This window comes from Pipistrellus hanaki, assembly GCF_964339955.1.
Source record: "Pipistrellus hanaki genome assembly, chromosome: 6".
Lineage (NCBI taxonomy): Eukaryota > Metazoa > Chordata > Mammalia > Chiroptera > Vespertilionidae > Pipistrellus > Pipistrellus hanaki.
Window position 1 is genome coordinate 31982650 of NC_140508.1, and position 72089 is coordinate 32054738.

The 72089-nt window shown below is 47.8% G+C and overlaps 1 protein-coding gene across 1 annotated transcript; it reads right to left on the reverse strand.

Annotated features, from left to right (window-relative positions):
• Positions 1–352: 352 nt before the first annotated feature.
• Positions 353–37450, reverse strand: TGM3 (transglutaminase 3). The gene is made up of 13 exons (XM_084886883.1): positions 37305–37450; positions 27553–27726; positions 26978–27211; positions 25979–26097; positions 25170–25298; positions 22298–22475; positions 22057–22192; positions 13062–13165; positions 10893–11138; positions 6738–7046; positions 4457–4614; positions 1377–1510; positions 353–964 (listed from the first exon to the last, which is right to left on the reverse strand). Exons 1-13 carry the CDS (start codon positions 37309–37311, stop codon positions 817–819), a joined length of 2076 nt encoding a protein of 691 aa, XP_084743009.1. The 5' UTR covers positions 37312–37450; the 3' UTR covers positions 353–816.
• Between the last annotated feature and the right edge of the window lie 34639 nt (positions 37451–72089).

Sequence of the window (72089 nt, forward strand, 5' to 3'; positions counted from 1 at the left end):
GCCAGGCCACCGCTGGACCTGCTCTGTGGAAGCGTTCCCGTGAGGACGGAAGTCTTCTCGCTGTGACACCCGTGCGGGCCCTGGGCTCTGGAAGCCTGTGTGACCAGGAGCCCCTCCCAAGGCGGCCTGCCCTCGCTGTGGACCTCATACTAGAAAGTTTTCCTAAACTCACTTGAAACATCTCCCTACTTTTGCATCTGGAGCCGCACAGACCAAGCCCACGCCCTCGGCACGTTGGGACGTGGAGAGCAAGTCTTCCCAAGATCAGCTCTTCTCGGGAAGGACCCGGCCCCGGCCCCAGCCCCTCTCCGTCCCCACCACGGAGGCGAAGCAGCAGTCTCTGGAGTCGGTGCAGTGCCATCGTGCTCTTTTTAACATTTATTTTGAGTATAAGGGTGTGAGTTGCCGTGACAGGTGGCTAACCATCCCCTCCCCTCCACGGTGGCCTGAGGGAGGAGCAGGAATGTCCCAGCTGCAGGCTAGGAATCAGCACACAGTCCAGCCCGGCTTCTTCCCTGGATCCATCCAGAGCTGCTGGGTCAGGTGCCACTCATCCGGCGGCACCGAAGGACCAGGGGGCTGAGCAGGACCATGGGGCTCACGAGGCAGGCAGCCCCGGAGGGAACCCGGGGACCTGCAGAGGGGTCACGTCTCGGGCCGGTTGGGCCAGCCCAGCCTGGGAGTAAGGGAGGGGTGTGCTGAGGCTGGAGCTCCCCCTCCAGGCAGCCTTGGGGGGCAGAGTGGGTTTCCCAGGCCAGACAGGTGAGCCCTGCCTGCTCCATGGTACCCAAGTTTGTACGGGGCCTCTTGGGCCCTTCACTGGGCCACGTCAACGGACAGCATGGCCTTGATTGCGGGGAACCTGTCGCAGGAGAAATCAGCGACCAGCTGCTTGGTGCCACTCCGGGTGGGCATGATCTCGAAACGTACCCGGGACCGCTCCTTGGGGCGCAGGGTCGGCACGCTGGTGGGAAAGGGCATGAGTCAGAGTTGATGGTGACATTCACAGACTGCAGGGCTGGACAGGCCTCTGTGGCCTCGAGTACTGCTCTGGTGGGGGCTGGACAAGGTCACTGCTTCTTTAGCTCCTTCTCGCTGCCGCCTGGGTCCCTGGGCCCCTCCAGCCCTGAGATCCATCGGCAGGGGAGTCCTTTGATCTCCCAAATATGCTAAGCCCTCAGGACCAGCTCCAAGCTCTGGTGACCTGGACTTGCCAGGAGTTTAGGTTTGGCGAACCCCAAGCCAAATGCAAATGTGTGTGCCCACGGGCAGATTCTCCAGTTCTGATGCTAGAGAACCTCTGTGGACCCTGCCTGGGACGCCCCCCCTCTGACCCCTCCCATCACCCCACAGGGGCCCCCAGGCCTGAGACTCACTCGATCTTGAGGCTGCCCAGCAGCAGGCCGCTCCCCTCCACCATCAGCACGCAGTTCTTCACCGGCTCGTCCAGCGGGTTGGAGAAGAGCATCTGCACGTTCACGGGCTTCCGCACGTGGGCCTGGTCCAGCAGCTGCAGGGAGAGAGGACGGGGAGTGAGTCACCTGCCACTCACTGACGGGCTGGGCGGGCGACTTGGCGATGGGGAAGATGTCACTGAGGACGAAGGCAGAGAGGACTGTCTGTTGAGTCCTCCTAAGTGCCAGCGCCATCCATGCAGGGGTTTCTGGGAGATTGCTAGGACTCCCCCCCTCCTCGGCCCCTGAACCCCCGTGCTACAGACAGGACACGCAGGCTTAGGGGAGAAGCTGAGCGCGCTTTAACCTCCCTGCTGGGTTCACAGACCCCTTTTCCAGTTCACCCCGGGAAGGGCAACCACGTCTTCCCAGGACGACAGCCTGGCTCCACTGTGGGTCGCTCTGAGGGTTGGGGAAAGGCTTCATTCTGAACTTAATAACTGTCTTTCTTGAACCTCCGCTCACTGGTTCTCTTCCTTCCCTTCCAGCCTGCCTAGAAGGCTGCAGCCGGCTCAGGTCAGCTCCCCTCTCATGGAGGGGGCCCCCACCACCTTTCAGGCCATTCTCCTCTGATGACATCCCATCTAGCAATGCCCTTCTAAACGTCTGGGGCCCAGAATGGCCCCACAGGTCATGCTGTGGTCTGGACAGGGCTCCAACGTTGTATTGTCTTTGGTCAGAGAAGCCTGGGTTTCCAGTCAGAAAAGCAACCTGAACCATCTGTGCGCTCCCAAAGCTGCAAGCTGTGGTTCTGCCAGGGAGCAGACACAACTGGGCCTCAGCTGCCTCATCTGATGAAACTGGTCCTTCCTTCCTGCCCTCCCGCCCGGGCCTGGAGGGGCCAGATGAGATCATGGATGGGAAGAAGGCGTTTTGGAAATAGAAGCTAGCTGCCAATCCATTCCAGGCAAGATAAGGGGTTTTACCAAATTATTATGTTTTCATATAGATCGCTCTCAAGAGTTTAAAAATCTGCGCCCTGCTCTCAGTGAGCTATGCATTGATTCGTTCAACAGAGACAAGAATTTCTTGATTCTCTGGAGGCCAAAGCAGAGGAGAGAATGTGCTGCTGAGAGGAAATTCAGACAAAGATGCCCGAAGAAGAAAGAGCAGATGCTTTTTAACAAGATTCAATGAGAAAGCTCTCAATGGCACATTTCCGGCCTGATTTCCTTTCTAAAGCGTTTATGGACTCTTTAAAGACTTGGTATAGAAATCCCAAAGATATAGCACAAAAGTGTTGAATAAAAGATAATGCTATAAGAAAGGATGAGGATATTGAGTGAGGGAATATCATGGGGAAAACCTAACTTCATTTAAACACTTATCATGTGAATGCAGAAAATTTTCATAACTGGACTGGCTGCTCCCCAGCCTCTCCTCCCAGCCTCTGGCACAGGAACCAGCGCTCAGCTGTCCGTCATGGGTACGGGGACCCTGCTGCTTCCCTTACAAGTGCCCTGGGAAGTAGGAGGGGCCTTCGCAAGCAGGGGACAAGCATGGACAGACAACGAAAACTCTGTGGGTGGTGAAGAATGCAAGCCAGGAGCCCAGCATCCCTGTGCGGATGGAGAGGGGTGTTTCTGTTTCACAGATGCTGATTATCAGCTAAGATAATGATTATCGGCTGAGATAATGATTATCGGCTAAGAGAGTGTGCTGGGGGAGAAGATGGTATGTGAGGGGCCCGGAGCTGGGGAAGGGCCTCTTCTCATGGAGTTGGTGTCTGGGAGGAGACTCCCTCCAAGCAATTGCACAAATAAAGGGGTAACTTCAACCCTGGCAAATGCGGTGAAGCAAGAGGACGCAAGCTCTGAGGGAGTTTCACTAGAGGCCTGGCCTGATCTGGGGAGGGAGGTGGAATGCCAGGAAAGTCTTCCCTGAGGGAAGGACACCCTGCAAGGGAAGTGTTTTATGACCCCCATGACGCAGTTGCAGTAGGATGCTGGGATGAAGGGACTTCCTCAGGGTCGCTGCTGCTCAGTGGGGAGGCCTGGATACAAGGTTACAGGCCCTGCCCGGCTTCCCCCACTAGTAACTGGCCACCCAGCCCCTGGCTCCTTAGTGCCCGAGGAGGGGGGCCTCCCTGCTCATTCTGAAACACAGAGCAGACCACCCAGGACAGGGAAAGGGTCCCCTGACCTCTGGCTGAGGCCAGGAACCCTTCAGCTAGGGTGCAGCTCACGTAGGAGTGGGACCAGGGCAGCCACGGTTATCCAGCTCTCAGAAATCTGTGGCTTGGGCGGCTGATGGCATTGTGATAGAACAGAAAAAGGCCTAACTGTTCAGACAGGTGTGGCAGATGGAAGATACAGCAGGTGCCTCATCCACGAGACTCAACCACGGAGGCCCTGCTGCTGCTGCTGCTGCTGCTGTGGCTACAGGCGTGCCCAGATGCTCTGAAAGGGCCCTGGGCTAGGAGCCCTGGTGCCTGAGGTCTAGCCCTGGGCTGGCAGTCACTGCCTCTTTCCTTCTCCTGCCAGGGCTTTGGTTTACTCTGTGGGAAATGGCAGCGTCTGGGAGCATGAGAATTGGCTCCTAAGAGTCTGCCAGGGGTAACTCCGGGGTCTGGAGAGTGAGTGGAGAGACGCAGGTGAGTTGTGCCCATGTCTGATCTGCTTCACAAATGTGTCTGAGACCGGGCTGGGGGCCCCCTCAGGCAGGACCTGCCCCTTGTGCCCTCTGGGTTCTGAGCCTGGCAGGGCCCGGGACCCAGCAGGAGCTCAGGGCTGGGTGTGTGTGTGTGGGTGAGTGAAGAGTCCCTCCAGCCTGGTACCCCCAGTGGGTCTAGAACGGGAACCAGGAAGCCACGGGGCCACGTGCCTGTTTATCTCACCCCTCAGGGCAAGGATATGGGTCTGAGTGAGGTCTCCTGTTCCATTTGGCAGAGGCTGGACCCCAGGCCTCTGCCCCTTCCCCAGGGAAGGACCTTCCTGGTGGCCTGGGAGGGCTGTGGCTCGTGGGGTTGGCTGGTAGGGGAGGCACCCCTTCCCCCCCCTTACCTCCAGGGTCAGGGTGGGGTTGTCCAGGATGATGTCCCTCGCCACCACCACCTCGGCCTCATCGGCGGCCTGGCACACGGCTGTGGTCCGGATCATGTTGTCCGCCTTCAGGTACTTCTCGTACTGAGCGTAGGTGATCTTCACAGGATGCTGCACTTCTGGAAGGCCAAGCCAGGGGAGCAGAGTGAGCGGGAGGGGCATATTCTTCGGAGCTGATGCCAGCCACGACAGTGGGAGTGGGCCAGGACTATCTGTAGCCCCGAGCTTGGCCGAGCCCGCCCTGGGCCGGGCCCTGGAGGAAACTCCGCACCCTGTCCTGGGCAGGCTCCGGGCAGGGCCCAGGGCTCAGGCTGGCAGGGCAGATTCCCAGAAGGATGGGCTGAAACTCAATCCACACCCAGACAATGTCACGGGAGCGAGTTTCCTTCCAAGGGGCAGGGGAAGAAGGAATGCTAACTTACTGTCTAGTGATGATAACAATAATGATGACAACATAGCAATGAGGAAGGGAAGCCAGGGATTGACCAACTGAGGACCTACAGCCTCCCAGCTCCTCTAATAGCCAGGGATTCTATTGTTACCACACCTGGACCTCCGCCTCACCTCCCCACTGCCCCACCTCCCCACTGCCCCACTCTCCTTCACAGGGTCATGCTGGGTGGCCTCCCCCATCCCCCAGCCTCCCCCTGCTCTGGCAGCCACAGTGTCCTATACCCACTGAGGTGAGACTTGGCCCTGTGGGGAGACACCAGGCCCTGGCACCACTGGTCCTACCCTCTCAGACAGTGAACGCTGGGGCTCCCTTCTGAAAAGGGGGCCTAACAGGGTCACCCAGACAGTAGCGAAGCGGCAGGCCTCCAAGAGCTCTCCATCTGCCTCCTCATTTCACTGCTGCCTCCTGTGAAGGATTTTCTGCTTCACAACTAGCTGCCCCCTGAGCCTGAGAGTGAGCGGCAGCCACGCTGCTGCCTCTGGTGCAGGAGGTTTCTGCTAAAATTCTGCGGGAAGCCAGCTTGCCAGGCATGGGGAATGCTGCCCTCGGACAGGCGTGGCGTGCCGGAGTTCTCTGCAGACAGAATTCTTTCATGGCGGGCTGTGTCATTAGCCAGCCTTTATTAGTTTCTGCTGTGAAGCAAGTAGCCACCCCACCCTTGTTAATCTGCTTTGTAAGCCCCAACTTTTCATAACAGCCCGAGAGATTCTGCCAATGTGGGCACACCTGCGTTCTGAGTCCTCCCCGCACCGGCTTTCTCTGCTCCACCTGCTGCCTTTCCGTCTGTGCTGCCGGGGAGCAAGGAGTCACTGCTCCTCCCAAACCCTCAGACCCCCAGAAAACCACCTCTCATCTGGCAGCCCACTCAGCTGGGCCAGGGTTCCAGACCACACAGCCAGCTGCCACCTTTCTAGGGTCAAACCTGCAGAGGGGCTCATGGTGGGGTAGGGTGGGGGTGGCAGCAGTATACACACATCATGCATGATGAGGGTAGCACTGGATTTTAGCATCAGGAAACCTAGGATGAAGGCCCTGGAATTGTCACTTACTAGCTATGACACTTCATGTCTTAAGCAAGTCACAATCTCTCTAAGCATCAGCTTTGGCCTCTGTGAAATGGGGGTATTGGAATCTATTATTTTTGAGAAGATCGAGTGAGGCAGTATACAAGGACATGCTCTGCACACTGTGGGAAGTGGTCTAGACAGAAAGGCAGCAATTTTCAACTCAGGGCACATGCAAACTAATTATGTAGCACACACACACACACACACACACACACATACACACACACACACACAAAATAGGTATTTTTTTTTTGCCAACATACACACAAAAAAGGTGTAATTTTGATTCATCCACCCCAGATGGCTAATGTGTGTTGGCTGTAGTCATTTTTTAAAAAAATTTTTGACAGTGTAAGGGAAAGAGGTCAGTGCCCCTGACTGAATAGTTAGGTATTGCATGTTTTAAAAATTCCTGCGGCATACCAGGGTGCCGAGGCACCCGGGTTGAAAATCGCTGCTGTAAGGGATAATGCGGTATGTCTGTTATTTCCCCAGCCTCCATCCTCCTCCCTCGCCCAGGGCATAAAAGAATTTGGGTTGGCACCACCCTGACTTGCACTGTTCGCCACGACAGTAATTTCCCAAACCTCCAAACCCAAGGAGAGGTCGTGTGCTGCTCCTCCCTTAGACAGCTGAGCCGGTTCCCATTCGAACTCTCCAACCCCAGCCGAGCATCGGTGGCCTAGGACACCCGGTGCCTCCCCACCTGCCGATGCGTTACCTTCCTCAGGGTCCAGAGTGATGGTGACCGAGTCCTTCCACACCTCGTGGACGAGCGTGCCGTTGTAGACGATGGTCCAGGCCGTCATGTTCACCGTCACCGTCTTCATGTCGCTTGTCAGGTTTTTGAGCGTCAGGGCCAGGTTGACTTCTTTGCCCACCGCCAAGATGCCCAGGACCTTGAACACCCCGGAGATGCTGGGCTCCCGTTCATCTCTTTCGACGTCTGTGGCAGACGTTGGGCCGAATGTTCTATTGGGTTTCAGTTTCCCCACGGCCTTCTCAAACACTTGCCTTTCCTGGCTTGAACCTGTGTAGAGGGGAAGAGAGAAGCATCTCAGGGATACGGTGGCCACCCGGGCAAAGGAGAGCGCCCTGCCTGGGAAGGTGGCCTGGGACTAACACTGGTTCTGCTGCCACACAAGGATCCTGATCCAAGCAAGTGGCCGGTCTCTCCAGGTCTCCAGTTGCCCTCCTTAATGTGAGGCTCACATTAAGGGTCTATGGTATTTCCTATCAGCTCTAAGTTTCTGGGAAACAGCAGGGGAAGCTCTATCAGCAACTGTTCGAGATTACTATATGACTTGATATTTTGTGTAGGTCAATTAAGCTAGATTTATGTATTCATACTTTGGATAGAAAGTCCCTTGTAAGACTCAAAGGACAAACAGATAATTTGAGAAGAAATAAAAATTGAGCGGGGGCCTGGCCAGTGAGGCTCAGTGACTGCACATCGATCTATGAACCAGGAGGTCGCGGTTCTGCTCCTAGATTTTGGGCTTGATCCCCAGTGGGGGGTGTGCAGGAGGCCACCGATTAATGGATTCTCATCACTGATGTTTCTATTTCTCCCTCCCTCTCCCTTCCTCTCTGAAGTCAATAAAAAATATATATAATTTTAAAACTGAGCTGAAAAAGTTAGAATGAGTTCTTAAGCAGGAAAAAAGGTTATGATTTAGAATTTATTTTCAACCACTTAACCATGTTGTTCTGCTTTGTTTCTGAGGGTGCTTTACGAGTGGAGCAATGGTTCTTTTGTCCATGTCGGTTGACAAGAATTTCCCATGGTTGGTATGGTTCCAACCCCAACAACATATCAGTGACCTTGGATACACGGTGCTCAGAACCTGCAGGATGAGTTACCTTCCTCAGGGTCTGGTTGTTGAGAGAGTTCAAGTTTCAAAAACATGAAGGACAGGTTTTCTGACTCTACGTCCAATTGTGGGTCCCACTGAATGTGATGGTACAGGTGGCCCCAGGGGAATGGCCAGGAAGTGCAAGAGCTGAATAACTGGCTCTACGCATCTGAGCCAGTATTGATCACTCAGCTGGCATTAGGCTCCCTGCCTTGACCTGAAGACAGACGCACTATCAGTGAGAAGGTGTTGACCTTGCAGGAACATGAAACATGAACAGAGGTCCACACGGAATTACCATGTTTATATCTGCAGGCCATACTCATGGTCCCACCTTCCCCAACCAAACTTGTGAAATGTTTAAGATGCCAAAATGACTTGTTATAAGTGTTTTTACAACTTAGCAAGGCCTTTCCCATAAGTTACATGTAACTGGCTGGGACCTCAGAGGTCCACTTGTTTAAGCCCATCACATTAGATACAGGGGTCTTTAAACTATGGCCCGCGGGCCACATGCAGCCCCCAGGGGAGTCTGATCCTGCCCGCCAGGTTTTTTGGGCAGTGAGCGCAGCCAAGGTGTTACAGTAGGAATTAGTAGTTCATATAGTCCGGCCCCCAGCTCTCTGAGGGACCGTGATCTGGCCCCCACTTTAAAAAGTTTGAGGACCTCTGCAGAATAAAGGCTCTTAGTGGGGAAGAGATAGTCTAATCTGGGGATTAGAGGCAGAGAGAGGGCCAGTCCTCAGGACCCATGGTCCTAGGTCCCTCCCATACACCCTGCTGAACAGGAGGCAGGTGGCCAGGTTACCCAAGCTGGTAGCTCCTGGCGGGCTGGGTCCCTTTCCGTGCTTTCCCATTCCCTAGCCGAGCTGGACATCCACCTCCAGGGCTGATGTCTATGCAGGGAGCTGAGCCATCTGCATCCAGGACCTCGAAGCAGGCGTGTTTGTACAACGAGGCTCAGAGCCTAGATACCTATATAGGTCACCTACTGTGCTTACTCAAGACTCAGCTTCCTGCTACTGTTTTCGCCCTCGTGTTGCTATTGTGCAAATGCTTAGCAACCCATTTTATGAGCTTTTCCTCCCCGGGGCCCTCAGAGACAAACTGGCATCATTAAATAAGGAGACCCGGGCAACAACAGGCAGGTGATGAGCCCTGCTGTCACGAAGAGGCTGGAGCCTTGCCAGGAGCCCTGCAGGGATTCCCCCAACCTAGCTACCACCTGGCCCCGTTCCATTGTTTAGGTTTGACTGGGACTGCCAGAGCCCCCAGCATGTGACAGTAAAATAAGGCACCCCACAGAATCACATATCAAAGTGTAGTGCCCTTCAGCAGTGCCCTTGGGAGGTTGTTATTCCAATGAGGCTGCAGACATTCACACTTAATAAAATCACCACTGTATTAAGTCCTCACTCTGTGACAGGCACTGCGCTTGGCACTTTATGGGCACAAGCTCATTGGTACTGATGACAGGCATTGCTACTCATTTCACAAGTGAGGGAGGGAGGGATGAGGGGTCCTAAGAACGCTGCACAGTTCTAAGTAGCAGGGCTGGGTTCAATTCCTGACCCGGGTGATTTGTTCCCTGGCCTCTACACTGGTTTCGACACCATGACATCGCTGAAAATGCTCGCCCTGCGCCAGCCTTCGCCTGCCTGTGAAGCTCTCCAAGGGCAGGGGCCCCTGTGAGTGATCTCTGTTGCCTCCCTAAGAGCTGACAGAGAACAGGTGCTTGGGGACGTCTCAGTCCATGTTTATTGACTGAGAGAAGGGCCATCTGACCCCAACAATGGGAATGGCCAGCAGAGACAGATGGGGCCAAATTGAGGCCACTGATCTCATTGCCCTAGAGTTGTGCCTCAAAGTGTCCACAAATACCACTGCCCAGAAGGGTCATCTACTTGACCTTGGAGTCAGACCCCATGTCCTGTGCCCAGCTTTCCTCCTGTGTAAACCGAAGCCGTCACCCACAGTCAGCAGTGGCCCAGAGTTTTCAGGATTACTTCGGGGTGCATGGTGGGCACCTTTACAACATCACCTTTCTTAATCCTCAGAACCAACTGTGAGGATCCACTGAAGCAGCTATTTCAAAGCATTTGCTGACCCCACTGAGGAGGGGCTGTGGCTGCTAGAGCAAGCATTGATGTACTCTAGGCTATTTCTGGAAATGAATATCACCTTCAAATGTAGAACTTTTGTCACTATTGAGACTCCTCAAAGAGATAGGCTGTTGACTCTGATAGGAATTTCCAAAATAGAACAACAAATGCCATTTGAGTTAAAGGTGGCCTCACAACAACTAGTCTTCCTGGTGACTTGGGCAAGGGGAGGGGTGGGGGTCGGCAGCAAGCATGTAAATCTGATTTCAGGGACCCAGGCATTCACCTCACTTCCTCTAGCTTCTTGGGAGTTGGAAGTGTATACAGCACAGCCCATGTCTTTGGGGCCAGGTCTTTGTCCATTTCTTTGTTCAGATCACGCTTCCTGCCTGTGTTACCCTGTTTCCCCGAAAACAAGACAGTGTCTTATATTAATTTTTTCTCCCAAAGTTGCGTTAGGTCTTATTTTCAGGGGATGTCTTATCTTTCCATGCGCTAGGTCTTATTTTCGGAGGATGTCTTATTTTCAGGGAAACACGGTACTTGGAGGCTAGGGGAATGGGAGGACTGGCCAATGCCTCCTAAAGCACTTGGGGGTCTCCCACGGGGCCAGGTTACCCCTGTGTGCTCAGTCACAGGGCCGTCACCCCATTTGTGCCATTGGCAGTAGGACACGGCTGGAGACGAGCCAGAGTGAGAGCTGCCTGTGCCCCATGGCTAACGTCTGCTGGCGCCAGTCTGCCCTTGCTGGAAGCAGGCCGGGAACTGGGTGTTAGGTGCTAGGGAGCAGTCCTACCATTCAGGCAGAACTGGCTGGGACGGAGGGAGGAGCATGTGGATTTTACCTTCCCCACCCTAATGCTGTCTTCCCCCCATCAGGCTCCCCGTGTGGCGCAGCCCCGCCAGCGCCCCTCCTACCTTCTGGGTACTTGTATCTCTCGGTGACATCCATGCGGGAGTAGCTGCCCACCGCCTTCGTGCTGATGTACCTGCCGATGGTGTTGGTGTCTGAGGAATTCTTCTTCTGGGAGTTGCGGCGGGCGTCGTAGATCCAGGTGATGCGGTCGGCGTTCACCTCCGCAAAGATGAAGGGCATGTCGAAGTCCAGGTTCACGTCGCCCTCTCGGATAGCCGCCACTGAGGCGGGGCCGCACTGGAACACCCCTAGGGGCCAGGGTGCAGAGGTTGGTGAGTGCCAAAGCCAGGCCCGTCTGCAACAGCCCACCCGGGACCTATGCCGCTGGAGACCATCCGTAACCTCCCAAGTCTCCTGCCCCTACCCTGCCAAACCCCTGTAGCCCTAACATCTCGCCCCCCTCATTGGCACTCAACACAGACCACCATTATCTCTTGCAGTGGCACCCTGGTCAGGCGCCACCTCTTTGGGAGACTAGCCCAGGCCTGAATGCTGTGGGTGCATAACTCATGCTGACCCACTGCCCAGGGTCATCCTGGCTTGCGCTGAGGGTGGCCTCTTTTCTTCATTTGCAAATTGTTCTTCCCAAATCATCACACCTCTGTTCCTGGAAGACTTATCCGAACACCCAGCCCACAGGAGTGTCTTGCTCCTCTGAGCTCCCAAGCCCAGACTGTCACCTCCCATCTCTAGCACTCTGCATAGGTAGCACTGATAGATAGGTAGGTAGATAGAGATACAGAGATAGATAGATGGATAAGTAAGTAGACAAATAGATAATAGATAGATGAATAGATGGATAAGTAAGTAGACAAATAGATAATAGATAGATGAATAGATGGGTGAATATAAATTAGATCTAGATATATAGGTATAGGTATAGATATAGATATAGATATAGAGATAGATATAGACATAGATATAGATATAGGTATAGATATAGTTTCATTCATGAAGTGCCCAGCTGGAAAAAAAGGTGCAGCAGAATAAAAAGAAGAGTATTATCCAATTTGCATTTACAAAACAAATGAACAAAAAAAGTACACACACACTTTTATGTGCCTAGAACAGTCACTGCGAACAGTTTTTGTTTTTTTAAACTATGACCTCTAGAAATAGATTTTACATCTTGCATATATAGGAGCCCGAAACAGAAGTTTCACAAGACAGTGCTTACTCTTACTATGTCCAATGCATTTGGCTATTTTTTTTCCTCCCCGCTACCCTTTTCCATGCCATCTTATTTAATTTCTTAAGTTGACGGTCACATTATTATTTTGTTGTTAATCCTCCCCTGAAGATATTTTTTTCCATTAATTTTTAGAGAGTGGAAGGGAGGTAGGTGGGTGAAGAGAGAGAGAAAGAGAGAGAGAGAGAGAGAGAGAGAGAGAGAGAGAGAGAGAGAGAGGGAGATGTGAGAAAGACACATCGGTTAGTTGCCTCATGCATGTGCCCTGACTGGGGCTGGGGACTAAACTCTCTGCAATCCAGGCACATGCCTTTGATTGGGAATTGAACCCAAGCCTTCAGTGCTTGGGCCTATGCTCTAACCACTTAGCACACTGACCAGGGCCCACTAACTTGATTTTATAATCACTAATGGGTTGCAGTGAAAAGTTTGAAAAACAGAGGTTCAAAACATATCTGGAGAATTATTATCCTATCCCCAACCCTCACTTTTCCCTCCCAAATTTGGTCACATTTGTTGCTTCTGATAGAGAGGTTGCATTAGGGGACTTAAATGTTCATTGCATGGTTTGAAAAAAATGTTAAGCATGCGCACATATCACTTGTATAAATTTTTTTTTAAGTTTGAAAGAAATAACGAAAAATGAAGGTAATAGACAATCCTGTGCTAGGAGGAGCAGGCTACTAGAGGAAAATCACTGCTGGCAGAGATGGTTTCTTTTCCTGTTGCCTGGCACATGCAGCAGTGATGGCAGCCATATGGGCACAGGGAAGGTACTCAGTTAACTAGCAGCTGGAGCCAAGCAAAATTAGAAGGAAATTTACTTTGGAAATGCATCGTCTTAATCCCTTTGTGACTTCCAGAGATGGAGAGGACTCAGGTGGCTTTCCTGTGCCACCGTCCACTACTGTAAGGAATTGAGAGGCTGTGACTTAGAACAAAACCCAGATCAGAGGCCATCAGTGCACCAGCAGGGGGTTACCTTGACTCTTCTCCTGGGGAGTGGCGTCCAGAACCTGCCATCCATTGTACGAGGGGCCCAGGTCATTCCGCACAAACCAGGCTTCGTTCCAGACGTGGAAATTCCTGCAGACAGAAACACAGACTGAAGAGCTTGCCCAAGGCCACACAGCTGGTGAATGGCAAGACCATATCTCTGATCTGACAGTGCAGGGCGCTGATACTGGTCAAATGAATTTTAGCACAATCCATGTCAGCTATTGTGCTAAACCTTAGTGAGCACTGTCTCACTAAAATTCTCACAGCACTTCCTGAAGACATGTTCATTGATGAGAGAGAGAGAGATATTGATGTGGTAGAGAAACATCAATCGGTTGCCTTCTGACTGGGATTGAACCCACAACCTAGGTATGTGCCCTGACTGGGAATCAAACTTACAATTTTACAATTTTTTGGTCTATGGTATGATGCTCCAGCCAACTGAGCCACCTGGCCAGGGCTGAAATGGGAACCATTTATATGCCCAACTCATAAAAGGGGAAACTGGGCTCAGAGAAGTTAGCAGCTAACAATGACAGAATTAGTGTGGACCCATGTGTGCCTAACTCCAAAATCTAGGTCCTTGAGCACCATGTTCTACTGCCCTTCTGAGGAGCAGAATAGAACTAGGTTAGAACCAGTGAACCAGCTGGTAAACCCATACAGTTTACTCTTGTGTGCCCTATACTAATCAGGAGTGACTATGCAAATTAACACAACAAAATGGTGGGTTAATTGGCATATGCAGACATGGAGGGAATACTGAAGGCTCCACTGCGAACGGGTCCTGGGTACCAGAGGAAAACTGGTACCAGCAGCCAGGGGAAGGAAGGCCTATTGCACAAATCTTCATGCAATGAGCCTCTACTACTTAGATAATCTAGATGTTGAAATTATTGGACAAGGACTTTAAAGCAGCTATTATAACTATGCTCAGTGAAATAAAGAAAAGTACGTTCATAACAGATAAAAAGAGGCATTCTTGGCAGAAAAATAGAAACTATATGTTAAAAAAAAAAAGGGGGGAGCCTAATGGAAAATTAAAACTGGAAAAAAGACCAATATCTGAAATTAAATAATTCCATGGATGAGCCTATTAGCAGAATAGAAATGACAGCAGGAAGAGTCAGTAAACCTGAAGATAGGTCAGTAGAAATTACTCAAACTAAAGAGGAATGAGAAAACTATGGGGGGAAAATCAACAAAGTGGGGAAAATACATGCAACATATATGGTAGACAGAAATTTATTATAATTAATATTATAAAGTACCTAAAATCAATAAGAAAAATATACAAAGTAAAAAGTCAAACACCCTGAGACCGGTTTGGCTCAATGGATAGAGCGTCGGCTTGGGGACTGAGGGGTCCCGGGTTCGATTACGGTCAGGGGCATGTGCCTTGGTTGTGGGCATATCCCCAGTGGGGGGTGTGCAGGGAGCAGCTGATCAATGACTCTCTCTCGTCGATGTTTCTAACTCTCTATCTCTCTCCCTTCCTCTCTGTACAAAATCAATAAAATAAAATAAAAAATAAAAAAGTCAAACACGCCAATTTTCACAAGAAATACCAGTGATCACTTAACATGTGAAAATAGTTTTAACCTCACTACCATTAAAAGAAAATTAAAATGACAAAGAGATACCATTACACTTGTTAGACTAACAAAAATGAAAGCATAGGATGATGGGTATTGTTCTGTGATACTCATTCCAGGTATGGGAGCGCCAGCACTGTCGTGCATCATGAGAGTTTAAACTCGTCTGACATTTGAGAAGGGCAAGCTGGAAATGAATATCAAAAACCTTTAAAAAATATGCAGATGCAACGAGCCAGTAATTCCAATTCCAATAATTTCTCTTATTAAAAAACTCTCATGAGTGCACCTAGATGCATATGGAAAGATGTTCACTGAAGCATTGTTTGTAATAGCAAAATTAATGGAGGAAAAGTTCATCAGTAAGGGAATTCTCAGATAGATTGTGGCACAGCCATGCAACCAAATATCACAGAGCTGTGCAGAAGACTGAGCAAGATCAATCTAGCACATACAGGAAAAGATGTTTAAAATATATCCTCAAGTAAGAAAAGCAAATTACAAAATATGTAGGTGACAATGTGTAAGTTTATAAAAATATATACAAATACCATGAACATTTTTGGATTTAGAAAATTATACATTAAAAAAATCAGTTTTAACCTCTCTGCCATTAATTCTATTATTTTAGATAGCCACAGTTTAGATAATAGTTTAGTGTATATATGTGCTTATGAACAGATTTGGGTGCACATTAAACTAAGTTTTCCATTATTTATTTTTGTAATGTTTTCAGTTTCTATTACTTTTGTAATACTATAATTAAAAAATAAATGAATAATTAATTAATATTATAATTACAAAATAAATGAATATTAGTGTGTATATTATATAAACACTAATAGCTAACATATTACCTGTCAACTTAGAAAGTTATATGTGTTCTAACTTCCCTATGTGCTAACTCATTTAATCTTCACAACGTTCTTGTAAGGTAGGAATTATTATCTCTGTTCCACAATTCTGAAAACAGAGGCACAGAGTGATTAAGTGACTTGTTTAAGGTCTCCCAGCGAGTAAAGAGGGAGAGTGGGATTTAAATCCAGGCAGAAGGGCTGCAGTGCCTTTGCTTTTAACTACCACACTACACTACCTCTAAGGTTTTACTTATTCCTTTTTATTGAATGTATTGGGGTGACAGTGGTTAACAAAATGATACAGGTTTCAGGTGCACAATCCCACAACCCATCATCTGTCCGCTGTATTGTCCATTCACCACCTCAAGCTAAGTCTCTGTCCATCACCCCATAAATTCTCTTATCTCTTCCCCTTGTAAACACCACACTATTGTCTGTGTCCATGAATTTTTCTCTTTTTTTTTCCTTTTTTGCTCAATCCCTCCACTCCCAGCACCTCAGCCCCCCCTAAATTTTAATTTATTAACATAGAAAAATCTAAAAAACGATAAAACAGACCACTCAACTTGATCCTACTTGGGTAATTAAAACGCAACACACACACTAGTCCATCTAATGTGTGTGAATCTAAACAGAATGAAATGTCTAAAGGATCTATCTCTAATGCCATTAGTATTTTTCTTTGGGTAGTTATATTACTAATGACTCTTCTTATTATTTTTTAGAATTTTATTATCAGGGAAAAATTGTTTTCCTTTTGGGTGCTGTGAAAGGCTTCCCATGGGAACCAGAGGATGCGGTACTGGAGGGCGCTCTGCCCTGCAAGCTGTCAGGAGTCAGAAGTGCTCCACAGCGTGGCCCTGCTGTATCTGTGAGGGAACTGGGATCTAAAGAGTCAGCGCCAAAACAGGGCCGAGAGGAAGAAGGCCATCAGAGGGAGCCAACAGCTCAGTACAGATACTACCAACCAATGATATGATGGGAGGAAGGAATACCCTTACTCACTACAATAATGAAGCATACCTTATTACAATCTTTTTGGGAGGCAATAGCCACAGAGGTCAGAAGCCTTTAAAATGTTTATTTCCTTTAACCCAGGATATACCATTTCTAGAAATTGTCCTATGAGACTAAAAACAGACATGCTCAAGATTGACATATAAGAATGCTCACTACAGGTGTTATATATATAAGGAAGTAAAGGGAAATAGGTAACAGAGATTGGAAAATAAGTAACAGTAGGAAAAGAGATATGGTTCAACCATTCGATGAAAGATGATACATTTAAATCTTATTTTTTGTAGATTATTTAATGACAGAGGGAGCATGCTGATAATGTTTATTTAAAAAAATGATTTAAAACACTGTGACATGGATGATTTCCATGAGTGGGAAAAAGGAGGATGTATGTGTCATATGCTCTGTCTTGTATCCATGCCATGTCAAATGTGCAGTCCCAATTTTATAAACAACAAATAAAGAAAATATTGGGTAGGAAATGCTCAAATATTTAAAGTATGTTAAAATCAGATTACAGATGATATATTCTGCAATTTCTATAATTGTAAAAAAAAAAAAATCATAAAAATGATCTCTTGGAAGACCCACAAAATGTCTTTTTGATCAGTTAGAATTTACCCAGGAGAGAGCAGGAGTGTGGGAAGATGACCCTAGATGGATAAAAGAGGCAAGAGAGGGATGAAAAAGCAGTAACAGCACCAAGTTTCATATCGTTTTCTTCCTGGTAGAGAACCCTAAGGGGAGGGTGGATTGGTTTTAATACTTATTTGCAAGGCAGGAATTTGATAAAGAGCAGATAATAAACAATTCCTGGTTCCTCCCTTCTTCAGAAGCCAGCACTCTACTCACATTTCTTTGGGATTCAAAGGGCCCGAGGGCGCCACCATGGAAATTCTATTTTGTTTCTCAGTGTGCCACACTGCCAGCTTCTGCCCCTGTCTTGAGGGTTTGGCAGCAGGGGCTCAGGAAAAGAACATTCTCTAGGCACTTGCTGAAAAATGCATTCCTGCCCATCAGTTCTAATGAAATCTTTGAAGTTTATAAACCAGTGCCCTAGAGACGCAGCTCAGTTATGCTGATCTTTGAACTTATGGGGTTGGAAGACCGGTCTAGAAAGTGACCCCAATCCCTTACCCTTTCCACGGGTAAGCTCTTATTTGTCCTTCCAAATGTAGTTAAGATTCTATTTCTTCCAAAAACTTTTCCAGACATGCCTAGACAGTGCCAACCATCCCTTGTGCTATCTCTGAATCTTGAGCATTTGACTTCTTTTACTACAAAATTGCCTCTCTTCTCAAGAAGCCATGAACTTCTCCGGTGTTGTTCCTATATCTCGATGCTGTTGCTCAGTACAGGGTCTGATATACATTATGTACTTATTATGTTTTTCTGAATTGAATTACTCTGGGGCCTTGGTTTCCTTACCAGGAATCTGAGCAAGGTGCTGTAGGAACATTGGGGGCTGGCTAAATAGTAGTGGAGACTAATAGCCATGGAGAGATTGCATTGGGAGCCAAGGACTCTGCGGATGGGTGGGGTGCCAACAGCTTTTCTCCAGACCTGGCTGACTCCACCTCCCTGGTGACAGGGCAGGGCAGTCCCATGTGCCTTTCACTCGTGCCTCTATGAAGTCTACAAGTAGAGTCAGGTCTGTGACTCCAGAAATTGAGGAATCAAGTAAGATGCATTAAGAAAACAAGTCTGAAATGTCAAGATAAAGATAACCTTGGCCGCCATAACTGGTTTGGCTCAGTGGATAGAGCATCGGCCTGTGGACTGAAGGGTCCCAGGTTCGATTCTGGTCAAGGGCATGTACCTAGATTGTGGGCACATTCCCAGTAGGGGGTGTGCAGGAGGCAGCTGATAGATGTTTCTGTCTCATTGATGTTTCTAACTTTCTATCCCTCTCCCTTCCTCTCTGTAAAAGTCAATAAATATATTTAAAAGAAGAAGAAGAAGAAGAAGAAGAAGAAGAAGAAGAAGAAGAAGAAGAAGAAGAAGAAGAAGAAGAAGAAGAAGAAGAAGAAAAGATAAACTTGGCTAAACTGTCCATATCATTTGGTTACGGAGCAGGTCCCAGAGACCTCCTGTACAGGGGTTCAGAAGGGAGCCCAAAAAAAGAACCATCCCAGACATAACTCTATACAAAGTGTCCTTACTCTTAAGACATGATCACTCCAGCAGAACCTTGTACCTCTTAAGCCAAATCGTTGTTATGTGCGGAATGGCTTAGAAGAATGTGATTGAAAGGAAGAGCTGAAAGAAATTGCTGAGGTCCCCTAATCTAGCCCTTCAGTTTACAGATGGGAGATGAAGAGTTAAGGAACTGATGTGGGTCATATACTAACATAGAGTGCCTACATGTCTCCGGCTGGTTAGCCTTACTTCTCTCAGGGCCTTTGTTTTCTCATTTATGGAATAAGCAGGCCCTTCCTCAGGCCCCTTTCAGCCCCAACATCCTTTCACTCGGGAGAGTCCTGTTGACAGAGCTTGGACACTAATTCACAGTTTAATTTCCCTTCACTGAGCCCCCAAGATAGGGTTTAGTCTTACAGAGAAGTGGCATTTGCTGCCTAAGTTTGAACCCAGGAACCCAGTGTCTCCATTGGAATGGGTTGGAGAGCACCTACTCAGAACCCTGGCTGGTGTCCAGCCAACCCCTCAGAAAAACCTCAATTAAGCTGTCAGATTTCTCAAACATCAGTCAGGAGTCATCATAAAAATATTCTCTGGCATCTCTCCGGTGCTTAACGAGTTTATAGTTGCCTTAGTTGGAAGCCCAGCTTCACCATTTCCTAGTCCCATGCCCTTGGGTGAATGACTGATGTCTTGGTTTCCTCAATTATACAATGGGGATGGCAGTGCCCACCTCATCATTTCTGAAGAGAAAAGGTAAGCGCTTAGAAAAGTTCCTGGCCACACAACAGTTGCTCAACGAACTATTAGCTATGGCTGCTATTATTATGAAGCAATTTCAGATGCTTAACCTCACTTGATTCTTACCTTCTTGAGGGAATCTGGACAACATCTAAAAGCTTTCAACATTTGCCGGGACTGGTTTGGCTCAGTGGATAGAGCGTCGGCCTGCGGACTGAAAGGTCCCGGGTTCGATTCCGGTCAAGGGCATGTACCTTGGTTGCCGGCACATCCCCAGTGGGGGGTGTGCAAGAGGCAGCTGGTCGGTGTTTCTCTCTCATCGACGTTTCTAACTCTCTGTCCCTCTCAGTTCCTCTCTGTGTAAAATCAATAAAATATATTTTAAAAAAAATAAAAGCTTTCAACATTTGCAACATAGAAGATTCAGATCAAAGGTTTTCTGTCCAAACCCAAACTGTTCTTGTAATAATAGGTTAGTCATGTCACTTCAGTCAGGAAAGGACTGGTGGTTTAGCTCCCCCACCCTGGGTGGGAACCACGTCGAGGGGAGGGGAAAGCATCTTGGGGAGGGGCAGCTCTCGTACAAAAAGTGGTGTGAGCTGAAGTTTTAGGCCAAGCCTTATGGCTCCCTGATGAAGAAACTTGGGCGCAGAAGGATGAGCTGGCTTACGTAAGTCCTAGAGCAGGATGGTGGTGGGGCTGAAACTAGCACCCAGGACTCCCTGTCCTCAGACCGTCCGGTGCCGGCTCCCCACCCACAGCCAGCGGGGAAAGGGGCGGGAGGAACGTCAGCACCCTCTGCTTTCAGAAAAGGATGGTGAGGGGTGATGACACTCCCAGCAAAAGTCAGAGCTTTGGGGCCTGACACCTTCCAATGAAGCCCTTCAAAGTGACCATGGAAACACCCTGGAATGTCTCCAAGGGCCCATACTCGCCCCACCGTGATTCTATTTGGAATGAATTATGACACTAATATTTACCAGTCACCAAGAGATCTGGGTTCTAATTCCAAGTTTAGCTTAGAAGCCCCACCTTCCTGCTCCCGGGAAGCCTTTTTTGACAACTCCCTCCCTGAGTCACTCACCCGGTGCTCCACACACCTTCCCAAGTCCTTCGTCAGCCTCTGCCCATGGCTTCCCCACGCCCTGTTCCCTACCAGCACCAGAGCTGCTTCCAGCAGAGGGCTTTCTGGTGGCTGCAGTTTCTATTGTGCAGGGTTGTCATGGAAGGGTTAGGCCACCCCTCCCGAATCAGTCATCTCTTTAGTGAAGAATGGCATTGTCCTAACAACCAGAACAGGTGGCCATGGGATTTGGGACAAAAACAAGAGGAAAAAACCAGGGAGAAGAAAAGATACTAATTAAGAGAAGCTGGGGAACAAAATCTGGCCAAAAGTAGCAATGTCATTGGAGAGAAAGTTGTGTACGAGCAGATCATGAAAGAACATCCTAGAAGAAGCTGTCTCTCCCTCATGAACACATGTGACCCTGAGTGAGGTGCGTGAGCCTCGCTCTCCTTCAGCGGGAGCGGCTGCTTCTATTACACAATTCCATTGCCGGCACAGGGTCGTCGTTTGTTCTAACAGCTTTCCCTATGAATTTTTATTTTCCTTTTTTCCATTTGTTATAGCAAGCGTATTTCAGTAAAGTGGGACCTACTTAGTCTGGGAATAATAAGTGTTAAAGAATATCTTATAGACTATCTCAAAGATGAACATCTGGAAATAAGATGGCATCTGCTATCAGGTTGTCTACCGTATCTGTATGTGAGTAATTGTGTGTTTGTGTGTGTGTGTGTCCTTTGAAATGGGTTACTGACATATGTGAGTACTTTATTTGTACTGACACATAAATATCTAGTTGGATATACAGATATAGACATAATTATTTTCAGTTGCCATCTGGTAATCATTTGGCATGTGTCATAACCTTGAATAGCTGTAACAATATATTTTATGTATACATACTGCTGTATGAAGTTATAGATATATGTATATAAGTTTTATATAACTTACTTTCAGTGTACATGTATTATGCATGACATATGTGTACAGATACATGTGCACATGGCCTATTTGTAGCTAGAAATATACATGCCCACATCTATATAAAACTACTTATTTGAGGTCAGAATCCAGAATAAACTGATTTTTATTCTATCAAGCCAGGTACATAAAAAGTATATATGAATAAGAGAAAATAGATTGCTTTTTAAGAAGAAAGTCTATAAATTATATAAGTTGTCTGAAATGAGATAAATTTATATTTATTACTGGAAAATCAATAGCTTCAATGTTTATCTTCTAATTTATAGGGTCTTGTGGACGCTGTAAATTAGGGCAGTTTCTCAGAGCCCCTGAGCCACACCTGGCATCACAGGGGGTGTGATGAACTGTGTCAGACTGCTCCTCCGGCTGTAGGACAGAGCACACCACCAGAGTTGGCAGAACCCTGAGAAGAGCTGTTTTGGGTCTTGCTAGATGTGTAATCAGCACTTTGGGAATTCTATTCTAAACCAGGTATTGACATGTTACTTGCCTCCCAACTCCTGTTTGGAGCCAGGTCCCCCAGAGCCTGGGGAGAGCAAGAGGCTGCTCAGATTGGATGCTCAGCCAGGGTCAGACACTCACCAAACACTGTCACTGCCTTTGTCCAGGGGGTTTCCCATGGGGTCGTAGTACACATCCACGCTGAGGTTTCTGTCTGTGTCATGAGCTGAGTTGAAGTTGGTGATCACGCGGGCAGGAATCCCCAAACACCGCAGCACTACAAGTCAAGGGGCGGTGTGAGACTGCGGGTGGCAGTGGGGCCCGCCTTGGAGCACCCCATTGCTGCCCACTGACCAGCAAAGGCACGTCACATGCAGGGTACCTGTGTTGAGGGTCCCAGCAAAGACCCAGCACTGGCCGAACCGGACTGGCCTGAAGCCAGATTTCTTCCATTCCTTGAGAATCTCCACGCTGCCGTTCCAGTTCCTGGGGTCCCGGCCCCCGGTGTAGCTGCCACTCCAGTTCCCAGCTATCACGCCATTGTCGTCATTGCTATTGACCTGGGCGGGAGAAACATCCCCAAATGAGTCAGCGGAGAGTGACATGCGGAGTTCAGGGGACAAGGTGAGAAGATGAGGGAGGAACCAGGGAGCCGTCCAGTGGGTTTCCTGTGTCTTCCTAGGTGATTTGAGGATGATAATTGTATAATATTCTCTTAGCAGTTTTATGAGTTTAAAAGTGCTTTGCTTAACGGGCCGTGTTTGATTGCCCCTGGCCCACGTGTCAGTTACGAGCGGCCAGCTCACATGGAAATGGGGGCTCCATGGCCCGTCATTGGCAAAGCAGGGTCAGCAGCCAGCCTGCAGAGATTTCTTGCCTCCATGCACAGCTATTGCTGATACCTGGCTTGGGGGTCCAAGGTTTGAAACTCTCTTTTGTTTTACCGGTCTTCTAAAAGATCACTTTAGAAACTAACTTCTTCTTGGAAAGAATAAAGTTGGAATATTGTTTTTCATTCATTCACTCATTCATTCATTCATTCATTCATTCAATTTAAGGCATGATTCTTGTACAATTAACACAACTATGATGCAGTGTGAAAAGAGCACTGGACTAGAAATTGAAAGACACGAGTTCCATTGTCTTTTAAAGACACGTATCGAAATATCTATGAATGAAATGATGTAACATCTGGGATTTATAAATTAGTCTGTGGAGGAGGGGGTCAGAGATGAAACCAGACTGGTCAGAAAGTGGGTAACTGCTGAGCTGGTCATGGGTACGTAGGAGTTCATTTTACTTCTCTCTCTCTACTTTTGTGAAGGTCTGAACTTCGCATTATTAAATGTCCAAAATACAAAGCCGAAAGAGAGACCTGGGTAACAAGCCCAGTCTTGGTGCGGTCAGCTTGGGGATTGTGGGTAAGTTAACTCACCCATCTGGACCTTAGCTCTTCACCTTCCAACACAGGGACAGTTAGACACAAACAAGTTCTCAGGTGTCGTCCCGCAGCCAGTTTTCAGAGTTTATGACTCTCTCACCAGCAATTATCCAAGCCTACAGCAAGGGTCAGGACCAGGGTCTCTCAGCCTGCGGGTCCCGCTCCCTCTCTTTGTGGAGTCTGCAAGTTGCAAGGCCTGATGGAAGCATAAGGCTGGGAGCAGAGGATCCTTGCCTGGGATGGGCTGGCCCAAGTTCCCAGGGCCCCTCCGTGCAGTGGGCGAGGTCAGCATCCCTCCCAGGAGGGCATGGACAGTGAGTGATACTAGGATCAAGCAGGATGGGCCTCCTCCAGGAGGGAAGGTTGGGCTGCCCGTTCCAATTTCCTGAGTCACAGAGCTCCAGCCACCAAAGTGATAATCAGCAGGGTCATCTCTGGCTAGCACTGAGCATTTCAAAGCCCTGCACAGGTCATAATTAGCTCAGGCCAGCCCAACCAGGAGCTCTGGAGAGAGCAGCAGGGAGGTGCAATGAGGAAGCTGGCATTGATGTGAAACGGTTTGTCCCCAGGGTGAGAGTGAGTCAGCGGCTGCCTGCCGGAGCTCTGGAGCCGGCTGGCCTCACCCATCTTCTCCTGGCCAAGGCGACTCAGCTTCATGCCACCTGACTGCAGCTTTCCTTAACCTTGGCTTTGGCTACTTGGTTTTTAAGGTTCAGCCCACATCCCACTTTCTCTCTGCATCTTTCCCCAGCCACCCTGGTTCCCACCCATCTCAGTGCCTCCACGTCCCCCGGGGCCTCCTCACTCCTTTCCTGCAAGGTTCAGGACTGCACTCTCTCAGGGAGTCCTCTCTGATCACCCCCAGGTATTTGTCATCCAGCCAGAAGGCTGTTCAAATTTCTAACCACATAATTAGTTGGTAGCTTGGAGATGCTCCAGCTCCAAAGTAGAGAGACTCGGGCCATGGCTAGTCCATTAAAAAAGAAGTTAAAGACATCTGTGGGGTAATTATTTAGTTCCAGGGGATTAAAGAACAAGAACTCTCTGACTTTCAGCTTTTTAATTTGTAACTCTTGAGCAGGTTAATCCCATAGTTAGACCCTTTTTGATGGAGACGTTCTCTACACACTGAGTGCAGAGTGAGAGATTTTCCCAGGATCCGGAGTGTGCATGTATGTGTGCGTATGTGCATATGTGTGTGCATGTGTAAGGGAGGGGGAGGGGAGCAGGTCTTTCAAATGGAGAGACTGGGCGAGTGGAAAAGCCCTGGGTGGGCAATTCGAGGCCTCGTTCTGGTCTGACTCGCAAGCTGTGAGCACCTCCCTCAGCTCCTGGGGCTTCAGTGTGGATGAGGATCGGGCTGGCCTTCTGACTCTCTAGTCTGACAAGCACCCGCCGGGTGTTGAGGAGGGGGTGGATCAAAACAAAGGGGCGTCACACTCCAGGCTCACTCTGGAACGTCCTTCCTTTCCATGCGGGCCCAGGGTGGAGCCAAGTCTCAGCTTGGCATCCTCCCAGCCCTGATGGACACTAAGGGGGCAAGTCCTCTTGTCATCCGAGGAAAGGCCTCCTGGTTCCGTGGAAAGGGCTTTGGAGTCAGGCAGACCCGGCTCCAGTTCAGCGTCTGCCGCTCCCTCACTGGGCACAAGGCCAGTCCTTTCCTCAGAGGAGCCTCATGCTCCACGTGTGTGACATGGGGACGGGGACAGCCCAGCTGCATGTTGTGAGGCTACGACGAGGTCACGTGTGTAAGAGCGCATGTGCCCAACCCACAGTTGGGTTTGATACGTGGTAACAACTCGTTATCACTCACCATCGCACTCAGCACCCGGCCGACATATTTGGGGTCACCTCTGCGGGCTGTGTCCGTAGCAGAGTCACGGCGGAAATTCAGACTTTTATCCAGGATCGCGAGGCAGATGTTCAGAATGTCTCCTTCAAACTGTTCGAAACAAAACCGTATATTACGATGGAAGAAATGGCAGGCAGTGTTGGCTCATTCAGGGGCTGGGGGCTCTGCTGGCGAGAACCACGATAAGTGCCTGGGTCCTTGCACTCTGTGGCCTCCAGAACGGAGAGCTGCCGAGGAACAGCCACCTCCCCCAACCTTCCATCCTGCAAACTCGTCCAGAGCTCTCGTAGTACAGGAGGGTGAGCGAACCTGGGAACTCTGTGCTTTCAGATGGGGAAGGGTGATGGTAAGGAAGGACTCTGGACAGGCTAAATGCACACGGCAAGGAACTTTCACCCCAATCTCACAGGAATGAAGGAACAGAAACTATATTTTTGTCCCATGTGTCTCTCCTGGGCCTTATCCTCATTTGTAGCACCAATGCCACGTCATTGCATCGATTTAGTTACTAGCATATGTCTGTTTTGCCCACTAGATTGTGACCCTCTCAAAGACAAGAAATCTGTTGTATTCATCTTCTGTATCCTTTCTGTGCAACCAGAGCCTGGCACATAGTAGATGTTCAGTAAGTGTTTTCTGAATGAATGGATAGAAGGGCAGGCAAACGGATAGATTTGGGGTCTTCCACCCATCTGTGGGGCCAGCTTCTGAGCTTCTTGCATAATAGAGATATCACCTCCCCTTCCCCCGCGTCCCTGTGACCTTTTTACCTGTCCGAAGTTCCAGCCAACCATGCTAATTCGATTTGTGCTTCCCACAAATATGGAGCCAGAATCTTCCAGAACATATTCCCCTCTCTCGGCTTGGTTATTCATAAAGACACTATCCGCTGTTTGACATAGAAATCAGATATCAGGGATTGGAAGCTACAGAGAAGTCCTCCTCCCACTCCTGAATACTGGCCTGAGAGTTGGAGCAAGTCACGTCGTACCTGCAGCCTTCCCCCAACCTCCACCAAGGAAGGAAGCCTTGGGCTATTATGCCTCCAACCAGTATTGTGGGAACTATGAGTTTGAAAGAGAAGCTGGGATAGCTGAGAGTCTGAAAATGAGACTTCAGGAGTCAGACACTTGCTCCTTTAGGAAAAGAGCCATCTCTATGTTATAGAATTGTACTGTGGTCATTGTCCCTTATAATTACACTAGAGGCCCAGTGTACGAAATTCGTGCACGGGTAGGGTCCCTAGGCCTGGCCAGCAATCAGAGCTGATCAGATTCCCCGCCTACTCACCTCCCCACCTCTTTCTTCCCTTGCTCCCTCAGTGCCCTCCTACTACCACCACCACCACCATCACCGCTGGTCGCCAGGTTCTGCATGGCCCCCTGGTGGTCAGTGCACATCATAGGGAGTGATTCAACTCCTGGTCTCCTGGTCGAACTCTTGAAGGGACACTTTGCATATTAGCCTTTTATATATCTAGACCATGCTATGCAATTTGTACAAGATCATGAGATTCCTGCAATACCCACAAAGGAAATAGCAGCATGTCCATTTAATGGTGAATAATTTGAGGCTCAGACTCACACAGCTGGATGAGTGGGAGAGCTGGGACTCAGACCTATGGCTTCTGACTTACAGTTTCTATCTTTTTCCATATCGCACAAACGTTTCCTAATCAAACCTGAGTCCATGAAAACCACCCCGCTCATCTCCTTTCCATGGGCACTGCTTATATGATGGCTGGGAGTGTGGGGTGGTTAGGTGCCTACCTTGCGACCAGGGGTTAAAGAGCAGTATTATCATCCCAAGCTTATGAGTGATGCCGTTGCCATTCTGAAGGCTCAGCGTGTACCATCCGATGGGCGCATTGGCAGGACTGGAGATGGAGATGTTCAGAGTGTTCTCCCTCTGGGACAGGAGCTGTGCATACCAGCTGCCACTGCTCGTCCCATTGGAGAGTGGAAACACAGCCTTCGTTTTGGCTGACTCTGAGGGGGAGGGTCCTGTAAAAGAAGAAGGGCTCCCTGAAAACCAAGGAGTACTGGCCGGACTGTGGGGCGAGATCAGGTTCCAACACAACCACGGGGGCCCTTCCAGGGGCTCGTCCAGGGAAGCTCACATTATGGCGCTGGAAGCAACTAGAGAGACAGACCACGAGGGCCAAATTCCTCTTGATTGGAAGACCAGGCAGAAACTTTCCCACGGTCACATAGAGTCAATGGCAGAGCCGGGCCCAGAGCCCAGAGCCCAGTGACCCCAGTGTCACCGTCATCACCTCTTGGATGCACAGTCCCACGGGCTGCTCAGGGGCATGTGGGGGAGGGGAGGAGCAGGGAGCAGGTACCTGTGGAGGCTATGAACCCCAGACGTTCTCGAGATATAAGAGCCCAGTTGAGGGTCAAGGAGAAAGTGAACGGTTGACCTCGCCGCAAGATGAGCTCCTGGCTGTTGTAAGCGTCTGTGTGGTGCTCTTGCCGATTGGCACTCGCCCGCCAGTTGATATTCTGGGGTGTTAAATCTGTGAGACAGAAAAGAGAAGACCTTAGGCCCTGAGAGGCAAGGAATAGTGGCATGGGGAAAAGGTAAAAATTGCCAAAGGGATAGCTTTTAGGCAGGACTAGTCAGGGAGGAGCTAAACTTCTAGGAAAAATCACATTAAAATACAAAAAATGTGACTGAACACACTGAGCACGTCACAAGCGGTTGCTTCCCCTCTGCCCTTCACGCAGCTGAACCCGAACCTCTGCATACACTATTCGGACCCCGCTGCCTAGCCAGCTGTCGCTCAGGCCTCAAGGAGCTGGCCAGGTGCTCCGTGTAGCTTTGCCCAACCAGCCAGGAGAGCTGTGGAACCAGAGTGCCCACATTCTGCCCACGTTCAGCACCATTCCTGGGTGGATGGGGGCTCACGTAGAATGGAGAGGAGGCTATTTTTCTCACCGCCACCACCCTGCTTTGGCTTGTTTGCTTTTCCCTCTGCATCTGCTAGACACTCAGTGCCTTTTTTCACTCCAACATCCAGCAAATGTTTACTTGTGTATTTTATGCTTTATACACTCAACACCTTGGTGTTGGCCTGGGCCTCTGATGCTGGGGGGAACAGCATGACTCTGGGCAGGATTTGTAGACCTAGAGGTTGGACTTTCAGACACACACTGGCAAGAGCAGTGAAAGGAGCAGGTCAAAGGCCATGAGACCTCTGGATGACACCCGAATGCAAAAACCTGGACATCCACGGCCCCTCCCCGCTTCCTCTCACTTGATTGTGGAGGTGGGTCTAGGCTGAGAAGAGTTTATGAGCGGTACCATGAGGTCTGAGGAGGTTAGCTTACATAAACCTCTAAAGAGTTTTATTCCTCTGAGTTGTGTTTGAGACGTTTCATCATCCGTGCCTTTGCAAACCAAGCTGATTTGTCTGTCTGTATGATGAGACCACAGCTATGCGAGCGTGGAGGCACATCCCAGCAGCAGGCACAGCTTCTCTTTACACGTGTCTGTCTCTCATCACCAGAATGTGTTTTCTTTATTTTTGTATTCTAAAGCTCAGAGCATTATTGACTACATTAGGACAACTTGGTAAACAAGGGAATGAAGGCGTTAAATGAATAAAGACTAATGCCATACAATGACCATCATGACTACGCCTCAAGATTTAGTCCATAAGAAAAGATGACTGTGGGATTTTTATTCAATAAATACAGAGAGGGTACCTATTTCTCACAGGACACTGAGCTAGGCACAATGCTGGCAGTGTAAAAAGTATGAAAGTAAGTTTTAACCCTTTAAGAGCCTCATCAGTGAGTAAGACACTGAGTGATGGAACAGGGTGAACCCGACCTCCCCAGTAAAAGGTGTCTAGGAGATGCAGGTAGGAAAGATCACTTTCAGTGGCAAGAATTAGAAAAAGCTTCAGAAAGATGCCGGGCCTTGTAGGAAGGGGGAATTTTGTCAGGTGCAATGGAGCAGCCTGCGTCCCAGACAACAGGAAGAGAAGCCGAGGCCCTGGAGAGCAGGCGTGTTACTTGGCTAGAGCAAAGGCTCTGACCACAAGAGAAAGGTGAGGCGAAGAGAGTGCGGCTCCGGGGCGGGCCTGGGGCTGTGGGCTCCCCTTCCAGCAGCTTTGGAGATGGGCTGATAGATACTCTTTCAAGTGAAACTCAGCCCCTCTGTTTGGTGAGCCAAACAAAGCTACAGGAGAGGAGAGGGGTGCTCAGAAGGTGGACTTGCCACCAGCTCGTGGTACTAAAGATTCATTCATTCACACATCCTCTCACTCATTCATTAATTCATTCATTCAACAAGTAATTATTGAAAGAATACATTAAGTTTTTGCACAGAATCAAAGAAACAAAAACATTCATGCAATTGACAAGTATGGAATGGATTCAGGGAAAGACACACGGAGGAATGAAGGGACAGAGGCAGAGGGAGGGAGGGGAGAAGATGAACATTCCTGAACATAAATAGCGAATGGAGACAGCCCAGATCTTAGGCACTCTCCGGCAACCCCTATATGTGTAGATTTTAGTTCTCTCTAGGGCAGTGGTCGGCAAACTGTGGCTCACAGCCACATGCGGCTCTTTGGCCCCTTGAGTGTGGCTCTTCCACAAAACACCACATGCGGGCATGCACGTACAGTGCTATTGAAACTTCGTGGCCCATGCTCAGAAGTCAGTTTTGGCCTGGGCAAGTCTATTTTGAAGAAGTGGTTCTAATGCAGAGCCACACTCAAGGGGCCAAAGAGCTACATGTGGTTCGTGAGCCACGGTTTGCTGCTCTGTTGACTAATGAGTTTGCCAACCACGGTTAGACTAAATGTTACTGTGTAGTTGGAAGCTGTGAGGATTAGGCAATTGTGGCATATTGTGTGCAAAGAAGTAAAGGGGTAGTGTAGAACAGTGGTTGGCAAACTCATTAGTCAACAGAGCGGCAAACCACAAATCTCGAGCCACCATTTGCCGACCACTGCCCTAGGGCAATCGTCCCACCTTTCAAATGCCTGCCTCCTCCCCAGCCTTGCTCACGGCCTGCTGTGCATCCCTGCAAGTTGACATTTGGTAGAACTGTATTCTTTGTCTTATTTAAGAGAAAAGAAGAGCCCATGGACCATGTGGGTTTAGATAACATGAACCCTCTGCAAGCAGGTCAAACTCAAAAGCTAAGACGGGCCAAATAAGTGAGGCATGTGGCCTGTGGGCAGCAAGTTTGACCTGCTTGCCCTAGAGCAGGGGTCCTCAAACTTTTTAAAGTGAGGGCCAGATCACGGTCCCTCAGAGAGCTGGAGGGCCGGACTATATGAACTACTAATTCCTACTGTAACACCTTGGCTGCGCTCACTGCCCAAAAAACCTGGCGGGCAGGATCAGACTCCCCTGGGGGCTGCATGTGGCCCGCGGGCCGTAGTTTGAAGACCCCTGCCCTAGAGATTCTTCACCCCCCTCTTAAACACAAAAGGATGCGTGTCTTCTTCCAGGTGAAGCTCACTATTCCATTCAGGAGCTCTGAGAGCAGAAAGAATGTCCCAGACAGCCTCTGCCAAACACAGGGGTAAGGAAAGTGGGGTGCAGGGGTTCCACATCTATAGTGGCATCTGCCTCCCCTTCCACAGGTCCACGTCCTTCTTTGCCCTGTGCAGGGTTATGCACCATATGCTGTAGCTGAGCCAGTGGCAGAGGCTTCACCCTTTCCTCCCAGAGCTCAGTGGCTCTTGGGTTCATACGCAAGTATTTGTTTGAATATCTGTTCCCAATTCTTTTAAAGAAACTTATTTTTCAAAATCATTGGCAAATACCCTGAACCTGCTCACCTCCTTCTTTGTCCATCTTGCCACCTGGACTGAGCGGGTGTGTGTGTGTGTGTGTGTATGTGTGTGTGTATGTGTGTGTGGATATGGACAGAGCTCTGGTGGTCACCCTGGACTAGGCATGCCCTGGGGACAGCACGAGCCTGGGCCCTGGGGCATGTGCAGCTGCCTTTTCTGCCCAGAACTACCTACATCCACACCTGTTACATAAGGAAAAAGGAAACTTTTATCAAGTTTATTCTATTCTAGAATTTTGGAGATTCACTGTCATTCACATACACCTGATGATGTAACCCCTCAACTTGTTCTGGGGTCCGCCTTTGGCAGGGGTAACACGAGAAGCACAGAGCAGAGTCCAGACTGTGAAAGGGGGTTGCTGGTTGGCTGTCTCAATCCTTATCGGTTGACTTTGTGATTGAATCACTGACAGCAGACAGGTAAGTGGGGCTGGGCTGGGGTGAGTGACTGGGGTTTTAACCTGCTCTTCCTGGGAGGACCACAGCAGAGAGCCGCTAGCAGATAGCCCAACATGACATAACTGATGCTCCAGTGCCTGCATCTCCCCCACCTGCCCAGCCCTTATTCCCTGTGTTTCTTCTCTAGGCAAAGACATATTTGTCTCTTACAGATTTCCAGAGTTGATTGTGAGATTCTCCCTCCTCCCAACTGGTGGGCGGAGTTATGACATTACTGGCATCTGTCACAGAGACATCCCCAAGACATTGAACCACCAATCAGCACGTGCCAAAGTGTCCTGCAGCCCACCCCTTCCTGTTCCGCCCTGGGTCCAACCCTCTCCTGTTCCTCCCCTTAAAAAGACCCCCAGACCAGCCCCCGTGCTGCTGATCCTCCATGTCCATCTGGAGGCAGCCCGGCTGGGTCCCTCTCCCCTCCTCACTCCTTCAATTCTGATTTCTCTACCTCCGTGATGAGTCCCGCTCATTACTGGGGAATAAACTTTACTTTAAAATGTCTTGGTGGTCAGTTTCCTGCGCCTCAAACCTTACATTGATTAGGGTTGATAAATACACTAAAAGTCCAGCCGAGTGTCTTTAGCATTTTTAGAGACCACGTTAAGAAATACATTTTGCATGGTGTTTCTATATGGGGGCCTCTACCTGACATGGAGTTTCACAGAACAGCACTAACTCCCCCTTCATTTTAATTGCTGGTCATAAGCCACTAAACTGATTTTACAACCTACTAATGGGTGACACATGGCAGCTTGAAAAACAGTGATGCAATCGCATATTCCCATATTCCAGGTCATAAAACTGAGACCCTGAAGGGGGAAAGCATCTGCTGAGGTTACATGGGAGTTGAGAAGCAGAACTTGGCTCAGAATCTGGGCCTTAGAGCCTGGTAACTGAGGGTCCATGAGTCATTCTCAACGCCCCCTCTGGGCCCCCCATCCCCCACTGAGCCCCCGAACATCTCCAACTCCTGGCGGGCCCCACCAACAGCCCCAAGAACCAGGTGCTTTCCTCTCTGCTCCCACTCCCTTCTCTCTTTGGCCTGTGCCATCCCCTTTACCTTTTCCCCACATTCAGACATTTGCAATCTCTATGCAGCACAAGTGGTAGGATTGCTTGGTACCCAGTTGGAGAGAAGCTGGGGGGTTCCAGTAGTGGCTGAGTGAGGGGCCGGAAAGGGTCCGTGGGATGGAGTGAAGGAGCCCTGGACCGGCTGTCTAAAAGACTGAGGCCTTAGGCAAGGTCTCAGTGTTTCCGGAAAATTCTCTCTCCGTCTGTAGAAGGGGAGAGTGAAGCCTGCACATCCTCGTGGGGTTACTATTCAGACCCAACATGTACTCATCAGTAGCACCTGGGCCTTCAGAAGCTGGGGGTGCAAGCCCCCTGGGATCCCACACATAACAACAAAACCAACACAGCAGGGTTCGAGGTGGTCTACGGGGCTGCCACTGAAGACATCTGCTGTGCCAGGCACTGTGCTGAGCGTTTTACTTGCATTATGTCCCAAACCCCTGTGAGATATTAGTCCCATTTCACAGAGAAGGGATTTGAAAGTCCAGTCAGGTGACATCATGTGCCAAATATGGCACACGCAGGCAGAGCCCGGACCCAAGCCCAGACTGGAAGCCAGTTTTGTCTGCCCACATATGACTTCAAGCTGCCACCCTGCAGCCAGCCGAGGTTCCTGGGGTGACAATCACGTGGGATGGCTCAAGGAAGCTGCCGGAAAGGGTCACCCATAGTCCACTGCCTGTCTCAACATAACCTGGCCAGGGGGAGAGCAGAGGGGGGAGGACTCCTGGACAAGTTCACTTCAGACAGTGTGACTGAGACCCCTGGTTCCCGCTCTCGCTGCACCCGGGCGGCACCTGGGAGTGTGCAGGGTCCTGAGCCCCACCCGGGACCAGTTCAGTGAGGATTTCTGGCTTAGGGACAGCACTGGGCTTTTTATTTTAAACTCTCCTGGCGTTTCTAATAAGCACCCAGTACAGAGAATGACTACCTTAGGTTGATATGTCATTTTACACTTTTCAAAGCATTTTCACATTAATTATCTCGCCTGAGCCACATAGCAATCTGGGAGGAGGCGGGGTGTGGCGGGTGTGTGTGTGTGTGTGTGTGTGTGTGGTGGGGATTGGGGAATCACTCCCTCCATTTCACACAGGAGGAACCTAAGGAGAATGTCGACTCTTTGTGAGCCCATCGCTCAGCCCCTCGCCCAGACCCTGGGGCCTCGTTCCCTCCATCCTGAGCGATGGGGGAAAATACTTTCCTTCCTTCAGCTCACACCCCAGGCGGCATGTGGGCCCGGGGAGGAGAGTGACGCCCCGCCCTGGAGCGCCCAGCGGGTGGAGGCAGAATGGGGTGAACCAAGACAGCTCACTGGGGACCTGGCAAGGGGCAGGGGAGCGCTTAGTGGGAGGGGTCTCCCTGAGAATCGCCTTCGGTTAGAAAATGGACTTCATCGCATTGGGTTTTTCTTCAGGCTTACGAAAAGTTCCCCCAAATTAATGAGTTGTGTGGCCTGAGAACCTGTGGGGTGGGCTCCACAATAACACCATTTTAGAGATGAGGAAATGGAGACACTTGGTTAAGTAACCTGTCCAAGATCACTCAGCTAGTGGGGGGCCGAGCTCAAAGTCAAGCCAGGGCTCATCCCTGGACGTGGGGGAAGCATGGGGAGCCCTCATTCCAGTGGATGCAGCTGCTGGCAGGTCTGTCTCCGCTGACCTGGGAGCAGCTGCTGCCCCAGAGGAAAGAAAGCAGGTGGGACTGGGGTAGGGCGAGGGTGGGGGGTGGGGGGTGGGGGGGGTGGGGGGGTGGGGGGGGAGGGGGAGGCAGCGTGCCCCACACAAACGCTGAGGCGCCTGAAGCCCTGAGCCGAGCCTCTGAGCCTCTGAGCCTCCGAGCCCAGGGCACTCTCTGCTCTCAGAGCTGCCACAGATCTCCCTGGGGTCCAGGCCCCTGAACCAAGAAGCAGTAGCCCAGTGCAGGGAGACCCGGGGCTCCTGCTAGATTCCAGGCAGGAGGAGGCAGGACCCCGAGAGAAAGAGCCGCTGTGTCCCAGCTCCCAGGGAAGATGTTTTGTGCAGACCCAAGGCTTAGAACCGGGCAGGTCCTCACAGATTGAGGAACAAGGCCCAAGAAGGCAAGTCTCCGCAGCCCAGCCAGCACTCTGCCCAGAAAAGAGCAGGCAGAGAGCCGCCTGCCCCAGCGGCCAGTGTTAGCTCGGCAGGGAGGTCCTGGCCTCCTGCAGGCAGCATCTGAGGTTCATGTTTGAACCCTGAGAACTCTGCCTCCGACCTGGGGCCTCTGAGTGGATGTGGGGTGCGGAGCAAGGCCTCCGCTCGACAGTGAACCCAGAGTCTGTGCATTCCTGTCCACCCCGGGGGCGCGGACTCTGTGGGCAGCAGACAGAGGGGGGCCACATTGCAGGGCTGGGGGAAGGGTGCCGGCTGCCCTCACAGTTGAAAACAAACCCACATGTACCTTCGCACACAGGAATTCCCAGCTGAGGAGCTGACCCTGAAAACTCAGGTGTGAACTGTGCAGGTCTATTAAGAAAATGTGCGTGTCAGTCAGTGGACCCCGTTCAGACGCATGGAGCTCAAGGTCAACTGAGCTCCATGCAGAACACTGCCGGGCCCTCCTGCACCCCCAGCACCCCGCCCATAGCCCAGCTGCCCTCTCCACCAGGAGGCACAGTCACTGAACCCCACGGATTCCAGCAAGAAGCTTAAATTGGGTACTGGACACAGTTCTCTCCAACCTACACACATTGACCCCTTGGTCCCCTGGGTCACACCTGCTGACCCACCCACCTCCCATCCCCACTGCCCGGAACACTGCTCACGCCACAAACTACTCCTGACCAAGCACGCCAGGCAGAGACACGGCTCCTTCAGCTCTGCCTTCCACTGTGCCCACTGGGGCCCCTTTCCGGGGTGTCCAATGAATACATTCATTCATTCATTCATTCCAGAGACACTGACTGAGCACCTGCTGGCTGAGTGACTAGGAGCTGAGCTAGGAATTGCATGCTGGCAAATGGAAGGGAATAAGGATTCTCTGGTCTCTTCCCGCCTTCTTAACAATGTACTTCCCCCCAACCAGCCATTGTATATGTGGGTTGTGACCTCAGGAGGCCTCTGGCTGGTTTAGATGTTAAGCTCCAAGAGGTTAAGACCTCCTGACTCACGAGCACTGGCACCAGAGCAGGGCTCACGGCAGGCAGCGCAGTGGCAGGCAGGAGGTGACCCACCTATCCACAGCCCACGCCCGGCACAGGTCCCAGGGGGTGAGCCCCGCTGGGCCCATCGCTCTCTGTCCCTGGCTTCTTCTCAAGGCGAGAGTCCAGTACTGGAGGGCAGAGAGCCCTCTATTTCAAACCCCTTCATCTTACAACCGGAGCCCGAGGCTCGGCGCTGGCAGGGAGGGCGGAGACTGACGGTAGAGCTCAAATGACGAACCCAGTGCAGCATTGCTTTGCTGTGATCTGGGTGAATTCAGCTCTGCTAACAGGACCGAGTCTGGGCTCTGCTACCCACATTCTGAGTGATGTGGTAAGTCCCTGGATCAGTGGTTGGCAAACTCATTAGTCCACAGAGCCAAATATCAGCAGTTCCAATGATTGAAATTTCTTTTGAGAGCCAAATTTTTAAACTTGAACTTCTTCTAACACCACTTCTTCAAAATAGACTCGCCCAGGCCATGGTATTTTGTGGAAGAGCCACACTCAAGGGACCAAAGAGCCACATGTGCCTACCATGGCTCTAGACCTTTCTGGAATGCCTCCTGCCCCCTGCGGGGAGGGAGATGGCCTAAGTGACAGCTGACATCTTCTGCTAAAGTCAACAGGATCCCAAGCTCCTCTCCTTAGCCACCCAGCGTGTTGCCGCATGTTCACTGGAGGAAATATGTGTGTGTGTGTGTTTTTTTTGGGGGGGGGGGAAGCGGGTTGGGGGGTGGGGTTGGGGGAGAGGAGAGGAGGTGTCCATTTTGCTGCCCTGTCCTGATCTTGGTGATCCCTGAAGGAAACTGCGTTCACTTTTGTACTATGCTCAGTGATTTCTTTGGCAAACCTTCCTGAGGCCCTAGCCACCATTCACGATGTTCTACAGGTTTGGTTCATGCCTTTTTGGGGAGAGGGGGTTGGCGATGCACTAGTCCCAGGATGGCAATAGTTGGCATGCCGCCAGCAGGGGGCTGTCTACTAGGAGCCGGCATCCTCTGTGGTGACCGCAGAGCGAAAGGACCTGCGCTCCCGGCTGTTCTTACACACCCACCTCCCCTGGCGCTGCTCGCAGGGAGCCTGGCACACCTGCCTCTCCTACTACCGGGAGGTTTCAGCTCATCAAGTCACGCTCAAAGAGGCTGCTTCCGAACGTGTGGTTTACTTAGAAGCATTCCCGCGCTGCTGCTGGCTTCTTTTAAACCAATTTACAGGCTGTCACGCTCTCACTTCCTTGTAGCTCTGAGATGTGCTTTTCATTACCCACGTTACTGACAGCTGGTAAAGGTGCACTGAGAAACCGGGGACGCAGGTACCAGCTGGCTTCACACAGCAAAGCGTATCCATCCGTCTAAAGGATGCTGACTATCTGTTCATTCCTCAGGACCACATCCCGCACATGTCCTACCCCTGGAATCATGCTAGAAGGACTAGGCAGCCACCGAGAAAGAACAGAATCCTCACGTACGAAGATCCAGCCTCCGGAGCCCCCAGGGCAGCTGTCCTGGGCCGGACGCTGGCCTCTTTGCTGGCCCAGGGGGAGCCGGGCTTCCCGCTAGGACCAGGTAGAGAGGATGCCAAGCACTCACCAGCCATGCTTCGCCTTCTGCTGCCTCTTCCTCTTCTTGGCGTTCCACTGGTGATGGCAGGGAGAAGTGGGGAGATGAGCTGCCTGCCCGGGATCGCCTTACCATTTATAGAAGCCTCTCCTACACACCCCAATTAGAATTGTAATGAGGTGGGCGAGGCACCAGGTCATTCCTGTAGTGCCTGTAAGCGTTTCTCTTACGACATCCGACATCCTCGTCACCCAATGGCAGGGCAGCCTGCTTGCGCAAGACCAACCTGGGGAGCGGAGCGGAGGGGAGATAAGAAAGAAAAGTTCACTTTGGGGAGTTTTTCCCAAAGGGGAACACCTCTCTGGATGGTAGAGTCTAGGAAATTTTGTCCAGAGCTGGAGCTGAGAAGTCCCCTAAGAAACGTCTCTGCAAAACCCAGAAGCAGAACGTTGCTCAGTTTTTTCTCACTCGCCACACGCAGGGGTGGTTTCCACCTGTACAAGGACGTGAGACTGTGCTCGGCACAGCTCGCCGGCTCAGGGGAGCCAGGAGGAGCATTGGGGTTGGAGTCAGAAACACTCAGTTGCAATGCTGGGGGGCCAGCACTGAACCTGGAAGCTTTGGGAGCCTCGTCTGTAATGGGGGTAATTGCACCCCCTCTTCTTAATCACTAAGCAGAGGGAAGAAGCAAATGAGATGATACAAGTCAAAAGGGCATAGATAATGTCCTGGCTGCGTAGCTCAGGAGGCTGGAGCATTGTCCCGTACACCAGAAAGTGACAGGTTCGATTCCCAGTCAGAGCACATACCTAGGTTGTGAGTTCCATCCCTGGTCAGGGTGCACAGGGGAGGCAAGCAATCATGTTTCTCCCTCACATCAATGTTTCTCTCTGTCTCTGTCTCTCATTCTCTCACTGTCCCCTCTCTTAAATCAATTTAAAAAATACACACAACAGCATATCCTCAGGTGAGGATTAAAAAGAAAAGTGCATAGATGTGACCCACAATGAGTTTAATCCAGACACCATCTGGATTCGAATGTCAGTTTGATTCCAGACTGGGGGAAACATGTGTTGTTGTTGTTTTTTTTTAACTTTATTAGTATTTTTTAAAATATATTTTATTGATTTCAGAGAGGAAGAAAGAGGAAGAGAGAGATAGAAACATCATTGATGAGAATCACTGATCAGTTGCCTCCTACCCACCCCCTACTGGGGATTAAGCCCGCAACCCGGGCACATGCCTTTGACTGGAATCGAAGCTGGGACCCTCCAGTCCATAGGCTGATGGTCTATCAACTGAGCCAAACCAGGTAGAGCACAAACTTTATTTTTGTTGTTGATACTATTATAGATGTCCCCACATTCCCCTCCTTTGCCCACATCCACCTAGCCTTGCCCCACTTCCCTCTGGCCATCACCACACTGTAGTCTGTGTTCGTGGGTTATGTGTATATGGTTTTGGGCTAATCTCGTCACCTTCTTACATCTATTCCCTGTCCCCCCCCACCCCCCTCTGACAGCTGTCAGTCTGTTGCATGTATCCATGCTTCCGTTTCTATTTTGTTTATCAGTTTATTTTGTTCATAAGTAAGGTCATGCGATATTATCTTTCTCCGTCTGGCTTACTTCTCATAGCATAATACTCTCCAGGTCCATCCATTTTGTAGCTAAAGGTAAGATTTCCTTTTTCATGGCTGTGAAGTATTCCATTGTGTTAATGTACCACGGCTCGTTCATCCACTCATCTACTGAAGGGCACCTGGGCTGTCTCCAGATCTTTGAGGCAGCGGGGACAGCCACTGATCCGGTAGTGGTGACATGGTTTCACCACACACTCTCTGTAAGACTGGAAGGTAAGTCACCCACCCTCTGTGGGCCCAGGCTCTGCATTGGTGAAAAGAAAAGGGGGAAGAGGGATCTGTTTTCTTTATATTTTTTGTTTTCTTGTGTGTTCTGTTAAGGGAATATATTTCTCAAAAGATCCTATTGTGAATATTTACCAGTACCATCACTTTCGGTGATAGATAAGGGAGTTTAAAAACCTGATAATGCTTTGAGGATTCGTGATAGAGCAGAAATTTCTCACGCCTCCCCCTCCAGTTGGAGTGAAAATGAAGACCCAGCTTCATGATGACCCGATAAGATCTTTAGAAAAATGTGGGAGTGCTGGGTCTTGAGAAAGGTGAGGCTGAGCAGACAGATGGTTTGGGGAAAGGGGAATTTCCGTCTCCTCTCTCCGCACAGCATGGTAGACACCGCAGCCCCTCCATCCCCATCTGCATCTGTTTATGATCCATTTCTGTCTGCCCCATCCCCAGACTGAGCTCTTTGGCCTTTAAAAAAAAATATCTATCTATCTATCTATCTATCTATCTATCTATCTATCTATACACACACACACACACACACACACACACACGCGCTCGCGGTATATTATTGATTTTTCAGAGAGGAAGGGAGAAGGATAGAGAGTTAGAAACATTGATGAGAGAGAAACATTGATCATCTACGGGGGATGTGCCCACAACCAAGGTGCATGCCCTTGACTGGAATTAAACCCGGGACCTCTCAGTCCGCAGGCTGACGCTCTATCCACTGAGCCAAACTGGTTTGGGCCTAGACTGAGCTCTTTGAAGGCACAGGCTGAATATTACTCACATCTCAGAACCTAACATGGGCTGGCCACACGGCAGGAGCGCACATATTTTTGAACATGTGAATTAATCACTCATAAAGATGGAAATAACTACCATCAAAGTAGTGCTCATGGGAGGCAGGCACTGGCAAACACTTCACATATATGACCTTTTTCTATCTCCATATCAACTCTATGGCACAGGTACTATGATTACTGATATTTTTTTCATGGGGAAGAAATGGGTTAACATTCATCTGTGCAACAGGAGACTCCCATCCACATGTGAGCGACTCCAGAGCCTGTTGACTTAACCGGGAGGGCAGCTGCCTAAGAGAGGCGGGGCCACAGCCAATCCCCGGCTCCCGGTGGCTTTCCCAGAGAGGTGACTCTGCACCCTGCCGGGCAGGATGACCACTATTGGCTCTGGCCTGTGACCCGGAAGAGAGAGAGGATAGAGAAGGATGTGGCAAGGAGTGCGGGGCCCTGAAAGGAAGGCTCAAGTGTGGGTCTTGGTGCCTCCCATGTGGACAAGGCCTTCCTGGCCGGTCAGTCCTGCCAGAAACCCCAAGACCTGTGGGGATCAAATGCGACGAATAGATGTGAAAGTGCCCTTCACACTCTCAAGTGTGTTATAGAGAAACAGAGGGGTTTGCTCATTATTATTACTGTTGTCATTTTTGGCATGGGAGCCAAGAGGAACTGGGCCCTGGACATTCCTTCAATGCCTTGGCAAAGACGCCTGCGGAAGTGACAGGAAGGCAGTGCTGTCCTCTGAGAAGACCCCTGAGGTTATACAGACAGAGGTTTCCAATCCGGGTTCTGCCAGTCACCTCCACTCTCAGGGTCTCTGCTTCCCCATCTGTAAAGCGGAGGAGGAATCATTGTGGGAATAAAGGAGATGCTGACTATAAAATGCTTAGCGCAGTGGCTGGCACTGCCCAGGGTCACATTGGCGTTGACATTATTAGCATTCCTATCACCCCTCAGGAATTCCACAGTGCTGAGCATTGCAGATTTTGCAATGGAACCCACAGGTGTGGGCAGTGGTGCCTGACCACGGACCATGTGGTCTTCCGTGAGAAGGTGTGTAGCTGGTCAGCCTTGACCCCCAGGGGTGTGGTAGAAAGATGCCCACCCTGGATTCAGGAGACCCCAGCTAAAAGCTGGGCTCTGTGACGTGCCCACGGTGAGCTTGGCAGAATCCTTTGACATCTCAAAGCCTCAGTTTCCTCATCAGTCGGCCCACACACCTCCCAGGGCTGGAGTCAGGCTCAAAACCATGAAATCGCGGCTGTGGCACTCCTCTGTAGAGGGAGGGGTGTTGCGCCAACCTCAGGGGCCCAGCTTCCGGCCTCTCCCCCCACCGCCCCACCCGCTCCCCTGGAGCCTGCACACTGCAGCGGGGCCCTGCCCTGGCCGCGCGCCCAGCGCCTCGGCTCCATGTTAGCAGCTGGGGGATTGCGCCAGGGCCACAGTTGCGCACGGCCACAGCCCGAGCGGCAGCAGGGCCATAATTTGCACAGGATGTCACAATTTCAGCTAAATGATTTTCAGTTCATAGGTGGAGCCACCCAGCTCCGAGCAAGGTGAAATTCCTGCTTGGCCACACGCTTGCACCTCGAACCCCAGGTAAGATAGAGCATGCAAGGATGGGCTTTTTGAAAAAGAAGACGCTAATTGATCTTTGCCTTTTTATCTCCTTCTAATTAAAGGATTTAGGGTTACTGGAGATTTTGCAACACCTGGAGAAGCACACACAGAAGCTCATGAGAAGTTCCTGACCCCGCCTTTCTTAGAGCACAGGAATCCCCTTGCCAGACACATTTCTCTGGAAACCTCCAGCCACAGGGAACGTACACCTGTCAGAGCAGCCTCTACTTGCCCTGGACAGTTTGGGCTGAAACATTCATTTCTGGGGTGATTCTCTTTAAGGGACATCTCCCCCAATTTCATAGGAGCTCCGTGAGGGCAGGAACTTTGTCTTGGTCCATCCCAGTGCCTCCCAGTGCCCAGAACAACGCTAAAGAGCAGAGAAAGGACCAGAGGTTTTTTCTCATGTGAACTGTGAATTTGTCTTCTAGAGCTTCTACCCACAGGCCCTCACTGCTTCCCCACCAATCAATCCTTCATGGAGCCCCCATGGAATGAAGCTGTGTCTTCCTTCCCTAACAATGCTCATGTCCTTCCTCACGTCTGGCAAACTCCCCAAGAAGTCTTCTTCTTTCTAGGCTAAGCATGGTTTCTTCAACCTTTCCTGATGAGTCATGACTCGGAGGCCTCTCTTCCTCTGACACCCTCAATGTCTCCCCAAGGCCAATTACAGCTTCAGTTCCTTAGTCTGGCATTTAAGGTCCTCCAGTGTATGCTCAACCTTAGCTCCATTGTTTTCTACCACTCTTCACCAACTCTGCAGCAAAGCATGTCTAATCGTTTCCCCTGGGACCCAACCTGATTGTTCCTGCCTCTACCCCGATTTATAAAATGCCCTGCCTGCAACATGTCCCTATTCCATCTGTATCCAGGTCTCATCATTACTGAGGTTGAAAGCAAGTCTCGCCTCTCCACCTGATCATTTCAGTGTACTGTGGAAAGAGGATTTGCAACGAACCGAGCGAACCCAGGTTTAAGTCTCAGAGACACATTCTAACTACCAGGAACTCCTATTTTTATAACCAAACAGACTATGGGCAAATGACTTAACTTCTCTGAGTCTAAGGTTTCTCCTCTGATAAACGGGTATAATGATACCTGCACTGCTCACCCTCCAGAGCATTCTGGGGAAGCATGAGATGACACCCATAAAAGCCCACTGAAAATGACAAGATGCACTGACTTCCTTACTTCTGGGTGTCTTGAATATGCCCCAACTTAGATCAAACAATTCACAATCTAAATCGGTTAGATGATTACTAGAATTAGTGGAGTGATCCCCATGTAAGGGATACAAATGTTGAATCACTGTATTGTACAACTGAAATTAATATAACCAATATGAAATTGTATACCATCTATACCTAAATAAGAATAAAAATATTAAAGTCTGTTAGGATGGAGGGGATGGAAGATGGTTTGACTTTGGGTGATAAGCACATAGAGCAGTATGCAGATCTTGTATCATAGAAATGTACACTTGAAACATGTATGATCTTATTAACCAATGTCACCCTAATAAATGCGATTTAAAAAATAAACAGATAAAATCCTGGCAGTGATAAGGCTCTTCAGGAGGGGAGCACACGAGTCTGGATGGCCACCATTTCCCAACAGCAGGCTCTGTGTGAAGAGTTTTACCTCAGTTAACTTAAAAAAAAAAAAATATATATATATATATATATATATATATATATATATATATATATATATATATAATTGATTTTTTTACAGAAAGGAAGAGAGAAGAATAGAGAGTTAGAAACATCGATGAGAGAGAATCATCGACCAGCTGCCTCCTGCACACCCCCTACTGGGGATGTGCCGGCAACCAAGGTACATGCCATTGACCGGAATCGAATCTGGGACCTTTCAGTCCGCAGGCCGATGCTCTATCCACTGAGCCAAACCGGTTTTGGCCACCTCAGTTAACTTTTAAGTTCGTGCCACCCTTCTGAAAAAGACATTGTGATTCCATTTAGAGAATGAAATATCTATGAAAAAGACATAGAGATTCCATTCTCTAAACCTCTGCTTGTTTGTTTTTTAAAGAACCTAGAGGTTTAGAGATGCTACATAAGATGACAAGTAACAAAGCAACAAATAGTAACGTCAGGATTTGAAGCCAAATCATCCTGAGCAGAAATCCCATTTGTGACTCCCGGTCTCAGGTGAATCATCCAGTTCAGTGAAATCCGGGTTTTTCACTCAGGAGACTGTTATTAAGTATTGATACTGTGATGATGGCGTTAGTAACTGTCTGCTGAGATGAGTGTTGAAGGCTCGATGTTAGCGTGAGAGGCCTTGGCGGAAGCGTAGATGAAAGTCCCTTACCACTCATGCCAGTGCTCATCTCATCGAATGCTTGCCCGTATGAGGTGGGGCACCCAGACCTGGAGAAGACAGGCAGGGAGCAATGGAATATTTTTGTTTTTGTTTTCAAAGATGGAAACTGATAAGAACTAAAAAATAGAGGTACATGCCTCCCATAGAAAGAATTCAGAAGGAGTGGTGATGGCCGATCACGGAGATAACGAAGAGTGGTTTTGTTGGAGGAGGCATCCCCTAAAGGAAAATACCACAGACAGAGGCATCCCGGGCAGGAGGAGAAAGAGTGGAGGAGGGCAGGCAGCTGACCCCAGAAGAGACTGCACATGAGTTCATCTGGAGCGCATGGCATCTGGGGACTTGGGAAAGGGCCAGCAAGGCCACGGCTCCACCCAGAAACAGAGCAAGGGTGCTTAATCCCAGGGCATGGGGAAGGTAAATCAGTGGGCAGCCCCGGCTCACCCTGTCAGAGGGTGGTTTACTCTGCTAAGCTGGCACCTGGCTCTTTGTGAGCATGCAGCGGAAAAACCAAACAGAGCGAAGAGAAGAAACCACAGCCCGCGACCTGTGGCCTCCGAGGCCACGCCTCGAGCATGCTAGGGAACCGGGAGGACAGAGGGCAGGTCACCGGGTTGTGCAAATTCTCAGGAAGGAAACAGATCAGAGAGATCATCCAGCCCAACCCTTTCGTTTTACAAATGAGAAGCCAAGGCCTTCGGAGAAATGATTTGCCTCCGATCACGGAAGAGCTGACTGGCATCTCAGAGCCGGAAGAGCGTTTTGGGGCCATCTTGTCCAATTTCCTCCTTTTATCCATGAGAATACTGAGGCCCCAATCACCCGGAGATGCAGCCGTTCCTGCCCTCTGCACTCTACACTTCCGCTGTATCATTTTAGTCCCTTCCATTCTGTCAAAATATCCATTTTAGAAAAAGGCCTAAGAGGTTGGGCATGCAAGATTCGGGAAATGCTTTTCAATGTTATCAATAGTAGCAAATGTTATTAACATCATCAAGCATTTACACAATCATCACAAAATTTGCTTTTGTGTTCATGGCCTGACCTGATCTTCACCCAGCTCCTCAGAAGCAGGTTTTTGTACAAATGCCCTGCCACAGGGGAGGAAATGATGCCCGCGTAGTTGTGTCTCAGTAGTAGAAGTTAGGCTCAAATCTGAAACTTTGGATTCCAAGTCCTATGCTCCTTCTTCATCTAATGTTAGGCATTAATTATAAATGAGTATAAGGAAAAAGTATGTTCAAAATCACATATGTGCTGGAGGCTTTATAGTAACTTGTGCGTCGGGTGCTTTGCTGGATTTTTGCCATCTGACATAGTCTAATCCGCTTGAATATCAGTGAAATTTATGAAGAAACCTAAATGTTGGGGAAGGGGGTGAAAAGCTGTCCAAGAGAGTGTGGTGGTGGAGAAATCTATATACTAGAATGTAAACAGTGGTGCATTAAAAGAGAATCCTGACTCTTTATGCAATTTTGTTTTCTCAATTTTTTACAATTATAATATACTAAAGGCCTAGTGCACGATTTTGTGCACGGACTGGGTCTCTTGGGGTGGCCCGTGGAGATCGGGCCACAGCTAGCGCCCCCAGCCTCACCGTCCTGCCTGGCACCTTGCCTTGACCTAGTGCCACCCGCTCACCTGCTCCACCATCCCACTGCAGTCCTGGTCTCATCAGGGCCCAACAGCTACATTGCTGATGCCTGCCATGTTCTGCGCTGACCCCTGATGGTCAGCTCATGTTATAGTGAGCAGTGGAACTCCTGGTCAAAAGATTGCCCCAGGGGACAATTTGCATATTAGGCTTTTATTATATAGAGTTTTTGATAATCAGAAAACATATATCCATTTTAAAAAATGACCATATTATCACAGAAATATGACAATGATATATAGTAATATATAAGTAGATTTTAAGACTTTATGTATAGGATGATCCAATGTTGATATATCTTTATGGCAAGTGTAGGAATTTTAAAAACTTAGAATGTGGCACAACAAAATTCAAATGGTTAGTATTTCCTGATTTTTTTTTTTTGCTGTATTGTTTTGTGTCTATAATGTTTTGTGCCTCAATATGCATGTTATGTAACAAGAAAGAAGGAAAGGTAGGAGAGCAGCACATTGAAGAGGGTTGAACTGCCTGCCATCCCCACTTACCATCAAGCTTAGTCATCAAACTCATCCATATCTTTCAAACTAGGCAGCTATGCATGAGGGCAAAGGTGCATTTTCATTCCTGATTATTCTAGTTTCATGTTGAATGAACTAAGTAAAAATGGATTTATCCCTAGATGACTAATTCTTATTAATGAATTATTTTACAGTTTGAATATTGGCTCTTAGCTGGATCGATCGGAAATTTTGGTCTTCATCAAATTTATCCAAAACTTAACTTCGTTAATTCTCAAGAACAAGTAGGAATTTTCCATGTAACAGATCCAGATCTCAGTTTTATGCATCCAGGAAGTTAGTAATTTTAAACTGGAGGAGTGATTTGCCAACGATGCTGGAACCCTCTCTCCCGGAATTGAGTCAGGACAACAGAAAGGGGGAAGTCCTGGGAATGGCTCTGATCACCTCTCTGGAACATAAAGTCTGGAAAGTCCAAATAAAGCTGTTCTTAGAAATGTGGCGATATTCATACCGTAGGACTTGTACACAGGGAACAGAAGAAGGAAATGGAGATTTAAGTCAATTACAACACAGAATCAAATAAAGAATTTGTCAGCCACGATCGGTTCCCAACAGACTTCTCTTCACCTTCAGCAAAGCTATGGAGGGAGACTTCCCCGGGCTCAGTCTCAGTGTTATGATGGTTGCATGTGGGTGAAGTTGGAGAACTAAATTAGGTACCTGGAGACTTCGATTCTAGTTCTGGCTCTGTTCTAGTTCGCTTGGAGACTTGGAGAAATGAATAATTTGGTCTAAATCAGTGGGTCCCAACTTTTTCTTCGGTTCCACCATTTCATGTTCTACACACAAACACATCTCACTGGCCACGTGATTATCGACTAGGGTGGCCACCTCCATCCAGTCTCTAACTTTCCCTGAGGACCTCTGAACCAAACGATCTTTGTATGTTTCACAGGCCCCAACCTCCACTCCTAAATTTTATTTTATTTTTTTAATTTTTAAATATATTTTATTGATTTTTTTACAGAGAAGAAGAGAGAGAGAGAGAGGGTTAGAAACATCAATGAGAGAGAATCATCGATCAGCCGCCTCTTGCACACCTCCTACTGGGGATGGGCCCACAACCAAGATACATGCCCTTGACCGGAATAAAACCTGGGACCCTTCAGTCTGCAGGCCGACGCTCTATCCACTGAGCCAAACCGGTTTCAGCTAAGTTTTAGGATTCTAAATTTAAATCACCATCAAAAGATCCTTGGAAAAAAAAATAGACACGTATATACTTGTATGTTCTTACACAACATCTGGAAAGATGTAAAAGAAGTTGCTAACAGTGCCTTTTCTCTAGGGAGGGAACCTATGAGCCTGGTGGTTAAGGAAACAAAGAGACTGACTTTTCATTGTGCGCTCATTGAATTTTTTTATTGAATGCACATTGTTAGAAATTTCAATTGATTGCATTAGGGTTCACTCTTGATGTTGTACATTCTATGAGTTTGAACAAGAGTATAATAACATGCATTCACCATTGTAGTATCATACTGAGTATCTTCACTGCCCTAAAAATCCTCCTTGCTCTGCTTATTCATTCTTCCTCTCCCCAGTTTCTGGCAACCACTGATCTTTTTACTATCTTTCTAGTTTTGCCTTTTCCAGAATGTCATATATTTGGAACCATACAATATGTATCCCTTCCCCTCCTGTGTTCTGTTTCTGATTAAATAAAAAGGAGTCTGATTGCTGGATTGTATGGTACGAGTATGCTTAATTTTTGTAAGAAACTGCCAAATTACCTTCCAAAGTGGCTGCACCATTTTGCATTCCCACCAGCAATGAATGAGAGTTCCTGTTGCTCCACATCCTTGCCAGCATTTGGTGTTGACAGTGTTCAGGATTTTGGTCATTATAGTAGGTGTGTGGTGGTGACATATGTAACCAAAAGCTTTAAAATAAGGGAAGAAGATAGGCAACATATAAGAGGTATCCATGTAATGGTGGGGTGGGGAACTCAATGGACTCTTCCAGCAAAGGAGAGTCTACTCCAGGCAGCCATTCTTCCTCCACTGCCTGTTCATCAGTGTTAGGTAAAGGCTGGGGCCTGACCTTAGACAGTCTGGATTTTAGGATATTTAGTCCCAAGAATTTTGTTTTGTTTTGGTTTTAATAGCAGAGCCTATTTTTAAGGAGAACTACTTTGATTCTTTTAGGACTGTAAATCCCAGATTCCTTATCCTATCTAATAAAAGAGTAATATGCAAATTGACCATCACTCCAACACACAATATGGCTACCCCAATGTGGTCAAAGATGGCTACACCTACACCCATGTGGACATAATATGGCTACCACAAGATGGCCAGCAGAGGAGGGAAATTGGGAGGGACCAGGCCAGCAGAGGAGGGAAGTTGTGGGTGACCAGCCCGCAGGGAAGGGTATTTGGGAGGTTGGAGGTGGGGGGTGGGGTCCCAGGTCTGCAAGGGAGGGAAGTTGGTGGAAATCAATCCTGCAGGAGAGGGCAGTTAGGGTTGACCAGGCCAGCAGAGGAGGGAAGTTGGGGGCAACCAGGCCTGCAGGGAAGGGTAGTTTGGGGGGGATCTAGGCCTGCAGGGGAGAGCTGTTGGGGGACCAGGCCTGCAAGAGAGGGCAATTAGGGGGGACCAGGCCTGTAGGAGAGGGCAGTTGGGGCAAACAGGCTGGCAGGGGAGCAGTTAGGCATTAATCGGGCTGGCAAGGGAGTGGTTAATCGATGACCAAGCTGGCAGACAGAAGCAGTTCGGGGCAATTAGGAAGGCAGCAGGTGAGCAGTTGGGAACCAGCAGTCCTGGATTGTGAGAGGGATGTCCAACTGCCTCTTTAGGCCCAATGCTACCAGGATTGGGCCTAAAGGGGCAGTTGGACATCCCTTGAGGGGTCCCAGATTGGAGAGGGTGAAGGCTGGGCTGAGAGACCCACTCATGTGCACGAATTTTGTGCAACAAGGCTCTAGTTATGACAGAAAGCAAGAAATATGACCAAGAATTGAGACATCCAGTTTTGGGTACTTATTGTTCTCTTGGACAAGTCACTTCCCCTTTTTAGATTTCCACTTTCTCTAGGGAAAAAAAAAAGAAAAAAAAAAAAAAAAAAAGTCCATTTAGGAAACAGGACTGTCCCAAAGACTCAAGAGTCATGCTCCAATTCTACTGTCCCACAGCCTTCCCCTCCTGTGTTCTATTTTTTCTCTTCACATAGTAACTCTCATACTCTCTGTGTCTTTCTGTCTTTTGTAAAAAATATATATATATATATATATATATATATATATATATATATATAAATATATATATATTGAATATATATATATATATATATATATATATATATATATATATATATATTTATTGGTTTCAGAGAGAGGAAGGGAGAGGGAGAGAGAGAAACATCAATGATGAGAAAGATGAGATCAGTTCACAATTGACTGACTCCTACACACCCATCAATGGGGATTGAGCCTCCAACCCAGGCGTGTGCACTGACGGGGAATTGAACCCTGACCTCCTAGTTCATAAGCCAATGCTCAACCACTGAGCAACACTGGCCAGGCTCTCTCTCTGTCTTTGTTTCTTTCTCTGCCTTGGCTCCTCTTTCTCTGTCTCTCTGTCTCTTTCTCATGTCCATTAAAATGTTTACCTCCTGAAAAGCTCTGGAAGATGTATTAAAGTATGTCGGAGATGAGGATTAGGAATAGGTGTTTAGAGCTCCTGATTAGCTCATTTGGTCTTCCCCGCTACTCTATGAGGTAGGGATGATTGTTCTTATCATACACAGGAGGAAATGCTCAGAGGGGTTACGCATCTCGCCCAAGGTCATGAAACTAGCACTTGCAGGCACTATGTCTCTAAGGCTCTTTCTCCTAACAGTGCTCTATAGTGGGAAACAAGAAGAAAAGGGTAATACAAAGATGAGGTCAGTTCACAAAGATTTTGATGCATCCAATCCAACCAGGTAGTTCATTCTCTACAGGAAGCCAAGCCCCATTGCTCATCCTTGCCTCCCGGAGAACTCTTGGTTTCTTTTGCCCCATGATCAAGCCCTGTGTCTGGCACAGACCTGGTGCCTCATTTGTGCTTGTCAGTGGGTGGCTTTGGTCCAAGGGCAGATCCTGCAATGGCTCTCCAGGAGCCAAAGCTCCGAGAAGCCACCCTGAACCCTGCTCTTTCTGCTTCCCAACACGCACACCAGCACCTTTGTTTCAGCCTCTTGCTCATGCAAGCAGGCCAACGCTTAGCCCTCATGTTGGGACTTGGGAGGAAGGGTTTGCTGTTTTAGGTAGTGGCCTTCTGACAGTGGCAATTCATTCAGGAGCAGTTTGAAAAATTATTTAATCTTCTCTTTTCAGCCTAGGATAAAAGACATACTTACTTGGCAAAAAGGGCGGGGACTTCTGGCACCACCCCGTTGGCCCCTTCACCTTGGTCCTGCTGGGGTGTGGTCCTTCCACTAAACCGGGAGAACGTGGTAAGGTCATGCGAGGACTTGGACTCAGCCTACCCTTCTGCTACATTCTCTGCCCTGCCAATGACTGGCTCTGGGCTTGGGAGTGTGGGGGTGAGAGGTGGAAGAAGGTGTCAGGAGTAATAGGGCAAAGGAGCTAATATTTATTATGGGTTTACTATGTGTCAAACATTGTATTACAATAGATACTTGATGTCTGCTACCTCATTTCACACTTTTAACAACCTATAACCTTCACAAACACAGGTTATCATGCTCATTTTACAGATGAGGAAATCCAAGTCTGGAAAATTAAGTGTCTTGTTTAAGATGACACAGCTAGTAAAAGGCACAGCCAAGGTTCAAACCCAGGTCTGTCTGACTCCAAAGCCCCTAGTCTTTTCACTACACCAGGCAACTTCATCTCTCTTTCTTTTTTTTTCTTTTTTCTTTTTAAAAAAAATATATTTTATTGATTTTTTACAGAGAGGAAGGAAGAGGGATAGAGAGCTAGAAACGTCGATGAGAGAGAGACCAGCTGCCTCCTGCACACCCCCCTCCGGGGATGTGCCTGCAACCAATGTACATGCCCCTGACCGGAATCGAACCCGAGACCTTTCAGTCCGCAGGCCGACGCTCTACCACTGAGCCAAACCGGTTTCGGCAACTTCATCTCTTGATGAGACATAATTACAAGGGAACTTGGAGATCACCTAGTTCAGGACTTCCTAGTCTGTATGCTTCACAACACCAGTGTTTCAGAGAGGAAGAAGAGGCCAGAAGGTTTTGGAGAAAGTTGGTTTAAACAAAGTTAAAAAGATGTCTTTACTGTAGGACTTCTCAGAGCCTTTAATATACTAATACCTGCCTCTGTGCCACATGCACAACATCAAGTCCTGCTCACCCACTCATGCTCGCTCCTCATGATGGATTGTTATGGTGTGATGGTGTGAGGGCACCACAGCGTGAGGGCGTGACGATCACATAGGCTTTTATTAGTATAGATGTACATGAATCTCCAAGAAGGATCCATTGCATGACCCATCATCCAGGTAACCCAGGGAGACTGCTTCTTTTCCTGCAAAATACCCAAGAAACCAGTGTGCTACAGAACAGTTTGGAAACCATTCATCTAACCCACTCTCTTATTTTATAAAAACGGAGGCAGGAGACTTGCCTAAATAATGACAAGCTGAAGCAGAGTAATTCCAAATGCCCCGCAACCTCACTCCCATCCTTCAGTAGAGAGAGAGGCTCTACCCATTTCACCTGTCAATAGGAATGAGGTAAATACCCACCTTGTGCCAGGCACTGGGCTAAACAGCCCACAGTGGAGGATCAACCACATGCAGTGTGGTGATGCCGTTGATGAAGCTGTGGCAGCACAGGTGACTGCCCTTGAACCAGGATTGGGGGCTGGGAAGGCTTCCCTGGAGACTGAGCAGGTCAGAGGCCTTTGCCCCTGCTAGGCACCAGCACACCTCATGAGAACCTGGAGCAGCTTTCCCCTTGACCCACAGGCTCCGCCTCAAGTTGCATCCTCAAAACTCATTCTTCTCTCCTGATAGTAAAAGAAGCAGTTGTCAGAGAAATAGATTCCTTATTAGTTCTGCTAACAGTGGTTGAAATCTCTCTATAACATAAGCTAAACAAATTCCCGGCGTGCCTGACCACAGGACACTCTCAGGAAGTCACATCTGGAAGGAATCTTGGTGATTGGCTAATCCAAACATAAATATATATGGGAGGAATATGAATGGGGAAAGTGGAGCCTGAAGCCAAGATCTCAAAGTCACTGAGACCCAGCATAGTGCGCACACTCTATTTGTTAGCCTGCAATTTAGGTTCATTGTGATACCTAACCTGTTTGGAAATTAAAATATAGTGTTTACGAGCCTGCATCCCACCTGTACGAAATGGGTGAAGGGAGAGAAATGCCATTTCAAGTGCTCTCCTGCAATGAAGACTTCATAGTAGACCCTAGAAAACACAGGTTCCAGGAGATGGTCCTTCTCAGCCTCTGTCTTTGTACCACCATGTGCCCTTGATGGGGGTCACGTCCCCTCTCTGGGTCTGTTCCCTCATTCTTTTTTTATTTTTATTTTTTATTTTATTGATTTTTATTTTATTTTATTTTATTTATTTTTTTTACAGAGAGGAAGGGAGAGAGCTAGAGAGCTAGAAACGTCGATGAGAGAGAAACATCGACCGGCTGCCTCTTGCACACCCCCTACCGAAGATGTGCCCGCAACCAATGTACATGCCCTTGACTGGAATCGAAACTGGGACCTTTCAGTTCGCAGACCGACGCTCTACCAGTGAGCCAAACCGGCTTCGGCTGTTCCCTCATTCTTAACAGGATGAAGATGGGTTTGAGACATTTCTCTTAGCTTTAAAGTTCTGCAGATGCTCCATGGGAGGGAGCTTCATTGTCAAAGGTCGAAGCACACGGCTGACCCCTGGTTGACCTCAGTGCCCCTGCTCTCTGGTTTCACTTTTTAAATTCCTGGTCATTGACTGTGTTCATTTTCTCTCTTGAGGTTGCAGAATTTGTGTTGGAGAGACTCAAGGCCTAGGATGGGCAGACCGTGCTGCTGTTAGAATATAAATTACAACTAGCTTGCTGGGACAAGAGTGGGCCTGATGGGGCTGCTGCCTGAGCTGAGGGAGAGTCAGCCTGTCCCTGAGGGAACTCTGGAGAATGTGGCCCCTCACCCTCTGCTGGGCGCACAGCCACAAGCCTGGGCCAAAGCCAGGCCTAATCCCCATGCTATTGAGGTATTGACATGGTGCTGCCTGTTGCCTTGACAACACAGTTCCAGGCTATGGACCTTGCCAGTGCTAAACCCTCCAACCCTGATACCAGAGAGCATGCTTCCCTCCTGTGCTTCCTCTCTACTTAGTAGGCCTTTTTCTGAGATTGGGATAGATGTCAAATAACCATCCCAGAGGAAGGGCCCTCTGCAATTCAGACTATTTCTGGAGTCTGGCTTTCAATCCTGAAATTTGTCCAGGGGGAGTGGCTGTGATCATAATGGATCTGGAAACCCAATTCTCCTTGGAATGTTTTAAGGAGCACTGTAAAGGTCTCTGAGCTAAATATCCCCTGGCTGGAGATATTTAGCTCAGAGACCTTTACTTGCATGGGGCAGAAGCATCATGATCATGGTCTTCCGTGGTGGATGGGCTGTTACGCAGAAGAGGGATTCCCTTTGTTTAGAAAGGGTTGCAACATAGAAGGGATCTGGGTGGTTTAGAGAGTGAGAATGTTGGAGCATGCTTCCAGAGAGGCCGTGGACTGTGCCCCAGATAGAGTTATCAGTGCTGATAACAGGCCAAGCCTTGAGATACAGTCTCATGGCCCCTTCCCAGCACGTAGGCCTTCTTTCAAGGGCAGAGCAGGACTGACTCTGTTTGGTAGTGTGTCTTCCATCTTGTATAAAATGTATCAATTACCCAGCCCACCCTTAAATCAGCCAATAGAAATACAGAGGGAAGTAACCCAACATAACCAGACCCTGGCCCTCACCCCACCAGTCAGAACCAGCCAACTCAGTGGTCCGAGCATCACTCCACCACCCAACCCTAAACCCTATAAAAAGACCACACTTTCAGAGCTCGGGGCTCTCTGCATTCTGCCGCTGCGTCGGTAGAGGCAGGGAGACAGGACTTGAGTTTGAATAAAGGCTCTTTTGTTTTTTGCATTGGACTCGGCTCCCTGGTGGTCCTTGGGGATCTTGAAATCTGGGCACAACAGGTGGCAGTTTGGGGCTCAACATAAGGACAACACTTTATAGAACTCAGATACAGAGAAACAATATTTCAAGGGATGTTGGATTTGCCCACCACTCAAGGACAAGTGGAGGCTCAATGACAGAGATGGTTGGCCAACCAGCCAGGGCCAAGGGGATTATACCAGATGGTCACTCTAAGGTCCCTTTCCATTTGGAGACACGAATTATGGAAAATTCCTGGTAAGATATTGCCCTTCTTGGCAGAGGTCCTCCAGTAGTGCCTGAATGCTTCCTGAAAGAAAACAAATTGTACATTTCTCCAAGCACCTCTGGATCTATACAAACCACACCCTTTCCCTCACCTCCAACTGGAATTCCTCCTTTTAGGCTTAGTAATCACCTGAGTTTCTAATTTTCTTCTAAGATTTCTCTCTTCAATATTAAAATACCTGGAGAATAAACAAGCACTCTTATCTGTTGAGGCATCTGTGCTATAAACTGGGATCAGTACCAGGTGCTTCTTAGAATTTTTAAAAAAGTGTGTGTGTATGTTTCACTTTCTTTGCCAAGCTGGCATTAATTTATTGATGGCTCATAAATTAATCCTTCTGCTTCGGAGTCTTGATGAGATGATTACAAGTTTGACTACTGTTCATTGCCATCTTCACTCTGCCTCAGGCTGCTTGGGAAGCGGAATGTCAATTTGTTCTTTTTACTGCTCTTCTAGAGAGAGTGAGTAATGACTTAATTTATAGAAATGTATTATAAGTGATTAGAAATACTTGGAGAGACCCCAGATTCCCCCAATCTTTGCTTCATGGAAAATATGACCATTTCCCCTGGTGCTATTTCATGGGTGTATGTTCAGAAACCAGATCTCAAGGCATAGTTCATGTAGGAACATGATCAGATTTCAACTCAGAAAATATGAGTTTCTGTCACGTTTCCCTCCTTGGGACAAGCCACTCAACCTCTTAGGATCTCAATTTTCTCATCTGCAAAGTGGAATCATTTATTCATTCACCGAACAAAGCACTGTATACGAGAAGCAGTAACTGTTCACTACTCGTGGAATTGCTCCACATCTGAATTGATTAAGTCTGAAAAAAGTTTAATAAATTACAAAGTGCATTGTGAACAGAAGGAGTTATCATATATAAGGAGGGATAGATAACATTTTTCTCTTCCTAGTAAAGCTCAGGATGTTCATTCTGGGGAAGTGTTTCTTAGCAACAATTCCACTTCTTTTGTGGTTGATACCACTAGAAATGTAGTGAGTGAGAACAGCACTTTTCCTTTCCTTCCATCCTGTCAAAAGTGGAGTCTATGCATTTATGAGAGAACAAAGGCCAACCTCCTTCTATGCTTGAGTTCTCTTCAGTTAGCTGAAAGTCAGCTTAACTGCTAGGACCTCTCTAGACACACACTCTTCTAAGAAGCTCTGTACATGTCCCAAACTGTATCAGGCTTCAGTGCCAGGCTTCTGTTCTGGAAAAGCTTAGGAAGGCAACAAGATGTAGTGATGATAAACAAAACCAAAACAAACAAACAAAAAAACAACAACACCACAGCTCTTACGATATCTTTGCCATTCACTCCTAGCCTCTGTTTCCTTATGTGTGAAGTAAGGGTTACAACACACAGCCTACTTCCCACACAGAGCGGCTCCAATGAAACAACGTTATGAAAGCACTTTGAAGAGTTAAAAGCCCATGTACCAACGTCAGGGATTAGTTTTTGGTGCTTACCACCCGGACTTGCATTAGCAATGTCCAGGTCTGCCTGTGCCTGTGTTTCCCCATTACCGGGGCTGGCTTGGCCTACCACTACCAGTGATGGTATCTGGTTTTCTGATCATTATCTACTTAATAAGTTTCCAACACTTGCATTTTCTAAGAGTCATTTTCTCTCTTTCTAAATACCTGTGTGGAATCGTTCTCCCAACACAGAAGTTGACAACTGATTTTTCCTGACAGCCCCAGCTGAGTGGCTAATGCCACGCTGTTTCCTTGTTCTGCTTAAAGCTGCAGTCATGCCTAAGTCATGGCCATCTACATGTTACATGAATGTGACTTTATTTCTGAGCTTTAGTGACCAAGTTAAGACGGTTCCAGCACCACTCCTTGCAACACCTCCTTCACACCTTCCCACAGTCAAACCTACTGGTAGACAGGAATGATTACTTAGCTTTATAAAACACTGGGTGTCACAAAGGAATTTATGACTTGTTTCACGGGTCTCCTTTACAACTTCCCTAAAAAGAATGGTCAATAAAACACGGGTGAAGAAATTGGGGTCCTGGGCAGCACCATCAGCATGACAAATCACTGTTTCCATGGAAAAGACTTGTGTGATTAATTCCCATATAAAATCCTATGGGGTTGATTGAGTTTTCACATTTATAATAAAGGGATTGTGAGAGCTCCGTCAACACAATCAATGAAAGTGATTGGTATTGATGGCCTTTCAAAACTCCACCAGTAAGCTAATGATTTCCAGATGCATTTTCCTCCAGCTGGTCCAAACAGTTCTCTCCTTTTCATATGGCATCTTAATTTTCCCAAAGGCAGAACGGGGAGCTTGAGATCTGAGAAGAGAATTGCTTGTCCGGAGTCATTGATTAAGTTGGCTGCAGACCTGAGGCCACCGTACTTGGCACAAAGTAGGTGCTCAGTACACAATGAATGGATGACTGAATGAACCCAAGTCTGGAAAACGTGTTTTTACCCTGCCACCACACTCTACAACAAACTCTTTAGATCCCTGCCACCACACTCTACAACAAACTCTTAAGATCCCTGCCATGTTTTCTACTCTTCAGAAATGAAGTAACTTTAAACCTAGCTAAGTTCTAGTCCTGCTCTGAGATGATAGCCACAAGCCAAGTGCTTGAGATAGACAGGTCCAAAATGGGATGAGTTACAAGTGAATGTCACATTTTGAAGGATTAGTGTGAAAAAATGTTGTAAAATCTCATTAATTTTTATTTTGACTACATGTTCAAATAATAATAATTTTAGATATACCAGACTAAATAAAATATTATTAAAATATATGCTTTTATTGATTTTAGAGAAAGAGGAAGGGAGAAGGATAGAAATATAGAAACATCAATGAGCTGCCTTCTGTATGTTCTCTACTGGGGATTGAGCCCACAACACTGAGTATGTGCCCTGACTGGGAATCAAACTCACTAGGTTCCTCTTGGTTCATGGGTCAATGCTCAACCATTGAGCCACACCAGCCAGGCTAAATTATTTTTAAATAATTCACACTTGACTCTTTTTTTATGTGGCTACTAGAAAATTTCAAAAATTCTGTTTATGGCTGTTTATTGCTTGCATATCTCTATTGGATAGCACTGTAACCCATAGAAATTTTAGAAAAATAATGATATATAAATCATTAAACTTTCAATAAAAATTTTCCCCAGGCTAGTCAAGAACCTAGGAAACAAAGGTAAGGGTAATTAACTTTCTTTGCAACAAAAAAGAAAGATCCTCTCTTTTTTCTCTACCTTAATCCTTGCCCTAAAGATTCAACTGGCTCTCCTAAGCACGTAACTGAAAGGCTGGGAAATTCGTTAAGGCATTGATAGCTGGTCGGGTGGCTGGCCAGTCACCCCCAGAGCAATGCATTTAGTCAGAAGAGTCACTGTCCCATTCCCAACTGCCACAGGCACAGAAGTCTTACTGTGCATTAGAGGATGTATTTTTGGAGTATACTTTTAGCAAACAAGTTTTAATAAAAATAATTACCACAGTAATTGACATTTTTATAGCACTTTGCAATTTATAAAGTACTTTCACATATATCATCTCATTTGATTCTCCTAATCTACACTAATAAAAGAGTAAGATGCAGATTGACCATACCTTCATGACACCCACCAGCCAATCAGGAGTGAGTATGCAAATTAACCCAACAAAGATGGCAGAATAATTTGCATACACAGGTGCTGAGTGGCCTGGGGCAGGGTGGGATGCTTGTATCATAGCCATGGTGACGACATAGGCATTCCACACCGCCCCAGTCGCTCTGGGCTTCTGGGCAGTGTGGGAAGGCAGAAAGGCAGCTCCAGCTGGAGCAAAGGTGGTGCCAGCAACCAGGGGAAGGAAGGCCCATTCTTGCATGAATCTTCATGCATTGGGCCTGTAGTCTATAATAATAAGAGCATAATATGCTAATTAGACCAGACATCCTTCTGGACGTCCTTCCGGACCAAGCCTCAGCTGCAAGTACCTCTGCTGCAAGGGAGGGATCGAGGCAGCCACTGCAGCTGCCAAGGCCTACTCTTGCACAAATTTTGTGCATTGGGCCTCTAGTAGCTTTATAAATGAACATTATTATGATCCCGTTTGACAGAGAAAGACACAAAATTCCAAGAGGCTTGTTCATGATCACACAGCTAGAAAGTGGTTTTACGTCCTGGTCTGATAATTCAGAGCTTCAGCTCTCATCTCAGGGCACTTCAGCATCCAGCACCTGAGTTCCGACTGGCCTGGCCTAGGGCTCTGTGGCCCCATGTTTCCCTGCCTGCTGCGCCTCTCTAGCACAGATCAACAGTGGAGGAGGAAAGGAGAGGTGTAAGAAGCAGTAGAGAAGAAAGAAATCTAGGTAAGGAAATACATATGTAACATCTTAAATAGAAACTTCCCCATGGCACACCATATCCCCACTGCAATTATCTCTCATGCCGATGCAAAGGAGACAGGAAGTGCTATCACCGCCAAATCCTTCCTGGCGAAAGCCCTCCCTGCTGCCGGGAAGAGTTGGGTGTTATTAATTCCATCTGAGCAATGAGGAAACTGATACTCAAAGGTATTAAGTTCTTATTCATTCCACCACTCTAAGTTGATTTGTGCCTCAGTACACAAATCATATGCATTGTTATCATAACCATTTTTTCATGTTTATTAATTAATTATGCAATAATTATTTCAGTTACTTAGAGCCTCATTTCTTTGGTTTTGCTTTGATTTCTTTCTCTGACTTGAAGATAGGACACTTCAGGTTCTTTTAAAAATCTGTTTTCTAATAAATTCATTTAAGATTGTGAACTTTCATTTTGTTACATTCATGTGTTTTGATGACTTCCCTGTGTATGATAGCATCAAAACCCATTTCAGTGCTCACTTCGGCAGCACATATACTAAAATTGGAACGATACAGAGAAGATTAGCATGGCCCCTGCGCAAGGATGACACGCAAATTCGTGAAGCGTTCCATATTTTTTAATTTAATAAAAACAAACAAACAAACAAAAACCCCATTTCATTAATATTTTCATTATTTTTCAGTTCTAAATATTTTATAATGTTCCATGGGTTTCCTTTTTGATGCATGGATTATTTGGAAGTATGATTTTACTTTTTAAAAATAGTATCTATTTTTATATCTAATATATATATATATATTAGATATAATATATATATTAGATATATATATTAGATTTTACTTTTTAAAAATAGTATCTATTTTTATATCTAATATATAGATATATTAGATATAATATATATATATATTATATATATATATATATTAGGTATATATATAATAGATATAAAATAGATAAAATTAAAGAGACACCAAAAAGCATATATCAAAAAGTCTTTTAAAAGCTACATCTGTGACATAACAGAAAAGGCAAACTATAGGGGGAGAGACCAGGTCTGTTGTCCTGGGCTGAGGGTGGTGGGAGGGGTTCGCTCTAAAGTGAAAAGAGGAAATTTGAGGGGTGATGGTGCTCTTTCATACCTGTATGGTGGTGGTGGTGGTTACCTGGCTATATGCATTTGTCAAAACTTGGAGAAATGTGTATTAAAAAGGGATGAATGGCATTGTATGTGAATTACACCTTAATTTCTTAAAAATTCAGTCTCTCCCCCTTGTCCAGGACTCTAATGGCAGTTTTCCCATTCATCTTGGGTTTCCCCCTCATACTGGAGCAGCCTCTATTTTAGTTATAGGGAAACTTCTGGAACGATCTGATTTTTCAAAAATCCAATTCACAGAACAATATTCTGAACGGGGACATATCCTTCATAAGTCTCCACATCCTCCTGTGATTCACTGGGAATAAATGGCCTTGAGCACACCCATCTGCACGCGTGGGGCTCCTGCAGCTGTTAGCACCTGCTAGCGCTGCCTGGAAAGCTCGGAGACTCCAGGGAAGCTCGGGACCCACCTCTCCGGCTCCCTGCTTGCAATCCAGCTGCGGTCAGGTTGGCTTTACGCGTAAACCCTGGACGTCATCAGCTCTGCTGCGGCATCTTCTAAGTTAGAGTGAAGGGGTCACAGGAGACGCTTGCGAAGGTGGCATGATTATAATTAGCCATAGCCAAACCAAACCAATCTCTTTGTCATGAATGTTCCTGGCTCTGATAGCCAATCCGGATTAAACAGGGAATGGGTGAGACGCATAATAATAATAATAATAGTAATAATAATCCCTCCTTAAGTCCGTACATAGCAGCAGATGTGGCAAAAGAAAGCCCTACTATAGTAACACTAGTTATTAATCTGGTCTTCACCCTAATCCAGAAAGTACTTAAAGATGTTGAGTCCTTGCTTAGCCATTAAGTTGACGGGGAGGTGAATCTCTCTAAGCCTTGGCCTCCTCATCTATAAAAAAGGAGGGAATTCCAATCCATTTCGCGGTTACCAGAGAGACTGAGGGAGAAAGCAAATAGAGATACCAGCCACAGAGACGGTTCCTTCAATAACCATTGTGTTTGTCAAATGAGGGCATCTGATTCTCCTGGGATGAAGACAATAGCTTTTCGTCCTGGTCCCTCCAGGCTCTGAAGGACCAAAGGAAAATATCAATCTGTGAATTTCGCAACCAGCATCATATCAATGCCAAATAAAATAATAGATGATGGATCAGGGCTTTGAAACTTATAAAACACTGTAATGGCAAGTCTGGCACCCTTACACATACACACACAACTTCCTACCTGGATAATTCAAACTTGTCCTTCAAAACTCGGCTCAAGCACCAACTCCTTCAGGAAGCCCTCCTGGACTGCCTGACATGAGTTCAGCGGCCTTCCTCCGGCCTCCCAGAACCTCTCACACCACGCGATGATTGTCTGCCGGCTTGTCTGTCATCTCCTTTGGTCTGGAGGGTAAAGGTCAAAGTCTGCGTCTTTCCTATTTGCTTCTCATGGGAGGTATGGCGCCTGGCACAGTGCGGGCATGCCTACGTGTTTATCTGCAGATTCTGATTGGTGAAATTTAAGGTATTACTAAGGCTTATCTCATTGCTTTCACAAAGTCTTCCCTCATCTCTTGTCCTGACATAACCTTGCTTATTCAGAACAACCCAGAGTATTTTGTCTTCCGTCTTCCTCTCTCATGATACTGGTAGCAAGTCACATTCCTCTCTGGGCCTGACACTGCAACAATGCCCAGCTATGAGGAGATGAGAAGGGACTGAGAGAAAGGAGCTACCAGGGGAAACGGCTTTAACTCTTGTTTCATTTTCCCTACCTATGCTTTTTCTGTGGAACCAGGAATCTATTTTAAATATGTCGTATGTGTGTTTTGTTGATTTTAGAGAGAGAGGAGAGGAGAGGAAGAGAGAAACATCAATGAGGAAGAAACATCTGTTGGCTGCCTCCTGCACGCCCCCTAGTGGGGATCAAGCCTGTGACCCCGGGCATGTGTCCTGATCAGGAATTGAACTGGTGACCTCTTGGTGCATGGGATGATACTCAACAAACTGAGCCACACTCCTGGCCAGGCCAGGAACCTATTTTAGAGAGGAGTCTGAGCCATGGGAGTAACTTAGCCATGTGTTCACTTCCTTCCCTGCCCCGGAATGACTCTCTGAAGGGTTGAATTCTCTTCTGTAGCAGCTAGCCCATCCTTCCCGTGGGTGACACACACGCTGGTGATTTCTCAGCATCTTCTAAGACAGTGGTTCCCAAGCCTCATTCCACTCTGGCATCACTGGAGAACATTCAAAGATACTTCTCGGCAGCTTCCTTCCACAGATTCTGATTTGATCACTGTGCCAGGGGACCCGTGGGAGCTCTGATCTGCATAGGTCACAGGCGGGACCCGTTTAGAGAATAACATGTCACTTAGAAACACAAACTAGATGGTCCCCAGAAAGCCTCTAGCCTAGAACTCTATGTGTTTAAGCACATTCTTAGCTCCCAGGCGTGTAGAATCTTAGAAGTCGATGCTGAAATGGCTGTTAGAGATCAACTGGCCCAGCCCCCTAATTCTCAGATTGAGGCCCAGAGAAGATATGTGATGTGGCAGGACCAGGGCTTGAACCTGGGTCTCCTAACGCAGGTTAGTGCTTCTTCCATTAAGCCAGGTGCCCTTTGGGATAGTGTGTAGCTCTCTGCACCTGGGCATTGGGTGGGGAGGTTCTTGACATCACTTTCAGATGAACTGCTAAGGCTCTTCTCTGACCACTGCAGAAGCCTGCGCCTCCTGTGGGCTTTGGCCAAAGGTGCTCCTGGCTGCTGTTCAGACAGTCATGAAGAGGAAAGTCTGAAATCATTGGGATTAGGAAGGTGTCAGACAGGAATGGTTGGGAGCCCCAGCTCTACCATTCATGACCTGATTGACCTTGGATAAGTCACTTCTGCTAGTATGAGCTTCAGGTCTCTCACCGGAGTGGACGATGGCACAGTGATGACAATATTGCCTGGGATAAAACGTGAGAGCCAGGCTGGCTTCCCCTGACCCCCACCCCTCACAGCCCATCAGTGATCAAGTCCTGGTGATCTCTAAATCCATCTCTCTCAGTCACCCTTTTCTCTCCATCCCCCGGACACTATTTGAGTTCAGACTACTAATCTTGCTGCAGTGTACGACTGCCTGGTCCCCTAGCTGTTACCCCTCCTGTCCAACCTCCTTACCAAAGCTGAGCTCCCTTTATTTTTCATTTTTTTATTAATCCTCACCCAAGGATATTTTTGCCATTGCTTTTCAGAGAGAGTGGAAGGGAGGGAGAAAGGCGGGAGGGGAGGGAGGAGGAGAGAAACATCAATGCGAGAGAGACCCGCGCATGTCAGACTGTGGGCGGGGAGCAAACGAGCAGCCCAGGTACATTCCCTTGACTGGGAATGGGAACCTGGACCCTTCAGTGCTCAGACTGATGCTCTAACCACCTACCTTGCCCTCCAAGGTTTGGTGTCTGCCTGTTTCTGGCCTTATTTCTCACCTAAACAACTCGATCACCAACATCCTAACATCCCATCCCCGGTCGCCCCAGGCCCCTTCAGCTCCTACAGGAAGCCCTCCCTGACTTCCCCAAGTTCAAGTTAGGACCCATCCAAGTGTTCCCACAGCACCCTGAACTTTTATTACACCCATAGAAGGCATTGTAACTCCCCTTCACTTGTCTCTGTCCTCTACAAGAGCCGTAGCAGGACCATCTCCATTGCATCCCCAGTGACTGTACGAAGCAAATCCAGTAGGCTCTTCTTCTCCTTCTCCTTCTTCCTCTTCCTCCTCCCCTCCCCTTCCCCTTCCCCCTCCTCCTCCTCCTCCTCCTCCTCCTCCTCCTCCTTCTTCTTCTTCTTACATGCGGATAGATCTGCAAAACGATGTGATATTGATTTAACAGGATTGTCATACAGAGTAAATAAGGACACACATGCCCAGCCCTGCACAGTGCCTGTCACTTAGCAGTGACCAATAATCTGTAAAATTATTTCCCTTGTAATTTTTATATCTCATGTTCTAAGTTCTAGTCCTTTGCCTCTAACCAGTTACTTGGCTTCTCTGGCTCTGTTTCCTTTCATTTAATTTGATTGTACGGCTGTAATCAGCTAAAATAAATAAACAAAACCAACAAAACCCCCCACTCTTCCCCATCCCAGATTCTAGGAGTCTATGAGCCCTTTTCCCTTTCCCCTTCCTGGCTCATTTCCTCTCCCCTAAGAATCAAGAATTGGGAAGGACAGAGTCCTTTCACATCTGTTGCAGGGGCCATTTACCAGGCTGTTAGAAAATATTTTATTTGCTCAAAGTTCAAAGAAATTCCTCTGAGGTTGGGCCAGCTCCCTTAAGGGGCATAGCATGTACAACTCCCGGATGTTGGCACATGGCAGCCCCGGGGACTCCAATACCTTTGAATCGAGGCTGAGCCCTGCCTGGGTGATGACAGGCAAATTTCCCCCACACCCTGTGCCTCGCCAATATACGCTCACCTCAAGTGCTGCCAGGAGGGTGGTGGGTGGGGAGTGGGCAGGGCTGCACTGACTGGGAGGGAAGCTGAAGAAAGATGCTTGCACACACCCATGCAGCTACTGTCACGCTACTGTGGCTGCCAATCAGGAACCTGGAGCCCTCGGGGGAGAAGCAGAACAGAAGAAGAAAAGGGAGGAGAGTGGCTCAGCCTTCCCTCTCCACATCATACTTACTCTCCCAGTTAACCCTCGCTCACCTGCCTTGGTGTAACGTAAGGGTTCAAAAACTCTATTCTACAGTCAGGCCCCCACAGTAGCTCTTGAGTCTATACTAGACAGCCCGCTGGTGCAGGAGCAGGAGAGAGGGTAGGCACCACCTCTGGGCTGGCAGGGACCTGCAGCACAGCTCTCACACCCCTGGGCATCTACCAAGGGAAGTCCATTCCTCTGTCTATGAAGACTCTGGGACCCATGATTCCATCCTCAAGAGTGCAGGAGTCACAACTCCAAGATAAAGATATCTGTCAACTCCATATGAACATGCAGGAGTCACTACACCAAGAGATCTACCCCTTCCATACGAACGTGCCTGCCAATTGCTTCATGGAGAACAGTCCCTGAGCTCCTTTCTCCTTAGACTTTTACCGAGAAACTAACTTATGCAACAAAAAAGAAACAAGCCAAGCCCGCCTTCCCAGGAGCTTACCATTTAGCACAGGAAATAGGGCAGATAGACTAACAGCCCAAGAGAGAACTGGGTAAGTGTTACAACCCAACCCAGAACAGAGATTATGGGGAAAGATTGATTCTGGCTGCAAAGAGCAGAAAGGTTTCACAAAAGAGACCTCATCTGATCCAGCCCCTGAAGGAAGGGTTGCATTTTGATGAGCAAAGACTTTCTCATCAGCTCTGTGGAGGAAGGCTGGGTTAGCCTGACTTGGGAAAAACTCTTTGGGAGGTTGTGTTCTAGGCTCTCTCCTGTTGTTTTGGATACTTTAGTAAAAGGATGGCTGTGCTGTGTGACCTTAGACAGCCACCTATGTCTCTGGGCCTCCGTTTCCTCCTCTTGGTTTGTAAGATCAAATTCAGCTGTGCACCCGGGTCCTTTTGTCCTCATGAGAGGCAGAAACTCAACACAAGGCTGGAGACATTCTAAATAGAATTTATAATGGGGGTGTTAGTTTCCTTCCAGATAAACATATAATCTCCTAGGACTAACATACATTTTTTTTTTCAAAAAAAGAAAGAAGGAATAAAAAAGCTATAGATTTATACCTGGAAAAAAGTTAGTTATAAAAATTACTACTACATTATCATTTTGAAGAAATTACTATTTTAAAAGCAGATCAAAAAAGTTAGAAGACCCAACAGAGAAAGAAGAAAAAGATTCGAACAAAACCTTCATGGAAGAGGATCTCCAAATGGCAAGCAAGCATAGGGAAAGGTGCTCCCTTCCATTAATCACCAGGAAACACAAACTAAAACCACAATGTAATCATGCCACTCCTTCCCACCTGAATGGGTAAAATGAAAGGGACAGACAATAGCGAATGTTAACAAGGATGTACAGCAACCAAAACTCTCACACATTGCTTGTGGGTGTATAAAAAAAAACAACCACAACTATTCCCTGGAATAGGGCTTGGCAGCATGGAGTAGAGTTAACATACGCATTGCTGAATGGACTCAACAATTCCGCTGCCAGATATATACCCAACAGAATTATATACCTATGTTCACCAAGAAATATATATATTTGAATGTTTATAGCCAAAGACTGGAAACAACCCAGATTTCCACCCACCTCAGAATGGATAAGCAAATTATTGATTACACACTGGAATATGGCACAATATTAAAAACGAACAAACTACGCACAGCATCATGGACAAAGCTCACCCGCACGCATCATGGTGAACAAAAGAAACCGGACACAAAAGAGAACTCGCTACATGAATCCATTCATATGAAGCTCAAGAACAGGCAAAACAAATTACATTGTTTGGAGTCACGATAGTGGTTAGCCTTGGGGAAATGGATTAATGAGTGGAAAGGAACGCAGGTGGGGTTTTTGGGATTCTGGTAATTTTTTTTCTGGATCTAGGTGGTGTTTACACAGATGTCTTCACTTTGTAAAAATTAATTGAGCTGAATACTAATGATTATGCACTTTTCAGGATGTATGTGATACTTCAATATAATTAACATTTAAAAATAGTAGGTCAGAACCTGCCTTGGCTCCATATCTACATTTCAGACAAGGGAAAATATTTATGGGAGAATAATAAGAAGTGGCTATTCTGGTTTCACACACACACACACACACACACACACACACACACACACATAGATGCAAATCATATCATTTATTGAGTTATAATTTACATACAATAAACTTCACCAACTTTAAGTGTAGAATTTGATGGGTTTGGAAAAGTCTCTAACGGTATATTTACCACCACAATGATGAGCTAGAATATTTCCATTACCCAAAGGGATCCCTTTTCTCTGCAGTTAATCCTGTCTTCCTATGTTTGGCTGCTATGATTTGTTTTGGAAACCTCATTATACTTTTGCCTTTTCTAGAATTCATATAAATGGAGTCATATGATAGCTTCTTTAAAACGAGTTCCTTTATTTCTTTTCTTTTTTAAAAAGTTCTTTATTGATTAAGGTATTACATATGTGTCCTTTTTCCCCCATTACCCCCCACACACACACACACACTCCCCACTCATGCCCTCACCCTAAAATGAGTTCCTTTAAACATGACCATTTACAGTAGGTTACAATGAGGTTGGATAGAGTGTATCATACTGTATTTGTCCCCTTAACACCACTCTATCTACCCTGAACTTCTATTATACCCCTTCAGAAGACCCTTCATGAATATTCTATGGTAAAATGAAATTGACTGTTTAAAAGGTGCATACTCTAAACCCAACTAGGATTATGTGAAAGATGAGGTGTACCTCATGTAGCCTCAGAGGACAGAGCCAAGACCCAGGGAGCAGTGGCCTGGGAGGCTGCAGGCAGCTTGACAGAAGGAAGATTCCTCCCAAAGCTGGAGTTGGTCAAACCCAGGAATGTGCCGAACTCAGAGCAAGTCCATTCCCTGTCCAGAGTGGACCAAGAGAAAGGCAAGATGGCTAGTCATCAGGCGTTTGGAGGAGATCCAGGCAGGAAAATGGACTCAGTGGCTTCTAATGCCTATTCCAAATCTAATAGCCCTTATAGCTATTAGTCTCTAAAGCGAATCACAAATATTTTTCACAAGTCGGACAAATTAAAACACACAAACACACATTTGTCAAAGGATACATTCTGCAGCAAGACCAGAATCAATCTCCAGTTAATGGGAGACTAGAGATGGAACAAAAACACATGAAACACATATAATTAGAAGATAATGAGCCTGCAGTTTTTCTTCATCAATTTTATGAGTGCTTCCAAGCTGTAAAATTAAGGAGGAGGTAGAAGAGATGCTCTCCAAAGCAACTTTTCAGCGCTTGCTAAGACTCTAACCTCTCCTCTCCAATGAAACCCACACAATCAGTCTAACCCAGTGAACCTCTGCTGGGCACGTGCACAACCTCAATCTGTGATGGAGGGAAAGTGCCAACTCTGAGAGGAGCAGGTAAGGCTGGAGGGAGAATGGGCTGCTCACACCGAACCCTAAAGAACAGGCTGATGGTCCGTGATGAGATGCAACAACATGGCACAGTTGGGAGAATTTTCCAAATGCTGGACCTTTTCTTTATTTATTTATTTTGATCTCTTTTGAAAATGAGTGGGCTTTTCTGAAGACGTGGCTAGAAAACGCTGGCTTTCATCTATTTTCTCCAAGAGGCACTATTTCTAAGATGGTTTCTATTTCTAAGAAGGCAAGACCTTTGCTGTGTCTTGCTTTCATCATCTGAAAAATCAAGATGATTGTCCCAAATCGGTGGCTTTCTCTTATTCGTCACGGAATTTCAGGAGTAAGTGGGAGCAGGGTGAGGAGCCCCACATTCGTGTCACCCACAGCGGCTCTTCTTTGGCGTCTCAATTGAGTTTCATTTGAATGACAAGTTGAACTACTTTCAAGATGTTGACTTAAGTAAGGGCTCACTGAACAAGTCAATGGGGTTGTACCGTATCTAGGGCCTGAGCGTTGAATGATTGCTCCAAGTACAAGTTCAGGCAAGCTTCCCTGGTAGACCACAATTCATACCTGTTGGAGGGATTGAGCATGTCTTGCGTGGCTCCCCTGGGAGAAGACTCAGATGCGTGACCCGTCTCCTCCAGACCTTGCTCCTTGAACTTTTTCTCTTCCCTGATTTTGCTTTGTATCCTTCCACTGCAGCAGAATCCTCCCCGCTCCTTCCATTTCTCCAGGCCCTCATCCCTCTTGCCTTCTAGCTTTGATATTCTGACAGCTTTAATGTTAACTCTGTAAATCCTGAATTTACTGCTTGGAATTTGAATAAATTTGCAAGAAGGAAAACACCATATGAACTCTGTGAGTCTTGCTAGTGAATCACTGAGTCTAGGGGTGGTCTTGGGGACCAAACCCTTCAACCCAACCCGGACACAGAGAGTCAGAGATGGGCTTCATTATAATGACCCTATCTCTGAAATATGGTGAAAACACTGCTGGGGAAGAGGGAGGATGAAGGGGCCAGAGATGATGAACCTTAGTGTCAGGATGGCTGGTAAAAATAAATGGCAGATCAGCGGCTGTCTGCTATGACAGGGGCAAGTTCCCTGGGGGGAGGGGGGGGGGGGAAACTGGCGTAAGGACTCCCTTGGTTGCTTCTGACAGTGCTGGTTAGAGTGAGGGGGAAAGTCCAGCCTGGTGATGCCTTTGGGAGAAAGGGGCCCAACTCTCCCAAGAAGCGAGCTCTAGATGGGCCAAAGAGGTTCAGGGTTTGCATCTGTTCTTTTCTTAAAAGGGAGGGGAAATCAGTTCCCAGGAGCAAAATGTTAGATAAATTATAGAGAGGGGGGGAGAGGGGAGTAATGTAGCCATTTCTTGGACCTACCGCTTCCTTGTATCCCAGCCAGGATCTCCTAGCAGCTGTAACCTTAACCCTGGAAATGCTCACTTACTGCCTGGTGTTTGAGTAAATTTGCAATGAGAAAATAAGGGTGTGTGTGTGTGTGTGTGTGTGTGTGTGTGTGTGCGCACGCGCGTGTGTGTGTGGTAAAGATATTTTAAATGGCTTTTTGTGGCTATGACATCTGGATGGAAAACGTTATATACTTGTCATTTCATCAATGCTAGAGGGGACCATCCCCATCAGGGAAACAAAACAAACAAACAAACAAAAACACAAAACAAACAAACAAACAAACAAACAAAAAACAAAAAAAGAAAGAAAAGAAAAAGAAAGAAAGAAAGAAAGAAAGAAGAAAGAAAAGAAAGAAAAAAAATTATCAGTGGGACATAACTCCTTGCTTTTTTGCCATTGATAAGCAAATTAGAATATAAACTCTTTGGATCTTAAAACAGAATAAGTTTCCATCCTGATGATTTTTACTATGCTTTTGCCTCTTGGAACCTCTGGGAAAAGGCAATTGACATGGAAAAACAGGCACGCATCAGCAGAAAACACACTTAGGAATTTTATAGAGCCGTTTTTCAGAAGCTCATGGCCTCCTTTTAGACATGTCAGACCTTGTAGACGCTGACCCTTAGAGACTGATGTTTTTCTTGCCTGCTGTGCATATTTCTGAGTGGGTCGACTAGAATTCTAAGAATGACAAGACGGAAGGGTTTAGGAAAGCCTTGATTATCACCTGGGCCTGGGACCCAGCCCTTTGGCCCTTCAAATGCTGGCCTTTTCTGCTGCCAAAGAAATGCCTTTGGACTCTGGAGCCCTGAATTCATGGCTTCTAATTGCCTAGGTCTGACTGCGAGCTGAAACCTGATAGTATCTGCTACGTGCCATTTCAGCCTCAGCTTGCGCTGTCTGCACTGGGAGCTGGCACAGACCCAGAGCAGGAACCTCCACTCTGGGGCCCGTGTAGGTAGAGGGGAGTCCTTGAGGGTTTAACTGTGAGACCGTCCCATGGAGTCTTATTAGCATAGGTAGCTGGGTATTAATAAAGAGAGGGAGCCAAAACCGGTTTGGCTCAGTGGTAGAGCGTTGGTCTGCGGACTAAAAGGTCCCAGGTTTGATTCCGGTCAAGGGCATGTACATTGGTTGCGGGCACATACCCAGTAGCAGGTGTGCAAGAGGCAGCTGGTCGATGTTTCTCTCTCATCGATGTTTCTAGCTCTCTATCCCTCTCTCCTCCTCTCTGTAAAAAATCAATAAAAATATATTTTAAAAAAATTAAGAGAGGGAACAAGGGAATCAGATATTATTCAGCATAATAAACTACGGAGCTTACTGAGTGGGATGATCATCCTGCTTTGCTGGAAGTTGCAGCATTTCTAGGCACCCAGGGGATTGCAGCATTGCCCCACCAAGGGGATTAATACTTCTCTCCTCAACCCTCCCTCCCCCCACCCATATACAGAGGAAGGATCGATATCCAATCTCCCCGGAACACAAGCACTCCATTCGCTCAGACTGTGGGGAGAAGGAATAAACAATAAAGGGGACACTCCTCTGCTGGGCGCATGCCTAGTAGAAGCCAAGATGGCACCGGGGGAGGGGAGCACCTGAGCAGGAGGAGCCATGATAGCGACCATAAGCTGGTCTGTCTAGCCCGGGAAAAGGATCGGATTGGATAAGAGACACAGAGCTTCCACAGAAGACATAGGGAATGGGTGGGTTAGGGGGAAGGCCCAACACCAATCTGTGAAAGATTGGGAAATAGATGGGTTGGAGAGTGCCTCGTCTTACCCAAGCCTGGGATAATATCCACGAAAGCTCTCTCTCTCTCCCTCTCTCGCTGGGTAACACCCGTTCGCCCATGCTCGCAGGCATTCTCTCTCCATAGCAGCTAACTGGGCTTAGCAGCCGCCTGTTGCTGGGTGGCCATGGGGCCCCAAGCGTGGGCTCCAAGTGGAGCCTGGTACAGCAACACAGCACAGCCCAGTGCAGGTGGAAACACAGGCTAAGCTAACCAGATGGGGACAGGGATTGAACTGGACTGAACCAACAGCACAGAACGTTTGGACACTGGCCTTCCTTCCGGGTGTGATGAAGACAAGGCTGGACTTCTTTCATAGCGGGATGGAGCTGCACCTGGGACAGCCTTTTGTGTTTGCTCTACGTACAATAAATCTTACCACCATACCTCATCCCCGTGGTGGGCAAGGACCCATGGCCACTGGCAACACCCTGGCTTGACTGTCTGGGTCACATATGATCATCCACAGGAAAGGGATTAGCTCCACGGGACCATCGGAAACCCCGAGACTGGCAGGCTCAATCTACCTTGAGGTTGATCACTGCTGGTAGCTGTGTGAGAATAAACAAATCATCTTTTCTGTCAAAGAACAGTTTAAACAGCCGCCATGTTGGCCACATGGCTTGCAACTCCCCTGGGGACAGCCATCTTGAAACGGCAAAGGCCAACCCCTCCCTTTGAATTAGCCACTTGTGAAATACTGTGTGCCTGAGCTCCAACCAAGAGCAAGAGACAGGTCACGTGCATCAGGGATTATAAAGCCGAGCAGCCCACCTCCTAGGTGTGTGCCTGCTTCCAGACCATGTGGGTGCACCCTTCTACTAGAAGTAAAA

Excerpts from the sequence above, each read along its gene's own strand:
- TGM3 (XM_084886883.1), bottom strand. Across the intron at positions 22,476-25,169 it reads GCCGGGTGCTGAGTGCGATG|GTCAATAGCAATGACGACAA; the intron begins GTGAGTGATAAC and ends TCTCCCGCCCAG. Across the intron at positions 13,166-22,056 it reads AAAGGCAGTGACAGTGTTTG|GAATTTCCACGTCTGGAACG; the intron begins GTGAGTGTCTGA and ends TTCTGTCTGCAG.